A 72,089-nucleotide genomic window follows, 5' to 3' on the forward strand; every position below is an offset into this window, starting at 1 on the left:
GGAATCACAATCCCCGATTTCAAAACATACTACAAAGCTACAGTGATCAAAACAGCATGGTACTGGTACAAAAACAGGTCCACAGATCAATGGAACAGAATTGAAAGCCCAGAGATAAAACCACACATCTATGGACAGCTAATCTTCGACAAAGGAGCAGAGGGCCTACAATGGAGAAAAGAAAGTCTCTTCAACAAATGGTGCTGGGAAAACTGGACAGCCACATGCAAAAGATTGAAAATCGACCATTCTTTTTCACCACACACCAAAATAAACTCAAAATGGATCAAAGACCTAAAGATTAGGCCTGAGACAATAAGTCTTTTGGAAGAGAATATAGGCAGTACACTCTTTGACATCAGTTTCAAAAGAATCTTTTAGGACACTATAACTCCTCAGTTGAGGGAAACAATAGAAAGAATAAACAAATGGGACTTCATCAGACTAAAGAGCTTCTTCAAGGCAAGGGAAAACAGGATTGAAACAAAAAACAGCTCACTAATTGGGAAAAAATATTTACAAGCCACTTATCCGACAAAGGGTTAATCTCCATAATATACAAAGAACTCACACTGCTTAACAACAAAAAAACAAACAACCTGATCAAAAAATGGGCAGAGGACATGAACAGACATTTCTCAAAAGAAGATATGAATATGGCCAAGAGACACATGAAAAGATGTTCATCATCGCTAATCATCAGGGAAATGCAAATCAAAACTACACTAAGATATCACCTTACACCCTTTAGATTGGCAAAAACATCCAAAACCAAGAGCAACAAATGTTGGAGAGGTTGTGGAGAAAAAGGAACCCTCATACACTGTTGGTGGGAATGCAAACTGGTACAGCCACTATGGAAAACAGTATGGAAATTTCTCAAAAAGTTAAAAATAGAAATACCCTATGACCCAGCCATCCCATTACTGGGTATCTATCCTAAGAACCTGAAATCAGAAATCTCAAGAGTCCGTTGCACCTCTATGTTCATCGCAGCATTATTTACAATAGCCAAGATGTGGAACCAACCTACATGCCCAGAAACTGATGATTGGATAAAGAAGATGTGGTATATATACACAATGGAATACTACTCAGCCATAAAAAAAGACAAAATTGGCCCATTCACAACAACGTGGATGGACCTCGAGGGTATTACGTTAAGCGAAATAAGCCAGTCAGAGAAAGACGAACTCTATATGACTCCACTCATAGGTGGAAGTTAGTATATTGATAAGGAGATCTGATCGGTGGTTACCAGGGAAAAGGGGGGGTGGGGGGAGGGCACAAAGGGGGAAGTGGTGTACCCACAACATGACTAACAAAAATGTACAACTGAAATCTCACAAGGTTGTAATCTATCATAACATTAATAAAAAAAATAATAATAATAAGTAGAACAAAATGCAGGAGCCCCTCGTGGGATTCACATTCTATAGCAGCAGAGGGCAATAAATGAAGTATTTAAAACAAGGAGTGAAATCATTAATTAAACTGTGGATTATATCAGATGGTGATACGTACTGTAGAAAAAATTAATCAAGGAGGGGATAGGGAGTGCTATGGGGTATGAGAGAGTTATAAATATAAATACTGTGGTCAAGGAAGGCTTCATGGAAAGATGGCACTTGGGCAAGTGAGGAATGAGCCGTGCAGATATTTGAGGACTGAGCCAGCAATGTAGCAGGAATAGCATATGCAAAGGGCCTGAGACAGGAACTTGTCTGTCAGTTTCAAGGAACCCCAAGAGGCAGCTATGGCTGGAATGGATTGAGTGCAAGGAGAGTTGGAGCAGATATATTCACAGACAATAGGTCCCAACTATATAGGGCAATATGGGCCAAAAATAGGCTTGGGTTTTAGTCTGAGTGAGATAGGAAACATTGCAGTATTTTGAACAAAGAAATAACATGATCACACTTAGGCTGCTGTGCTGAGGATGGACTGCAGAGGGTGTGGGCAGAAGCAGGAGGAGGGCATTGCAATATTCCAGGCAAGAAGGGATGGTGGCTTGTCCCAGGGTCGTGGACATGATGATCCAGCATGTCTGGTTAGCTTTATTCACCCTGGTCCTTCTCACAGTGACTCCAGGTGTTTCTGCTTTTTGTCTCTTGGGCCCCCAGCCCTGACAATAACTGTGGGGTGACCGTTTCTCTATCTGGGGTTTCTGAGAGAGAAGCCAGCAGAGCAGGGACCTGGGGGAGCTCTTTAGATAGGAGTCCTGAAGGGAGCTCTCATCTCAGGTCTCCTTTTTCTCACTAAATGGGACTTTTTTGGCTCCCTTTTCAGAATCCTTTATTCTCAGCACATCACCCTGGATGGTGGTCCTGGCTGTCATCCTGCCTACTCTGCTCCTCCTCATTACTGAGAGCATCTGTCTTATCAAGATCCACAGGGAAAAAGAGATTCTGTCAGGGGAAAAAGAGGTTGAAAATGAAGAGAAAGATATTGCACATACAGAACTTGGAAAAGAGTGTGAAGGGAAAAAGAAACACCAAATAAAAGAGTAGATTCATGTCACTGTCAAAGGAAAGTTCACTGTCACACAAAGGACACAGCTCTGACAGCTAGAAACCTGGGAAACAGAGAGAGGAAATGAATAGAGGTAGAGGAAGGGCTTGGAACTCTCACATCCCAGTAATTCATCCTCAGACTTACTTGCATCCATTCTGCAAGTGTTGCATCCACTCACCTGGTACATGGAGCACTATATTGTTGAACAAAAGTAAAGCTAAGTCAGTACTGATGATCTTCAGTCACCTAATCATATATCATTTCTGTATCTTGACAATTCCCTGGGAAGTGGGGAGGGGGGATGGTGGTGTTCATAGAAAGGGTCAGTCTTTCATAATTTAATACAAACTCAAATTCTCTTAGTTTTTCTATCGAGGACATTCATTTGTTTTTGTTTATTTTTCTCATAACAATTTCAAGAGGAATTGTGTAAGTTTAGCATTTCCTGAACTACTCCAAGTACAATTTGTGTTCTGCTTGGTTAGCCATCATCTCATGAAACTCACCTCTCTGTCTGTCCCATTGCAGGATGGAGAAGAACCCTTGTACATGCTGGTGAGTCCCTCAGTTCCTGAGATTTCTCTCCACTAGCCAACCTACAGGTCACATTAGAGGAGAGGAACAAGGGGTCCTGGGGCTAGCTGGGTGTCAATAGGGAGCTGGTGTTAGATCACGAGCAGTATCCCACCCAATGCTGGATCCCAGATCTTCTGTCAGAGAATCCTCAAAGCTCTCAATAAACTCTATGGCTTACTTGCCACCAAATAGAATCATTTGGTCCATGAGTTCAGAGATCTACCATACAGAGTGGATCTTTCCAAAGGTTATACTTTAGTAGTGATTGCTCTGTGGATCCTGGATTATTTGAAAGGAGACAATACGAGTTTAGCCATTTATAACTTGAGAGATTGTATAGACTGCACAGTTGAAGAGCCACGTGTGGGAAAGGCGATAAGCTTCCCCAAGCCTGTCTCAGGGGTGCACAGACAGGTGCCAGAAATGCCTCCTGCTCCAAGACAACACTGATGTTCTGTGTGCAGCCTATGAGGGGAGGGGAAGTGGGCAAGTGGGAGAGCGGGTAATCCACTTGCCTGGTCCTAATGAGCACTTCGCATTTTATGATTTGTCACCATCTGCTCAAAAGCAACAAAGAATCCAGGCTTTACCAGATACCATGGCACCAGGACCTTTCCTCCTTCCTCTTTTGAATTTCAAAGTAGTCGCAGCTACAGATCAACTTGGGGAAAGGAGAAAGTCATTTTAACACAATAGAAATATAGATTGACTAAGTAATAATAACTGCAGATGGGAGAGTCTGCAGAATGTCAGGGTCTGAAGCATTTCCTGTATCCAGAGAGGTCATGGTTGCAGATTGCAGACCCCGAGGTTGTTAAAGCAAAACTGGGTGGAAATAGTTCCACCTACCTTTTGACATACACACCTCTCAGGTAGCTGATTGGCTTTTGGGGACATTACCCTCTTTTTTTACCCTTTGCACGGTACCCTTGATAGTCATTTAAATCAGTTTCATCTGGTTAAACTGGCCAAACACAGAGGATCAATGAAGGACCCTTTACTACCCAGGAACCTGCAGGGAGAAATTGGCCTTAATTGCTTCACAGGGGAGAGAGATAGGGTGTCTTTGCTGGTTTAAACCAAGTGGGAAAGTCTCTAACTAAAGAGAGTCCCTGGGATCATATGTCTCGAATAGAAAAGGAGGCAGATCTGAGAATCTTGAGAGAAAGTGTGAGGCATTAATTCCACCTCATTTGCTAAACTTTCTACATTTCCTAGAGCCCCAATTATCCTCTACCTGGGGCAACACTCCTGTCACTCAAGAAATAGAAGTGCATCCTCAGTCATACTCAGGCTGGGAGCTGCCTGGGACCTGGGGTCAAGAGGCCTTCATGGAAAAGGCTGCCACCTGGGGGATCTCTCCCCAACTTTATGGGACCATTCTGGGGACTAGGAATCATACAATCTCCTGAAACCCTGGGAAAACCTGAGTTTTCCTCTGAAGTTTATGTGGTCCTGGACCCAGACACCACTCATCCTGAGCTCTTCCTGTCAGAGGACTGGAGAAGCGTGAGACAGGGCCCCTGCAGGCAGAGCATGCCTGACAGCCAAGAGAGATTTGACTGTCAGCCTTGTGTCCTGGGCCTGGAGAGCTTCTCCTCAGGGAGGCATTACTGGGAGGTGGAGGTTGAAAATGTGATGGTGTGGGCTGTGGGGGTTTGTAGAAACAGTGTTGAGAGGAAAGAGGAGGCCCTCCTGGTTCCTCAGAATGGCTTCTGGACCTTGGAGATGTTTGGAAACCAGTACTAAGTCTTGTCCTCTCCTGAGAAGATTCTCCTCCTGATAGAGAGCCTTCGCCGGGTGGGCATCCTCCTGGACTATGAAGCTAGAGATGTCTCCTATAACATGAGGGACAAATTGCACATCTACACATGTCCCTGTTCAACCTTACCCAGGCCTCTGAGACCCTTCTTCAGGCTTGATTCTGATGACAGTCCCCTCTTCATCTTCCCAGCCTTCACAAGAGTCCAGGGGGTCATGATGCCTGAGCTTGACCTGGTTCATCACAGGACAGGGACCCACCATGGCCACCAGGACCAATTCCCTGATTTCAGACCCAGTAGAGAAGCTCTGGTCATCTCTAATACCACAGCACAGCACCCCATCAAGGAAAATGGGCCCTCCTTCCCTCTAGTCACATAAGAGAACTCCCCCAGAAGCCCCCTAGACACCTTCCTCAGGCCCAAACCCCATCTCTCCTTCATTAGCCTGTTGCTTTAGTAACTCATTTCCTTATAATCATTGGGCAGGATCTTGTTTCAGGAAACCTCTGCTGCCACATGTCTCCCAGCCAAGAGAAAGTGTGAGACAGTGACAAGCATATAATCTGCTGCTTTAACATCAGAGTGACACATTCAGCATGATACTTGAGTTGATATCAGACACTGTGGGCTGGGGGTGAGGACAACAGAACACACCAGGATGTAAGATGGGAAGGGAAATCACAAATGGTGGTCAGAGATAGAGGAAGCAGAACGAGGGAGGTACAAGAGGGCAAGGCTGTGGGTATGGTTAAACCCCACCTTTACAGGTAAGGGGTCTCAGGACCTGATGGTCCATTTTAAACCCTCCCCTACATTTTGCAGACCACACAATAAAGGCACCCAGGCTTAGAATTCGGATCAAGAAGAATGAAGGATGAGGACACATCTGGATCCTACCTGGCTTGGATGTCTCTACCATAAAGAAGCAGTCAGTACTCAGTTATTGAGTATGGCCTAAGGTTTAAGGTCACAGCTGAGCAGGTGGATACTGGACCTTATGGATTACAAGGTTCAGGTTCAATTGGGAGAGCCACGGTTTCTAGCTTTTTGGCCTCAGTCTGCCTTTAGACACTTAAACATTATTGAGGACCTCAAAGAGCTTTGGCTCATTTGGGTCATATCTGTCAATATTTATGGCATTAGAGATTGAACCTGAGAAATTGTCAAAGGTATATTTATTAATTTCTATTAAAATAGAATAATAAACCTATTATAGGTTAATACAAAAGACATGTTTTCTGAAAAATAACTATTGTTTCCAAAGCAAAGTAAATCTTGTGATTTTTTTTTTTTTTTTTTTTTTTTTGCTGAGTAAAATTTGCCCTGAGCTAACATCTGCCTAATCTTCTTCTATTATTTTTTGGTATGTGGGCCACCAGCACAGCATGGCAGCTGGCAGAGCAGTGTAGGTCTGTGCCCAGGAATAGAACCTAGGCCACTGAAGCAGAGCATGCTGAACTTGACCACTAGGCTCAAGACCTGTCCCAGAAGTGTGGCATCCTTTTCACAATAATCTAACGTCTGGCTTACTAGACGATGGCTAGATCCTCATATGTGCCTCTGTATTCAGTGTTGGGGTATCACAGGTCATGCATGCTCTAGAAAACTTTACATTAGTGGGACAATGAGAAGAAACATGAAAAATAATGTCTTATTAGTATCATTATTATGAAAATAGTATTAACCTTGTAGACTCCTTGAAAGTGTAACAGAGACCCCCAGAAATCTGCAGAATGTATTTTTGAGACCCAGGAAGTAGGATCATGAAATTGAGCCAGACATCTAAAATGATGACTTAAAGGGTAGTATATTGGACTTTACATACATCAGTACCCAATTGTAAAACTTGCCTGAAAAAAAAAAGTATTTAAAGTATTCAAAATTTTATTACTTTAGTTACAAGTGGACACACTCCAGAAAGAATCAGGAACATTGAAATACATGATTTGATTAGATGAAAGACTGAATTATTACCATGAATGTGTAGGTATTGTTTTTATTTTTGATATATTCATTACAATATTATTTGAACATTTTTAACTAAAAGCAGCAGACCACATGTTGGAAATAAGTGCTACTGATGACTGGCTCTGTTCATCCTAAGCAAGTTACAACTTCTCACTGTTTCAGGATTCTGTAAAATAAGGCCTTGAGTGGGTTTGTGCATCTATTATTATAGTTTACAAAACACTTTCACTTATGCTGTATCCTTACATTCTCACAGCAAAGATACTTACCCTCATTTTGCAGCAATATATTGAGGTCTAGCATGTTAAAGTGATAATTTTTGTTTAAGTTAAAGATAATTTTCATCTATACTTTTTTAATAAAGCAACTTCATCTTTTAGGTGCCTTCCAAATATTCCAGGAGCCCCATCAAAGGTCAGACCTCTCACTACACCCTGTGAGAAAGAGCATCAAAGGCAAAGAACTATGGTGGAATTGGGTTTGGGAACCAGAAAAAAAGCTCAGAGCAGCCAAAAGATGGCAGGAAAGAGAGTGAGTGTGACTAGAGAAATAGGGAAAGCCAGATCAGGTGCAGGTTCATGGTGCAGTGAAAGAATTTGGATTTTCTTCTGAGTATAATGGGAAGCAATTGCATGATTTCAAACAAGGGAATACAATGTAAATGGCATCCCTGCCTCTGATCTCCCCATGAACTTGCCCTACTACTATTTTCAGTGTAAACATTTTCTCATGCCAAATTTTTCAGAGATTCCCCTTCACATTTGGACTAATACTCCCATCCCACAGCAGGCACTTTATGATACTGTCTCCTGGGGAGGTAGATTTGGGAGTCAACAGTACAAAGGTCATGAATGAATCTTTCAAAATGGGAGACAATGACATTCATGGAGGGGTAATATGTGCCAGTGCTCTTCTAAGTCCACCCATATGACTTAAGAAGCAAGTGCTGGACTATCCCCACCCTACAGATGTGGAATTAGATACATTGAATAATTAGTTAACTGGCTTTGGGTTTCATGGTTAATGAGTTGTGGATAATAACATATGGAGATAAAGAGAAAACTGTGAGCTGGTAGATGATAAGCGATAGTGTCTGGAACACATGAGCAGGTCCCCAGGTAAAGCTATAAAAAACATTTGTGTTCCTGGGAGTTCCTAACAGCAGCAAGAGGTGACACGTTACCCACAAGAAACAGATGCTTCCTGCTGAGGCTAACTAAGTCAAAGATACAGATTTCTAGGCAGTCAGCCACACTGCATGCAGGACTCTGTATTAGGTCTTGGAAAAGATGAAGGAGAAGATGCAATCAAGTGCCTAATCAGGGGAGTGAGTGGATTGTGATCATGTGAAGAGAAGGGTGAATCCAGCACACTTCTGTCCTGTGTCCAGGGCTGTGTCCCACGTAATGGTAGCCTTCACATGTGTTTGCACGTACTCATGCCTTTCAGATACTGAGGCACAAAGTCATCTAATTTAGAAGAGATTAGTAAAGAGCTTCTGGAGGAGTTTAAGCCCATGCTCAGGGAACTAGAAGGGTGGAATAGAAGAGTCTATTTCCTCTGGCCTTTCTGTCTTTGGACACATCTTTGTGAGGAACATGATGAGAGGCAGCCAGACAAGTACTGGAGATGAGTGAAGAGGGCACCAAAGAGGGGAAGGGAAAGCTTCCAGGACACAAAAAAGGCCAAGAATTGTCTAGTTCTAGGCAGGGAGCACTCATATCTCTTTTTTCAGTTGTAGAGTCACAAAAAGCCTGGTCCTATGCTGGTGAGTGACCATCTCATTCCTATAGTCTCAGGCTCAGAACACAGTAAGAAAAGATCTTATGTTCTTACTCTATCTTCCAGCTCCAAATAGTGGCCTGGTTTGGTGGACCATGGATAGAGATCCAAGGCTCCCCCCCACCCCAAACATTCAGAGGTTGGGAAAAGGAAGATCCAGCAAAGGAAACTGAGAAAAAGCAACCAGTGGAACAAAAAGTAAACCCCAGAAGGGCATGTGTCCAAGATCTGAGGAAAGAAGTAACTACATCAGGGAGGAGGAAATGTTTATGCCAAATGTGGCTGAGTATTTGTTTAATGTGGGAACTGACAATTGATCATTAGATTTGGCAAAATGATGGTGAGTGCTGAACTTTGATGAAAAACAAACAAAAAATCAGAGACATAGTGAGGATTAGGCTGGTTTTACTGCTTGATCAGGCAAGAATGCCTTGATCCAGCAAAGAGTGGACAACCACTATTGTGTCCCAATAGGCACTATGGTTGGTTATCAGGCCCTAACTACATCTATGTGGTGGTGTCAAAAATTCCCCTTTTTTGTTGCCACCTTTGTTTCTCTTCTTCCTTGGCAATTTCTTGAACTTGTAGAAGGAAATATTTTACTAGGTTAGCAGAGTTAATAGAAAGTGATGGGCATTCTTGAGACTGGACAGCATATCCAACTTGATTATATCCTTGTTTAAGTAAGACCCATCTGTAAACCAGATTAGATAATAGAATGCACTCATGGTTGTTTTCACCCTCTGGTGCTGGAAGTAGGGTAGCAGGGTTAAGATAGTGAACAATATTTACCTATGTGATATAACCTAAGAAGGCTTGTCATCATTTACTTCACAAAGCTTCCCATGCAATTTAGCACACCCAACAAGCCTAATTAGTTCAGTATCTCCCTCTTTATAGGGAGAACAAATTTCTTTGAGCAGTCCCAGGGGCCCTCTGAAAATTCTCAAATAAATTATTTTACAGTTAAAAGAAAGACAATTTAGGATTTGAATTTTGGGGAGCTTATCAAAAATATCAAAAGGTTTTAAAACACTTGGTCAAACAAGATCAGGTTTTTGCTGATCTTGTGTCACTCTGAAACACTGGTCACTATGAAATAATGTTTACTATCGATTTAACCAAAAGTGACAACAGATGCTAAAGACAGACAGTTTTAAAAAACCCCATAATTCCTTGTAATAGAGAAATTTCAGTCTTTTAGAACATAAGAAATCATTTGGACAAAACATAGAATTTCTGTCCTTTTCCTTGATTTTCTCAAAAATAAAGAAAAACCTGTTATAATCTCATTATCAAGAGCAGGCTAAACGTCCAGGAAAATTATCTTTTTAAGAGAAAACCAAATTCTAATTTTGCATCAGCTTACTTTTGATATTAAAACTCATTTACTTAAATTTATTCCAATCTTAGCCAGCTTGACCATGAATAAAACTGTTTTCTCAAGGTTTCTTTTTCACAAAACTTCTATAATTTTCTTATTACATTTGGAATTTGTCCCATGTCTTCTTTTTACCCCCAGCACTTTAGGACAAATTTATCTTTCTTAACAAAACCAACAGAATTATTTCCTTTCCTTATATCTTCTTTACTGAAAACATACATCTTACTTTCCTTGAGTACAAAGAGTTTTTCCTTATTAAATTTTGGTAGCTTTAATCATGTACATTAATTAGAATTATTAACCCTTACAGGTCTTAATATTTAGTGGAAACTAAGAAGTAAGCAATTATAAACTGTCTTTTACATTAGCATTCTGTGACTTGGGAAATTCATAAACATATTTTGGAATTTCTAGAAGCAAGCTACTTCATATATCAATCTTTTAATAAAATATAAGACTTGTTTACTAACAGACCCAAACGTTTTTAGTTTCTCTGTAATAAGAAGCCAAAAGTAGATAAACCTATATTTAGTAATTAATGTCTAATATTTTATTTTATGTGGAAATGACCTAGACAATCAGTAAATTTCTGTAGTTTAACTTAATTTAACCAAAATTCTAAGATTTTAAGTCATTAAAAGGTTTTGAAGTTATTGTAAGTACATACACCATAGCGTATAATTATTGTTAAAAAGCTCACCAAAAACTTGTATCTTTTTACATCTATTGAATTTACTAATTTCCAATAATTATGTTTATATGGCCTACAAAAATTTCATGAAACATCATACAAAATCAACTCATTCTGAGCTATTTTGCTGGAAAATTTTGTAACAGAGATACATGAGCCTATTTGAATAATAAATCCAAGCTGCATGTCTGCATCATATTCGATGTTGATAACTTTAAGGACATGCTTTTCTTAATCAAACCAATAAACTTAAACACACTTTCATTTATCAAAGATTATTTCATATCATGTTAACTTGAAAGACATTTGGGTTAGTTTTTATTACGTTTAGAAATAGTTTATGTAAGTGCTTACTCTAAGTAAATTAAGTACAGCTGCTTTAGAAATTATACCATCCACAGCTAGAAAAATATTACATGTATAACATATATATAGACACACACAAACACATAAACACATAGACAGAGGCAACAGAGATTTTATATACTCTGTTTTAAAATCTTTTCCTTAGATTTTTGGGCAAGGGTGCTTTCATAGCAGTCTGCATCTACAAGAGCTTCTTACCCCCAACTCTCTTCTTTTTTTTTTTTCCAGACTTAGGAATCTGGGATAGTGTAGATAATATCTCCCAAAGAGGTCACAAGTTTGTGGGGGTTTTTTCTGAGATAAAAAGGGGAGGTTAGTTACTTATCAAAGGACTGACATACTCATCCAATTACATTTTCCTTAATTTGTTGCTTTCTCTCTAGGTACTTAGTTTTATCTTAATTTAGGGAAGAAGGTGTAAAAATTCCTATCAGGTTTTGAATATTAGTTTCTAGTTTGGCCAAATTTCTGATCATAAGTTATTAAATCCTTTCAAATATCTTGTCAGGTTTCCGCCTGAACAAACAGTAACTATTCCTGGCAGCATTAAACAACTCCATTAATTTTTAATTTTAAGTTTCCCTTTGGTTGTTTAAGGGTAGCAGTTTCCCAGAATATCTCTCAGTCTCCTTAACCCTGGGAGGGGTTCATATTGGGTCCTCCTTCGAAGACTATAAGGGTGTCCTTAAAGCCATGACTTAATAAATGCACTTCCTAAATCATCTTATCTAACTGGAATATTCTTTCTAGTGGCCAATATAAAAGTTTTGGAGGCTCAAAGTAGCCCCAAATTGGCTACTGTAATGTTAAATTATCCTGGGTTATCTTGATCCAAAGATACAACTATTCATAGTTATTCCCATTTTGTTAAGCACTTGCAAATATCTGGCCTACCGTACATATTGTACATGAAGCCAGCCAGAGTTCCAGGGGAAGGCTGCTTGTTCAGGGACTAGTCAGCTTTTAAAAGCATTATTTCCCATTTTCTTTTAGTTTTGTTTTACTATAAAGTCTGAACAATTCCTAGGGGCAGTGTAGTGGGTCAAAATTGGGCTGCCTGTTAGTGTTACTCCCTAAAAAGCTTGTGAGTTCTCTCCTACATGTCTTGGTTTCTCCTCCCAGCAGTCTAAAACTATTGCTGGGGTTTGGACCTCATAGGCTACCAACCCTCATATGCACTTCTGCAGATGAGCCATCAATTACTTAAAGTGAAAGATCACAATAGAATTCCCTGTGGGACCTCTGCATGTCTTGAGGCTTAACCTCAGACACTCCCACTAGGTCCTCAGTCATCTGAGAATGTCTTACAGCTGAGAGAAGCTGGTCTCCCTTCTCTTCAGAGCTGAATGAGTTCTTACTCTCTCATGTTGCTATTAAACAATTTGTTTAGAATTCGTAGACACAATTCTTTCCAATTTAAATCCAAATTTAAAAAATCAGCCTTTCCTTTTCACTCCAAAGTCCCCTCTAAGCTCTTCTAGACTAGGAAATTCTCCCTATGCTCTTCTTACATAGGAAATGTACCAGTATCCTTTTAAGACACATAGTCTTAAGACTTAAAACAGCTCAAGTAAAAGTCAGGACCTATGACTTAAATAAGGACATCCAGGTTTCAGGAGAGCTCACTGGGGACACCTGAAGAATACTGTGAAGCTGGAGGGGTTCAATGGGCCCACGTGATACCAAGCACTGGTTCAAAGTAGATTCCAGTTGGTCTCCAATGGGTCTTTCTGAAATTCTGCTGCACTATGTCAAGAAATGTCAAGGCGAAATAACCAAGAATCATTATGTAGATAATAGAAATAAGGTGAGTTTTTCTTGAGCAAGAGTGAGGAGTATAACTCTAGAAGGCCTTAGAAAGTATTCTGAAGAAGTATGGTTTTCAGTAAAGTTTTATATCTTTTTAGGACAAAGAACATACATTAAACACATCCAGAACACATTTTCATCAAAGTTTCAGAGGTATTTAGTTGCAAATCAGCAGGTCCACATGACCCTGATGTCAGGAAAGGGACCAGTCTGGGCATTATCAATAGAGCACAGAAGAGGAAGTAGGCATTCCTATCTTAAGAGAGTGTATTCTTTACTTTAACTGTTAAGCAGATGTACAATCTATGCTTGATAGGTCATAAGTCAGGCTTTTTAGTTCAAATTGGATCAGTTTTGACCACAGAGAGTTACCTCATATACCTCAGTATGTGAAAATCTCTTGTCAACACTCACAGTTTTTCTAATGAAAATTGGATCTTGCTATGTATATTGTCCCATGACATGCTTCTTTAAAATACTAAGCTTTAATGCTAAACTTATATTATTTATAATAAAGACTATTTTCTTTCTTTCCTCTTACAAATAATGCTACTATAAACATCTTTGTATTTCGGATAGCTCTGGTCACTTCTGCAAAATAAATTCCCAAATGGCATTTGTCATTAGGATAAATTCTTGAAAGCGCAATTGCTGTACAAAAGGGACTTGAATTGTTATTAAGTATATGTATACACTTATCTATTTCCTACAGGAAAGAAGTCTCTGTGTACATTTTGGTATCTATCAGGCTGATCTCCTGAAGTTAACAGTAGAAGCCCACCCTTCAGTTGTGCATTCCTTCAGCATCAATCCCAGGCATCTCACTCTTCTCAAGGGAAAACTCCAATCTATCAACTTTGAGAAGGAGGAACAAATCTACTTTTTACTTTACAGACATTTTCATAGATTATTCTGTATGAAGCATCAAGAAAATTCCCTGAATTATCTCATTTCGTCCTCACAATACAACACAAAAAGGCAGATGCTCTAATCATTATTTTACAGATATGAAAACTAAGGTAAAGAGAGGATAAATAACTGCCTCAAGATCGCACAGCTAGTAAAGCTCACCCAGGCAACCTGGCTTGAGTCTACGGTTTAGTTACTCCAGTATGCCACCTCTCCTCATAAATTTTAAGTTCAGTGCCAGATACCTACCAGGTGGTAGATTCTCAATAAGAATTTCTGGAATTAATGAATTTTTTTCCCTCCAAATATTATATATATATTTCTCTCCAGGATTTCATGTAAAGGTCTGAATGAGAAGTTGACCTGGGGCCATATTTCCTTGGAAACCATAAAATTAAGAGACAACAAAATATTGTGCCCAGAACCCCCTTGTCTGAAGTTCAGTGTCTAGGTTGGAAATCAAGGCTGCTTTTCTGTGTTAAAGTAACTTATATCCTCCAGTTCATTCTTATCAACATGATTTCCAGCAGCAGAGCTTTAGATAGACTATGAATTTTATGTTTTTTAAATTGTTTAAAAAATTATTTTGTTAACGTCATAGTGGCTTATAACATTGTGTAAATTTCAGGTGTACATTTTTATATTTCAGTTTCTTTGTAGATTGCATCATGTTTATCACCAATAGTCTAGTTTTTTTCCATTGCCATATATATGTTCCCCTTTACTCCTTTCACTTTCCCACCCTTCCCTCTGACAAACACTAATCTTTTCTCTGTATTTATGTTTTGTTCATCTTCCACGTATGAGTGAAGTCATATGGTATTTGTCTTTCTCTGACTTATTTCGCTTAGCAGAGTATCTTCAAGCTCCATCCATGTTGCTGCAAATGACATAATTTTGTCTTTTTTATGGCTGAGTAGAATTCCATTGTGTAATGTATATGCCACATCTTCTTTAACCCTTCATCCATTGATGGGCACTTGGGTTGCTTCCATGTCTTGACTATTGTGAATAATGCTGCAAAAAACATAGGGGTGCACAGATCTTTCTGAATTATTGATTTAATGTTCTTTGGATAAATGCCCAGTAGTGGAATAGCAGGAACATATTGTATTTCTGTTTTTAATTTTTTGAGAAATCTCCATGCTATTTTCCCTAGTAGATGCACCAGTTTGCATTCCCACCAGCAGTGTATGAGGGTTCCCTATTCTCCATGTAGTTGACTTCATCAAATATGTCTGCTATAGCAACCCGATGACTAGCAGGTCAGATTGTCACATTCTGAGAAAATTTTTACATTATTTCCCCTCTGTAACATAATGCCCACTCTCCTGTAGTATTTTGTCTCTGAACTCAACCCCATTCCTCTCCTCATCTTCCTTCATAAATGATTTATGCCTGTTCTTCAAGTGATTTGTGTGGCCCTACATCCTACAGGTCTTCCAGAACATCGATTCTCTTCTTGTGGTTTCAGTGGAGAAGAGAGCACTTCTCTCAGCAGATGCCAGGGAATGGACAGAAGCGCCCTGAGGCAGTGCTTGTCCCTGTCTCAAGCTGTTCCTGAGAGGTAGCCCTGGAGCCTCCTGCTTACACAGCCTCCTGGAGGGAGCCTGACTCTTACTAGGAGTGGCCAGGAACCTGGAACTAATCTGTCCTTTGGGATGGCTAGACAATTAGGAGCTAGATATACCTAGATAAAAATACCACACTGATCTTCTTAGAACATATAACTGCAAAGTCCCCTACATTTGTGTTTCGAACACAGCATTCGTGCCTCAAGCATTTTAGAACGATGTTCTTCTACGTGATCGATGTGCTGAAGTATCCAGGGGAAAATGCATTGATGTTTGCAACTTACTTTAAAAGGCACCGAATAAATAAATAAATAAATAAGGATTGAAATAAATGAATAAATAAGGATGGATGTGGGATGAAGAGAAGGATCAATTATAATAAAGCAAGCATAGTAAAATGTTCACTGTAGAGTCTAGACAGTAGCTACATTTGGTGTTCCTTGAAAAAAAATCTTTCAACTTTACTCTATGTTTGTAAAGTTTCATGATAAACTGCTGATAGTGAGGGTAGGGAGGAGAGAATTTTATATAATGAAATACTGATAATACACAAACATACACATGAATGATTCAAATAGGTGAGAACAGAGAGACACAAACAGTGTGGGTATTAGGGCTGGAAGTTTTCTTCATTTTGTACAATCCAGGAGAGTTTCACTTTTCATTTTACCTTCCCTGCTGGGGTTTACCCAGCAACTGATTAGAAACACCCCTCTGAGCCAATCAAAAAACTAATTCTTCCAAGGAGGGACTCTATTACTGTTTATCACAGTGAGCAGCCTTTCTTTCTTTTCCCTTTCTTCCAGAGCCTATTGTTAACTATAATAGAGAACTATTGATTACCTTCATTCTGTGGGCTGTGATTTTCAGATGGGAATGCCAAGGGATAAGTGGGGGAAATTGGTAAAAACCAGGGCCACAGGACCTAGAAGGAGAGAGAGTCTAAAAAGCTGAGAGTAGGTACAGAGAAGTACTCACCCAGAGAGAGGGGTTTAGTGCTTGTGTGTCTGGTGAGGGGATGGGAGTGGGGGCAGGAGGCAGTGCAAAAGGTAAGGACTTGCATTGGGAAATTCGGTTGGAGGGAAACAGCTTGAATGAAGAAACTTATCAACTTTAAGTTCTTAGGAACTTACTGTGGTGAGAAAGGCACAAAGGACTCTTATAATCTCTCCTGGTCATCTCTGGGAATGTATTATAAGAGATTATAAAAAGAGATGTGCCTTAAAATTTATATGTAAAGATGTTCATTACAGAATTATTTGTAATATAGAAAAATCTGAACCAACCTCTGTAAGCTACAGACATATACAACATATACAACAGTTGGAGGATGGGTAAACAACAGATTTCCAGTCATAAGGGGACTTCCATGTAGTCATTAATAATCATATTTTTAACAAAGAGTTTCATTTATAATTGTAACAAAATTGGATCCAATTTGGATATTTAAATTGCATCCACATTTTGCTACTGTAGATTTTACCATGATGAACATCCATAAACATAAATCTTTGTGTTAACATCTGATTTTTTGTCTTTAAGAGTAATTCTTACAAGTGAAGTTCTAGGTCAAAGAATGCAACATTTCTAAGACAATTGGTATATATACATGTCTAAAAGACTTCCAGAATATTTACATTTCTATGAAGTGATGTATATGATAACCACTAGAGATTATTTAAATTTTGTTCTTTGAAAGTTTTCTTCATTTTGAAATGCCATATAATCAGGAACAAAAACAATAAATATCCTAAAACACAATTGAAAACATATTCCCCACTCTGAGGACATAAGAAAAACTCTTACCTATTATAATAGTAATAATATTGTCCTCTCTAGCAGCATAGAGAACAATTTGAAGAAAATAGGATGGATTGAAAGGCAATATATTTGGTCTGAGGTTCTGTCCAGGTTTCAGACAAGGGTCTGAAGGAGTGCCAGCTGCACAGACTTCTGCTCCCTTGTTCCCCAGCAGTTCCCGGTCTTGCAGGTACTATGACTAGGGGCCTCAAGCTGGTTTGTTTTGGAGGAGTTGGTATTTTCTGAACAACTAATATGTTTCAGTCATTAAAATTACTTGAAATGATTTTTAATTGTTAAATTATACATGAAAAATTCTCAAATTAAAGCATTCAAATAATTTTCAAAGTCTAGGGCACAACGGACAAAAGTATCTTTCACTCATTCTGCAATTTTTTGTGTAACACCTATCCTTGTAGACCGTTTTAAAGGCAATAACATAAACATGTATGTACCAATTTATAGCTTTGGTTTTGTTTTTTAATGGGATATTAGTGTTTTTCTGCAATGTGCTTTTTGTTCACTTAATATATCTTAATTATCTGGCGTAGAGGTTATAAATTAGTCTTAACTGATGCATTGAATTCTTTCATAGGTATGAACCATTATTTAACTATCCAGTCTCCTGTTTGCGGCCAATTACATTGTTTATAGGTTTTGCTTTTAAAAATAATGCTGTAGTGTCCTCCTTACACATGTTTTTCTCTGGACCCATGTAAGTGCTTTGCTGGACCACATATCTGGAATTTCTGGGCCAATTACACACATTCTCAAGTTCATAATTTTCACTGTTTTGAGAGTGACTAGAGGTCAGATAGGTTTTGTCACATGGCTGAGATCACACAGCTTTTGAATGATACAGCCATTACCTAGTTTCCACCTCCTTTTTGTTCCTACACCTAACACACAATAAACCTGACACACAGTATGTACTCGGTAAATGCTTGTTGAATGAATGAATGAAAAGATGAGTGAGACCTGGTCTTATTCCTAGCTCTCTGTTCACTACCCTTGTGATTCAGAAGTGGTGGGTTGACCTCTGACTGACTCCAGAGCCTCCACCAGGGAGTCTTCCTGGATTTTAGCCAGAGTCTGATGGAGGCGTGATTTGAACTTGTTCATGCCATGGGTTGGGCATGGCCATGGTCCTTTTCTGAGCTGAGATACAGTTAGAGGCACTGGGCAGGGAGTGGGAAGTTGCAGGGGTCCTGCCTTCAACCTGAGAAAACTTCAGCACTTTGTAGAGGCTTGAGCTTTGTTGGACTGCTGTGTGCTCCTAACCTGAGATATTTACCTCTTCTTTACAAGTCTTAGCTCTTACATCTCTGCCACTAAAACACACTTCTCTAGCAGTGAAAAGACAAAGGCCAGGGAAATTATCCATTGCTAGTGAGCCCAGAGGCCATCTGCCAAGGAGCACTGGTGAATACCTGGGGAAAGAGAAGACGGAAAATGAATAATTTCCTTTCCAAGGATGATTCTCCCCCAAAGAACAATTGTGAAAAGTGAGCACTGAGACACACTGAGTTGTAACACTCTTAGACACAAATCCACATCTTTTCTCCTTGAAACCACTTTACTGGAAAACTGGAATTAAGGCATTAATATAAGCAAGCCCCAGTGGGAGCACAGGAGGTTAGGTTCTGCTCTCTTGGCCAAACCCAAAGAACATGCCAATAATTCGGCAGATGATTGTGTTCACAATTCTCCACCTCCCCTCCTTTTGGATGACAGCCACTTAATCTTATCATCTAAACCTGTTTAAAATTCTAGTAAGTATTGATGGTTTAATATGTTACTTCTCATCCATTTTCTCATTCGTAAAATATTTACTGGAGATCTCATCAAGATGGCAGTGTAAGCAGACATTGAACTCATCTCCTCCCATAAACACAACCAGGTTACAACTATTTTTGGAAAAATTACCCTGGATAGAAAACTGAAAATTGGATAAAAAGAACCCTCACAACAAAGGACAGTCCTGACTAAGGTGGAAGAGTCAGAAATCCCTACTGGAGTGAAAAAAAGCCACCTTCAGGAGCAGTGGAGTTTCTCAGCCAGCCAGGAGGGAGCCACCCTAAGGTATGCAGCCCTCCCTGGAGAAGTGAGATCCAGAGCGGGGGCCGATACTGCTATAAGCATCCTTCAGACTCAGCACAACTGAGATGAGGGTCTTACTCTCTGGCTTTGCTGGCTATTAACTGCAGCAGGGATACCCCCAGAAAAACTATCAAATGAAAGCTGAAAAGACCGGGGTCTTCAAGGACCCATGCACAAACTCACCAGTATCAGCAACTAAAATCACCAGAGAGAAGACTGACAGTCCTTTGGTGAAAAGAGACTCACCTGGTGGGCTCTGGGTGCATTGGTGAGAGGAGGAACCTCTCCAGAGACTGAGACATTGTTCTGACCTCGTATAGGCATGCTGACACAGACCTCATTGGATGCCATTGAGGTTCTTCCCCTGTCCTGTTAGCCCAGGGGTCCACCACACCCACAAAGGGTGAAGATTTAATCCAGTTAAGCCAGGGCAGGCAGTCTTCCCTAGGGACTGGCCCTGCCCAACAGCAAGCCCTCAGGCTACTTGTCAGCCTGCATTGACTGGGTGCCTTGATCCTCTACAGGCAGGTGAGTGTGTCTGCCTTTGTGGGGCAGGGCCTGTGTGAGGACCAGGTGAAATGTGTGAGGCATTGGTAGAGAGGGGGGAGCCTCTGCAGCGGGGCGTTGATGTATGCTCCAGGTGGTTGGGAAGTGTGCATGGACCAGGACTGTGTTGATGGTGTGTGTCGTCCTGTGGGGGGTGAGGCTTATCAGTGGCAGAAGCCTGTGCTTCACAAATAGCCATAAAAAGGATCAGCCACACTTCCTAAAGCCTGAAACAATTGAGTGCTCCCACGCCTAGGGTCAGCCCCACTCAGCTGCTCACCTAAGAGAACTGACAACAGCCTTGTAGGCCTGAGGCCTATAGCAACTGTAAGCCCATGAGCCTAGCAACCAGCTACACTGGGTACATACTCAATTAAGAGTAAAACTGCAACAGGAGTGTGCTGTTAGCCCTTGCAGCCAATGGTGCTGAGGCTCCCCAAAGCTGATTTACAAACAGCTGGCCAGGGAAGGAAAGACTAGACTCCCTGAGTATCTGCATTAAGAGCAACCCTGCCATAGCAGAAGGACACAAGTAGCCCATAAAGGGGTCACTCCTGGATCATTTGGACTGGTGACGAGAGGGAAGTACAACGCTGGGACTCAAAAGTCATCTCTTACATATGGCCACTTCTCCCAGATCTGGAGACATAGCCAACTCACCTAATATAAATACAAGAACAGAGAAAGAGGTATAATGAGGAGACAAAGGAATACAGTCCAAGTAAGGTAACAGGACAAAACCCCATAAAAAGGACTAAAGGAACCAGAAATAAGTGATCAACACTACAAAGAGTTCAAACAAAAACTCATAAGGATGTTCACAGATATTGGGAGAAGACTGGATGAACACAGTGAGCTCATCAGCAAAGACGTGGAAAATATAAAAAAGAACCAATCAGAAATGAAGTATACAATACTGGAAATGAAAAAGTCACTAGAAGGACTCAATAGCAGAGTAGAGGATACAGAAGAATGGATGAGCGAGATACAGGAAAGACTAGAGAAAATCACCCAAGCTGAACAGAAAAAAGAAAAAAGAATTAGACAGAATGAGAACAGTCTAAGGGAACTCTGGGACAACATCAAATGTACTAACATTCGTGTTATAGGTATCCCAGAAGGAGAAGAGAGAGACAAAAGGGCAGAAAATTTATTGGAAGAAATAATAGCTGAGAATTTTCCTAACCTAAGGAAGGAAACAGACATCCAAGTACAGGAAGCACAAAGAACTCCAAACAAGATAAGCCCAAAGAGGCCCACACCAAGACACATTATAATTAAAATGTCCAAAATTAAACATAAAGAGAGAATTCTAAAAGGAGCAAGAGAAAAGCAACAAGTGACATAGAAAGGAAAGCCCATAAGGCTATCAGTGGACTTCTCAGCTGAAACCCTACAGGCAAGAAGAGAATGGCATGCAAGACGTGGAAGCAACCTAAGTGTCCATCAACAGACAAATGGATAAAGAAGATGTGGTACATATATACAATGGAATACTACTCAGCTGCAAAACAGAACAAAATCATTCCATTTGCAATAACATGGATGGACCTTGAGAGAATTATGTTAAGTGAAATAAGCCAGCAAGAGAAAGATAATCTGTGTATGACCCCACTCATGTGAGAAATTTAAAACTATGGACCAAGAACAGTTTAGTGGATACCAGGGGAAAGGTGGGGTGGGGGGTGGGCACAAAGGGTGAAGTGGTGCACCTACAACATGACTGACAAACATTAATGTACAATTGAAATTTCACAAGATTGTAACCTATCAATAACTCAATAAAAAAAAAAGAAGAGAATGGCATGATGTATTTAAAGTGCTAAAAGGAAAAAACCTACAGCCAAGAATACTCTATCCATCAAGTTCATCATTCAGAATGGAAGGAGAGATAAAGAGCTTCCCAGACAAGCCAAAATTAAAGGAGTTTATCACCAAGACACAAGTTCTACAAGAAATGCTACAGGAACTTATTTAAGTGGGAAAGTGATGACCCCAAATAAGGATAAAAAATTATGGGAAAAAACCTCCAAAAACAGGCAATAAAATCACTGATAAAGGTAAAACCATAGTATAGGTAGCAGATCAACCAACTGTGAAGATAATATGAAGGTTAAAAGACAAAAGCACTAAAATTACCTCTTTTAATGATAAGAGGGTAATGGATAGACACACACAAAACAAGAGATTGGGTATAATTTCAAAAACATAAAATGTGGGAGAAGGGGAGCAAAAATGAAGAGCTTTTAGAAAGAGCTCAAACTAAAGAGTCTATCAACTCAATATAGACTGTTATATACATAGAATATTATATAGAATACTCTTCATAATCACAAAACAGGAATATATAATAAGTAAGCAAATAAATAAGGCAAAAGAAATCAAACATTTACTAAAGAAAGCCATCAAACCACAAGGGAAGAGAGCAAGAGAAAAAGAAAAGAACAGAGAAAAACTACTGAAACACACAGAAAAAAAGTAACAAAATGGCAATAAATACATATTTATCAATAGCTACTTTAAATGTCAATGAACTAAATGCTCTAATCAAAAGGCACAGGGTGGCCAATTGGACAAAAAGAAGACCCATATATATGCTGCATACAAGAGACACACTTCAGATGTAAAGATACTCAAAATGAAAGTGAAAGGATGGAAAAAGATATTCCATGCAAATGGCAAAGAAAAGGAAGCAAGGGTAGCAATACTTATATCCGACAAAATAGACTTTAAAACAAAAACTGTAACAAGAGACAAAGATGGGCACTACATAATGATAAAAGGAACAATCCAACAAAAAGATGTAACATTTGTGAATATCTATGCACCCAACATAGGAGCACCTGAATATATAAAGCAATTATTAACAGACATAAAAGGAGAAATTGACAGTAACACAATAATGGTAGAGGACTTTAACACTCCACTTACACAATGGGTAGATCATCCAAACAGAAGATCAATAAGGAAATTCATGCTTAAATGACACATTTGACCAGATGGACTTAGAGGATTTATATAGAATATTCCATCCAAAAACCACAGAATACACATTCTTTTCAAATGCACATGGAACATTCTGCAGAATTGATCACATATTAGGTCACAAAACAAGAAAATCAATAAATTTAAGAAGATCAAAATAATACCAAGCATCTTTTTCTGACCACAAAGGTATGAAACTAGAAATCAACTACAGGAAGAAAACCAGAAAAGCCACAAAAATGTGGAGATTAAACAAAATGCTACTGAACAACTATTGGGTCAATGAAGAAATTAAAGGAGAAAGCAAAAAATTACTGGAGACAAATGAAAATGAAAATACAACATGTCAAAATCTATGGGATACAGTAAAAGCGGTTCTAAGAGGGAAGTTTATAGCAATTCAGGCCTAATTCAACAAACAAGAAAAATCCCAAATAAACAATCTAACAGCGCATCTAAAGGTACTCAAAATGGAAGAACAAACAAAGCCCCAAATCAGCAGAAGAAAGGAAATAATAAAAATCAGACAAGAAATAAGTGAAATAGAGACTAAAAAAAAATAGAAAAATTAATGAAATGACAAGCTGGGTCATTGAAAAGATAAACAAAATTGACAAACCCTTAGCAAGACTCACCAAGAAAAAAAGAGAGAAGGCTCAAATAAATAAAATGAGAAATGAAAGAGGAGAAACTACAAGGAACACCTCAGAAATACAAAAGATAATAAGAGAATATTATTAAAAGCTATATGGCAACAAATTGGAAAATATAGAAGAAATGGATAAATTCTTAGAGACATACAACCTTCCAAAAGTGGACCAAGAAGTAGAGAATTTGAATAGACCAATAACCAGTAAGGACATCAAAAACCTCCCAAAAAATAAAAATCCAAGACCAGATGGCTTCCCTGGTGAATTCTATGAAACATTCAAAGAAGACATAATACCTAGACTTCTCAGACTCTTCCAAAAAATTGAAGAGCAGAGGAGGCTTCTCAACTCATTCTACCAAGCCAACATTATCCTGATACCAAAACCAGACAAGGACAACACAAAAAAAGAAAATTACAGGCCAATATCAATGATAACATTGATGCAAAAATCCTCAACAAAATACTAGCAAATTGAATACAACAATACATTAAAAGGATCATACATCATGATCAAGTGGGTTTCATTCCAGGGATGCAGGGGTGGTTCAACATCCACAAATATATCAATGTGATACACCACATTAACAAAATGAAGAATAAAAATCTCATGATTATCTCAGTAGAGGCAGAGAAAGCATTTGACAAGATACAGCATCCATTTATGATAAAAACTCTAAATAAAATGGGTATAGAAGGAAAATACCTCAACATAATAAAGGCCATATATGACAAACCCACAGAAAATATCATTCTCAACAGAGAAAAACTGAAAGCTACCCCTTTAAGAACAGGAACCAGACAAGGATGCCCACTTTCACCACTCTTATTTAACATAGTATTGGAAGTCCTAGCCAGAGCAATCAGGCGAGAAAAAGAAATAAAAGGGATCAATATTGGAAAAGAAGAAGTGAAACTGTCACTCTTTGCAATGACATGATTTTATATATAGAAAACCCTAAATAATCCACTAAAAACCTTTTAGAAATAATAAATGAATACACTCAAGTCGCTAGATACAAAGCCAGCATACAAAAATAGGTTGCATTTCTATACACAAACAGCGAAGTAGCAGAAAGAGAAATTAAGAATACAATCCCATTTCCAATTCCAACAAAAAGAATAAATACCTATGAATAAACTTATCCAAAGAGGTGAAATATCTGCACTGAAAACTATAAAACATTGTTGAAAGAAATCGAAGAAAACACAAAGAAATGGAAAGATATTCTGTGCTCTTGGATTGGAAGAATTAACATAGTTAAAATTTCCATACTTCCTAAAGCAATCTATGGATTCAACTCAATCCCTGTCAAAGTTCCACTAACAGGTTTCACAGAAATAGAGCAAAGAATCCTAAAATGTATATGGAACAACAAAAGATCCTGAATAGCCAAAGGATTCCCGAGAAAAAACAACAAAGGTGGAGGTATCACACTCCCTGATTTCATAATATACTACAAAGACATAGTAACCAAAACAGCATGGTACTGGCACAAAAACAGACACACAGATCAATGGAACAGAATAGAGAGCCCAGAAGTAAACCCACGCATTTATGAACAGCTAATATTCGACAAGTGAGCCAAGAGCATACAATGGAGAAAGGAGAGTCTCTTCAATAAATGGTGTTGGGAAAACTGGACAGCCACATGCAAAAGAATGAAAATAGATCATTACTTTACACCATGCACAAAAATCAACTCAAAATGTATTAAAGACTTGAATGTAAGTCCCGAAACCATGAAACTTCTAGAAGAAAACATAGGCAGTACGCTCTTTGACATCAGTCTTAGCAGCATATTTTCAAGTACTATGTCTGACTGGGCAAGGGAAACAAAAGAAAAAATGAACAAATGGGACTACATCAAACTAAAAAGCTTTGGCACAGCAAAGGAAACCATCAACCAAATGAAAAGACAGCCTAATAATTGGGAAAAGATATTTGCAAACCATATATCAGATAAGGGGTTAATATCAAAAATATGCAAAGAACTCATTCATCTCAACAACGAAAAAACCAACAACCCAATTAAAAAATGGGCAAAAGATCTGAACAGAGATTTCTCCAAAGAAGATATACAGATGGCCAACAGGCATATGAAAAGATATTCAACATCATTAGCTATCAGGGAAATGCAAATCAAAACTACAATGAGATATCACCCCACTCCCGTCAGAATGGCTATAATTAACAAGGCAGGAAACAACAAGTGTTGGAGAGGATGTGGAGAGAAGGGAACACTTGTACACTGCTGGTGGGAGTGCAAACTGGTGCAGCCACTATGGAAAGCAGTATGGAGTACCCTCAGAAAATGAAGAATAGATCTACTATATGATCCAGCTATGCCACTGCTGGATATTTATCCAAAGAACTTGAAAACACAAAGGCATAAAGATACTTGCACCCCTATGTTCATTGCAGCATTATACACAATAGCAAAGACTTGGAAGCAACCTAGGTGCCCAAGAAGGGACAAATGGATAAAGAAGATGTGGTATATATATACAGCATGGAATACTACTCAGCCATAAGAAATGATGAAATCCGGCCACTTGCGACAACATGGATGGACCTTGATGGTATTGTGCTGAGTGAAATAAGTCAGAAGGAGAAAGTCAAATACCGTAGGATCTCACTCATAAGTACAAGATAAAAACAAGGACAAACAAACACAGAGCAGCAGAGATTATATTGGTGATTACCATAGGGGAAGGTGGGAGAGAAAAAGGGGTGATTAGGCTCACATGTGAGGTGATGGACTATAATTAGTCTTTGGGTGGTGAACATGGTGTGATTTACACAGAATTCAAAATATATTACAATGTATATCTGAAAGCTATATAATGTTATAATCTAATATTACTGCAATAAAATAAATTTAAAAAAATAGAAAATAAAAATTATTTACTGAGGGTTTATGTGAACCACACCCTGTTCTATGGGCTCAATACATACCAGTCAACAAAACAGAATCTTACTTTGTAGAGATTCTATTCCAGCAGGTGGAGACAGACAGTAAACGCATGACATGTTAGATGGTGAAAATTCAATGGGGAAAACAGAGCAGGCTCGGGGGCTGGGAGCAGTTTGCCATAATCCTGTGGTCAGAGAAGGCCTAATGGAGGAGCTAAACTTAGAGGAAAGACTTGAAGGAGGTGAGGGAGTGACACTTGTGAATATCTGAGGGAAGAGGGTTCCAGGTAGAGGGAAGAGTTAAGTCTGAGGTCCTCTGTTCTGGTCTATTCAAGGACCAACAAGAAGGGCAGTGTGGCTGGGGCAGACTAGGAGAGTAGGGGAGATGAAGTGAGAGGCGCAGGTCCTAGAGGGCCATGTTGGTCATTGTGAGGGCTTCTGCAACTACTCTGAGTGAAATGGGAGCCACTGGGAAGTGCTGAGTGGAGGAGTGACATGATGTGACTCAAGGAATGTTCTGGCTGTTATGTTGAGAATAGACAGTAAGGGACATAAGTGGAATCAGGGGACCCAGAGAGGAGGGTCCTGCATTAAGGAGAGTGTGATGGTCGAGGCTTGGACCTGGCTATTGCAGTGGAAGCGTGGAAAAGTGAAAAGATTCTGAATATGTTTGGACAGTAGAGCCAAGGATTTACTGATGGGTTAGGGTTAATGTTTGCATATTTAACACTACATACATTATATTTATATGTTAAACGTATGTACATTTAATATTATACACATAACATTTATATGTTAAATGAATATACATTTACCCAATGTATTTTTGCAGGTGATTTTCCATGTTTGAAAGTTCAAAGTTAAGAGACTCTCAAGCAGATATTTTGACAGAAGAGGATCTTGAGTTACCACACTAGTGACTGTGTGTTTCGCCCCCAGTCAGCCATGGAGAAGGTCGAGATTTGATGTGGAATTCTCCATCTTCTTCCAGGATGAGGTCATAGTTTCCACCTGACTCTTTCTGCTGTCTCTCTGCAGCACAGATGAAAATAGGAAGTTCCCTAGCCTTCCCTCTGCTCGACCTCCTTGTCTGCCTCGTCTTGGTCCAGCTGCTTACCCCTTGCTCAGGTAGCAAATATTCTGCTTTTGTATTTCTGAAGCAGACAATTACCTATTAGTGTCCCATCAGAAGCTCTGACAACTTCTCACACCTGGAAATCCCATCCCAAACAAGGTACCCATGTCATTAAGACAAATTGTACTTCTCGGGCCAGCCCCCATGGCCTAGTAGTTAAGTTCAGTGTATTCTCCTTTGGTGGCTCTGGCTTGGTTCCCAGTTGTGGACCTACACCACTAGTCTATCAGTGGCCATGCTATGGTGGTGGCTTATGTACAAAAAGAGGAAGATTGGCAGTGGATGTTAAGTCAGGGTGAATCTTCCTCAGCAAAAAGAAAAAAAAAATGCACTGCTCTAGAATCATATTCCTCTTTAGGTTTTTCATACCTCACTCTCTCTGTCTGCTATCCCTCTCCTTACCATCATGGCTGCAACTCCTTCTAATGGAGCTTCTCCTCTTACTGATCAGCTCAGTTTTCTCTGACTGGACCCCATGGACCCATCCTGGCATGGTGGGTGAACATGTTGATCTGCCTTGTCGTCTTTCCCAGAAGATGACTGTTGAGACCATGGAGCTGATGTGGGTGAGATTCAGTCTTAGGCAGGTAGTATATGAGTATGCAAATGTGCAGGAAGTAGAAGACCAACAGATGGCAGAGTATCGAGGGAGAACTTCGATTTTAAGAGATGGCATCACTGCAGGGAAGGCTATTCTCCAAATTTACAATGTCAGAGCCACTGACAGTGGAAACTATCTGTGTTATTTCCAAGATGACAGCTTCTATGAAAAAGCCAAGGTGGAGCTGGAGGTTGCATGTGAGCCTCCAGATTTTGTTCTGAGCTTGTTCCTCTGTGGGACCACAGGGCAGAGGCAGAGTTCATGTTCCAAATCTCCCTCAGAGCACTCTTGGCTGATCACTAGCAACCGCCTCCAATGTCTTCCAACTTTGTTTCTCTGAGGCCCTTGGGAAAGACACAAGTTTTCCTCCAGGAAGAATCCCTCCTCTACCCTATATCAAAAATAGAACTCTGTCATGCTGGCCATGAGTGTCCATGCAGGCAAGAGACAATTCAGGGATAGGAAGGCTAAGAAGATATCTACTCAGTGATGGCATACAGTTGTTTTGGTTCAGTTGTGTTCCAGATTGCCTCTGTGGCCCCTTCAGGTGCCTGCTGCTGTGGGTGCTTGGAGGCTGGCCTGTAGGACAGCGTCTGTGCCGCCAATGTCCTCCAACCAAAGACTCCCAGGAACACACCTAGGTTTGACCAAGTTGTGTTTATTACTTGTTGCAGGGAGGGAGAATGCAGTCCATGTGGGAATCGTGGAGTGTCTCAGTAGGAGGGTGTTAGAAAAGATGGTATAGAATTTAGGCTTGTGTTAGGAAAGTGGGGGAGGGTTTATGGAAATGAGACTTTGCTCTGGATTGGATGCTGTCAGAAAGGTGGGGGGTGTAATTCTGTGGAGGGGTATCTTAATAAGTCTTGTCAGGAGGAAGACTAGATTGAGGCTAAAGCTGTTATTGGTCAAGGAGCAGCATTCACTCACAGGGAGGATAGGGAAATGTTTGGTCATGACGGTGGCTTGGACAGTGTTCATGTTTTTCTCATGTTCAAACGTGATTGTTGAATGGTCTTGTTTTTATCATAGTAGCCAAGTGCCCTTGTCTGATGTCAACGTTCCATGAAATTACTTAAGTTCAACAGGAGATTGCTGACACCAGACTGATGTCCAGATGTCAAGAGTTGCATTTCTCTTTCTCAGGGCACTCTGCTGCCCTGTGATTTGGTGAATAGGGAGCCATGGCAGAGGGTGAAAGGAGGGAAAGAGGAGAGAGAGGTCTCGGTACTTATCTCCCTGGCTTTCTCCCTGCAGGACCACCTCTAGCTGGCTGCATTCCCTTCCTGAAGATCACACCTCCTCTCAAGAAAGCCCTCTCTACATAACCCGCTTCTTTTAGCTCTTCACAAAAGCTTCCTCTCTGCTTTCTTTTGGGTTTAGGTAGGGGTGGGAGCAACTCCACTGTTCCTTGACCTGCAGTATTGGTCTATGCCATGTAGTTTCCCCTCACTACGACCATGCTTTTGTAAACAGCTCCTGAATGAACCCCTCCTTTAATTATTTATTGTGACTGCGCCACTGATTCTTGTTGAGACTTTCATTAATAAGGAGCCTCCAAAGAATTCAGGCTCATTTATCCTTCCACAGTATTGGGTTCAGATTTTCACATTGAAATGAAGGGTTATGATGATCGAGAGATCCATCTGGAGTGCATGACCACTGGCTGGTATCCACAGCCCCAAATACAGTGGAGAGATGACAGTTGAGAAGATGTGCCAGCTGTGGGAGCACCTTTGGTTGCAGACGGAGATGGTCTGTATGCATTTTCAGCATCTGTGATCATGAAAGGCAACTCTGGGAATGGGGTGACATGTATCATCAGAAATCCCCTCTTCAGCCAGGAAGAGACCACCAGGATTTCCAATGCAGGTCAGTAGTCTGCTTAGCCTCAGGTACACTGTGCCAGGCTGTTGCTACTGAAAGAAAGAGGATGTATGAGTCTCTGTTGCTGATTCACATCTTTGTAGTGAATATAAGGCACAGAGCAGCGATCCAGAGCCTTCTTCTTACTCCAGGGATGTTTTTTTCCCCATAAAGCTGTTTATGTCACAACTATTACTGAATATGTCCTATGTGTCAGAAACTGTGATTAACAATGAAAATTTGGGGAAAATGGTAAAAATCAGACCCTTAAGCAAAGACAAATGACAAAATGGGAAAAAAAATGTACAACATATCTTAAAGAAAGAACTATTTTCCTTAAAATATAAAACAACCCAGTAGAAAAATGAGCAAAGGGCATGAATTATTAGTTCACAGAAAAGGAAATATCACAAGACATGATGTTACTCACTTAGTAGAGGAAAGTGTATTAAAACATTTTCCTCTTGTGAGATTGGCAACAAAACAGGAAGAAACAAAACTTGGGTGGCAGATACATTCTGATGGCAGGATCTTGGGGAGACAGTCACCCTTAAGACATTCACTGGTATAATTTGATATATTTTTGGTATAAATTGGTACAACTTCTATTGGAGCAATAAAGCAGTATTTCTCCAAACTACTTATTTATTGATCCAAAATCTCATTTCTGAGAATTTCTATGACATATCTAGTTGCATTTTTTATTAAATGACCCATGTGAAAGGTTATTTCTTTTAGCATTAATTATAGTAGCAAAAAGTTAGAAACTATGCAAATGTCCATCAATGGGAAACTTTTATGTAATGGAATATTGTGCAGCTAGGAAAGAAAATACAGACTTTCAATTTGTACTATTATGGCAGGATCTCCCAGGATGTATAGAAAGCCAGGTGCAGAGCAGTCTGTATCCAATGTTGTCTTGGGTGTAAACAAGAAAAAATGAGAACATATTTTTATTTTTAAAATGTAAGACACACCTACATAGCACTCACCATATGTCAGATGCTTTATAAACATTAATTGCATTTTTTAACCTTATAAGTGAGGTACTATTATCAACCAATATTACAAATTGGGAGATCAGGAACAGAGCTTTTAAATATTTAGTCCAAGATCACACTACCTGTCAAGTGGAGAAGCCAGAATTTGAACCCAGGCCCTCCAGCTCCAAAGTTTATATTCTTTTTTTTTTTTTTTGAGGAAGATTAGCTCTGAGCTAACTACTGCCAATCCTCCTCTTTTTGCTGAGGAAGACTGGCCCTGAACTAACATCCATGCCCATCCTCCTCTACTTTATTCATGGGACGCCTACCACAGCATGGCTTTTGCCAAGCAGTGCCATGTCCGTACCCAGGACCCGAACCGGCGAACCCCAGGCCACCGAAAAGCAAAACGTGTGCACTTTACTGCTGTGCCACCGGGCCGGCCCCAATTCTTAACCAACACATTAATCTGACTAACGAAAGTCTAATAAATGGAGGGAGGGAAGAGAGAGTGGATGGGAGACTTGGACTATGTTTTATATTTTTTTATATTTTAATCATGTAAATATAACCTATTGAAGATTTAAATTAGAAAAAACAGATGATTCTGATACTGAAGTAGCTCACATTCAGATGTGAGAAGGAGACTGTTCAAGAGAAGTGATGGTATTATGTAATAGTAAGAGTTGACTGGGATTACCCAAAGTTCCTTCAGACTTTAGGAGGAGAAGCATCATTTAATGTCATGAGATCAGCTCCATGATTCCTGTCCTGGGGGTGAGAGGCTAAAGCTCCATTGCATTGCAGACCCTTCAGGAGGGCCAGGCCTGGAGAGCGGCCTTGGCTGGGACCCTGCCTGTCTTGCTGCTGCTTCTCACAGGGGCTGGTTACTTCCTGTGGTGACAGCAGAGGGAGAAACAGAGAGAGCAAACAGAGAAAGATTTAGAATGAAGAACAAGAGGTATCCAACCAGGAAGGGAACCTATGGCGATGGTTTAGGGGAAGGAACCTAAGATCCTGACCCTCCCTGTCTCCATGCACCACCCCTTCAATGGGTCATTTGTAAGGTTTATGTTTCAGAGGTTCTCCCTGATGGATCCCCATAACAGTAACTTTTTTCCCTGCTTATTTTCCAGAAGAAGGTCCTGCATGAATTCCGTGAGTTTTAATTCACCCAGAGACCCTGGCACATCTTGGTATTGCTGCTTTAAGCATTTTAATGACTCATCACATTTCTTCCATTGCAGAGAAGAAATAGTTCCTGCTCATGGCTGTTGAGTGGCTCTGACATTTTCTCTGAATTCACATCTGACACACTCTGCTCAGAGATTTCCCAGTCCCTTTTCTCACCCTTAACTCTGCCAGGGGCTGAGGAAGTCCTGGATCCCCTTACCAAGGGAAAGAAAGAAGGATGGTTGATTGGGGGGAAGCACAGGGGAATCCTGTTTTTTTTTTGATGGGTAAAAGAGCCTTCTATCTCTCTCCACAAGGGGCCCAACAGTCTTCTCAGCCCAGCAAGGCACCAGCAAGTATCCAAGGGTTCACTTGAAAAGAAAGGAGGAGGAGGGGAATAAGCTTCCTAGATGAAGTGCCTTCCTTATCCTGGGAACCTAACTAGCTACTTTACATGATATGTAGGCTGCTGAGAAGAAAGCAAAGGATGTAATATTTAAAGGATTGAGAAAATCAGAGAAGGGGAGAAAAGTGCATTTTAGAAAAGGAGTGGCCACAATGCTCAGTTGTCATAGATTTGTTAGAATGGCTGTTGAAAAATAGTATCTGAAATTTCCTTATTAAGTCACCCAATTCTTTTCAGATGTAGGCAGGAAGTAATACAGCTTGAGCTAGATGGAGTCTAGTACACACACACACACACACAGGCTACATACAGTGATGCTTATGCCAAGGTATGGGTGCGTGGATACATACAAAACAGATCTGCCGGGTCTCAGCTGGGAAACGACTTACATGGTGCCTATGGTATCATCAGCATGCAATTGATATTCTCAGACTTGGTATTAAGGAGGAAAGGAGAGGAGAGAATTGAACAGTCAGAGGGAGAAGGGGGTGGGGGTTAAAAAGAAAGATGAGATGGATGCAAAAGAAGAGAAAGAACATGATTCAGAAGTGACATAGTTCAGCTGAAATCTCTGCCTTTTTACCATTGTAGGTGGAGAGAAGTCTCAGGACTATGATGGTGAGTGACCCTGATATTCTCTGAGTTTCCTGGCACCTGTCTGCTAAGCATTTAAACTTTTTCTCTGCCCTGTGACCAATTGGCATTCCCAGTAGGAATAATCAGATATAGCCCAGAGGCACATTTTCTGTGGCCACTCTTGCTTTTCTGTAGCCTCAGAAAGGACCTTCCAGATACAGCATCTGGGGTTTCCAGCCACCTCTCACCCTCCTGACACACATGCCCACACCCTAGAAGACTCTGGTGATGTCTCCTGCAGCTCCAGCATGATGGAGCGAAGGAGGTCCACCATTTTTTGAGAGATTCTATACCTGATCTAGCAGAGCTGTAGAAGAAGGAAGCTGGACATTGGAAGAGACTGAACAAAGAGACAGAGAAAAGGCTTAGTGAGGAGAATGGGTGGGGGGAAGAATAGAAGTAATGTCATTTCTTTATCTGTGTCTCCTGTCTTTAAGAATGGAAGATGGCCCACTTCAAACCAGGTGAGTGAATCACAGAATGTTCCCTAGGACAACAACCTGAGAGACCATATTCCCTTTTCTTTTCCAACTTGAGATACTGGGAAGGCCAGTCCTCATGACTGGGAGAGTTCCAAGTGGATGACTTGAGGTCCTTGTCTCAAAGATGTGCCCATCTCCAGGCCTTCCTGCTGAGAGCCCAGAGAATCAGGGAGGATTGCTCTCCTGGTTTCCACAGATCTTCACTGGAAGGAAGAGGCATAAAGCTTAGAGCTGAGGGAAGGAGAGGCAGAGTGAACCAATACTGCAGGGAGAGTGAGGATGTGGAATGACCAAGGAGAAAAGGCAATGCGCAAATATCTTTACTTTTCTCAAGTTCCTTATGCCACTTCCTGCTACTGTGTGTCCCCAAGTTACTTAATGTTTCTAAACTTTAGTCTCTTCATTTTTATGATCATAATTCCTTAGTCTTTACCTCAAATTTAGGTAAAGACTAAATTTACCAAAATTTAGGTAAAGACTAAATGAGGTAATGAATGTGCATTGGTCAAAAACCAACAAGAAAGAAATGACATGTTCAAACTGGGTGGTTGAAGAAGATTTAGAAAAGAAACTATTTACAAAGGTGGGAGTAGGACTAAGGTACATCAACAAGGTAGTGTGAAGTGCCCCAGGGCTCACAATAGTGGGGAGCGGTCACCACTCCTAGGCTTGAAGGAATAGGGAGAGGGAGAAGTTACTGGAGCCCAGAGGAAGCTGTGGCTCAAGGACAGGCTGCCTGAGAGGAGTCATGTCTTTGTGAGAGCATCACCCTCTGACGTTGGCAGGGAGGAAGTGTGGGAAATAGAGGCAGTGCCTTTCTTTTCTTTCTCCTTCCAGTCTTCAGCTAGTACCTCCCATTGGCCAAACCCAACAGGTAACCAGAAGCAAAAGATTTCAGTGATGCCGTCCATAGAGGATAGAGTCCTGGGGCCCAGAAGAGGGTAGTGAAAGGTGGAGAGTGGATCTGGAAGCACAAAAAGCCCCCAACAGAAAATGCATGTTGCTGATATAACATGAGGCACTTCCTTAGTGGCCGGCCTTAGGCTACACATAAAATGTGTTATCTTTTTTACTCTAGAAATTGGTATTTTTATCTCTATTTTTCAGATAAGGAAATGAGGCTCAAAGCTATTATATAAGTGTGGTCTTTGGAAAAAGAGACTGCAGAAATGGAAAAGTCATTCAGCTCAGGAGTGGCAGAGTAAGAATTGAAATGTAAATCTATGTCACTATAAAGCACAGATGGTCAGAGTCATTTTGGGGAAGGAAGTAGGAAAAAGATGGAAGGAAGGAGCCAGCTCAAGATGTTGAGTTAGACAGATCCTAACCCTCAACACTCTACTCCACTGAACACAAAACACCTGAGTATTTCTTTTAGTATTGCTGAGAGGGTCACATTCAGGTCAAGCTGGGGACTTGGACATCCTCATCCAGACCCAGGTCTTGAAGTTTCAGGCTCTGAGCTCTAGGAACACCACTCACTCCACGGCCCATCCCCAAACTTTCTGAAGCAGATATAATACTGGATCCAGACACAACAAACCCCATCTTCTATGTTTCTGAGGATCAGAGGAGTCTGTGGCAGGGAATCATATGACAGAATCTGCTATTCAACCTTAGGAGATTGGATACATAGTACTGTGTTCTTGGCTCCAAGATCTTCACTTCAGGAAGATGTTTCTGGGAGGTGGATGTGAGGGACAGGAAAGGGTGGTATGTTGGTATGTGTAGGGATAATGTGGAGAGGAAAACATGGGTTTCCATAGCACTGGAGAATGGATTCTGGATTATAGGGCTGTCTGAGTTGAGTGGCTATTGTGTTCTCACTGACCCCAAGACGCTGCTGGCAGTTGCCAACCCTCCTCAGAGAGTAGGGGTTTTCCTGGACTATGAGAATGGTAGGGTCTCATTCTACAATGCCATGGATGGATCTCACATCTACACCTTCCCACACACCTTCTTTCCTGAGCCTCTGTGGCCTATTTTCAGAATTACATCACAGGATCTCACTGCCTTGACCATTTGCCCAGCACTGACCTTAGTGCAGAGTTCCCTTGTTCCTTACCTAGTGTCTGACCTTTCCCTGGAGACCCTAGCGACCCCAAGCTCTGCTGATGGGAATGGGAACCCTCAGGCTAAAATAACATCCTTGCTTCCCCTTGCCAATCCTGGAGCTGAGGGCCTTCTCCTTAACAGCAACATACCACAACAATAATATACTTGCTAAATGCCCACACTGTGTGAAGCACTTCAAAATATTAATTCAATTATTCCATATGACAGTTGAGTTTGGTACTACTTTATTGTTTCCTTTCTATAGGTAAAGAAACAGGGGTACAGAAAAGTGAATTAATTTTCCAAACATGACTCAGCAAGTGATTGACAACTGGGATTTGAACAATAACTAACTTTTATAGATAATTTAAAATGTACTGGGTGCTGAGTTAAATGCTTTAAGTGAGTTTCACTCATTTAATCCTCACAACAGCCCTGTAAGGTAGTCTTAATTCCAGAATGTGGAAACAAAGGCAGAGCCAAGTTAAGTAACTTTATAATTCATACGGAAAGTTGCGCTGCTGGAAGATGTTTGGCCCCTGTACCACTCCCAACCCCTAGCCCATTCTTCTTTTCCAGCCCCATTTTTCCTGTGGGGAAAGGACTTTGTACAGCCCTGAGGTTCTCTTTCCGGGACATACCAGGGTGAGGATTACTGTAGGTGACTGTGGAGGCCATACACCACTTGGTTCCTTCAAGGTTGATTGTCAGAGACGTAGGTCCAACACTTCATTGGCTTGAGTCTCCAAGGTGAAGTGGTCCAGAGAATGAACTCACAGGGACTGCATCATGCAGGATGTGAAGGGACCAGAGGCCAAACTCTTCACTAACACTGGGCACATGTCTACCTTCTCTGTCAATGTGATGCGTGATCATGGAGCCACAACAAATCCTCCTACTTTGAAGGTCTCCTAGGAATCCTAACTTAACACCTAAAGACTGTCTGTAGAACAATAATTTTGGAGGAAGTCAGCTTGATGAACTTTAGTAGTATTTTTATCACACTGTAGAATTTGTCTCCAGAAGAGGGACATTCCCACCCCTGATCATTCATTGATGCTAAAGGATGTTCCATTTAACTGATGGATACTGGCGACAGGCTACTCTCCATTATCATCACTATTATTGTTCACTGCTGTATTTCTTCTACCCAGCATGTAATTGTCAAGTTACATTTGTTAAATAAAATGTTAATACTCTTCACTCTTCAAGTGAGCTTTTTCTAGATTTTAAGCCCCCACAGTTTATTCACCACAGTTCCACAGTTTACTTCATTGCAACATTTCCAAAAATCTTTATATTAGTTTTATATTGCTGCTACAATAAATTGCCACACATTTTGACCTAAAGCATCATAAATTTATTATCTCACATTTCTGGAAGTCAGAAGTCCAACATGGGTCTCACCAGGTAAAATCAAGGTGTCTGCAGGCTGTGTTCCTTTCTGGAGGCCCAAAGGAAGAATCCATTTACTTGCTCACTCAGATTGTTGGCAGAACTCAGTTTCTTGCAGTTGTAGGACTGAGGTTGCCATTCCTCGCTGGCTGTCAGCTGAGGCCTATTCCCAGCTTCTATAGGCTTCCATCTTACTCAGCTGGTGGCCGTCTTCCTCCATCTTTAAAGCAGCAATGGCAGCTTGAGTCCCTCTTTATCTTTGAATCTCTCCTGATTCTTCTCCATTGAATCTCTTTGACTCTTCTGCCTTCTTCTACTTCTAAGAACTTATGTGATTAGATTGAGTCTACTCAGATAATCCAGGGTAATTTTCCTAAGAATCCAGAAAAATATTCCTACTTTAGGGCCCATAACCTTAATTCCATCTGTAAGGTTTCTTTTGCCATGTAACGTATCATATTCATAGATTGCAGAGATGATGATGTGTACTATTTAGCCTACTACATTTATCATATTTACAGTCGGGCTCACTCCCAAGGAGGACAAGAACTCCATCCTGGTAGGACACTGAATAGTTTAGAGGTTTCCATGATTTGAGATTTCTGTGAATTTTTGGGAAATTTATCTGTAGCCCTTTTTTCATTTGTTAGACTCAGGTATAAATGTCAGAGTGTAGTTCTCTAGAAAAGAAATTTTCACTGTTTTATACAGTGTGTGGTGAAAGTCCTATCTAATCTCATCTCTTAGCTTGGGTTCCCCAAAATCTGACTCTAACTCAAGGACATGGGTTCAGGTAGTCCATTTGAGAAGTGATCCTAGGAAACTCAAGATTGGAAATAAATGAAGGAAGAAAAGCCAACTAAGAGAAAATTGACATAGAGGATACCTTAATTACTTGGTTATCATGTGAACAACTGGGCTTAGTCCCACTCAGGACACTCTGAGAAACCATGTGAAATTGTGGGCTATATCTCAGAATCTTCCTAGCAGGGGTGGGGAGCCTGGGCCATTCTTCCACAACTTCCATCATGCATTCATTGAAGATTGCCCCTGGTGCTGTTAACTCCCCTGCTCTTCCACCTAGGCTGCATATATGCAAGTGAGCAAACATCATTGGTGTTGAAAGCTCTTAGGCGGAGAAGAAAGGCTGGCACCTGGGAAATTTTTTCCTTGTAGGAAACTCTACCTGAAGTGAACCAACGGGTTATGGGAATAGGCATCAACAGCATCTGTTTATAAGACTCTGCCTTTGAGAATATACTGAATGCCTATTGAGACCTGTCTACGCTCCTTCACCCCCACCCATATTACAATGGTTACTTGCTCTCTTCCAATACATGTCCATGTAACATGGCTGCTCTGCCCCATGACATGGACTGGATCTGGGATGCACATCTGACCCAGACTAGGCCAGAAGGAATATCTTGCACATTCTGAATGAATGGCTCAGTGATAGTAGCCAGTTATAACTGATTAGTAGTAACTATGCATGTGAGCTGTGGGAAAGAATTTTCCATCAACAGTGTGGTCTCGAGAAGCAAAAGGAAGGTGATCTACAGAAAGATTAGACCAAAGCAGATATGTAGAGAGATGGGTTCATGATGGAGAGAGTGTGGGCAACTTTCCCGTCTTTGGTTCCAGTGCCTTTGGGGGCCCAGTTTTATCCATGCTGTATGTTCTGTGAAATTTATTCTCTTGCGATTAGGTGAATGTTCTGACTGGTATTGCTCAGCCCTGAAAATTAGCAACTTCACATAATAGTTTTACTATGCTCATTGATTCCATGAGTCACTAATCTGGAATTTGAACAGGACGGTTTAGGAATGCTTTTTGTGCACAAAGATGTCTTGGCCTCACCTGCAAGGAACGCAAGCTGAAGGTGACTCAAAGGAAGGGACACACCCTCTAGACTGATTCCTCTCATGACAGAGAATAATTGGGTCATCTTGTCATCATCTGATGAGGCACATCCCGGTTGGACGTGGTTCCCTGTTAAGCTACATCTTCGGCAATGGGTCCTCCTCATTCTCAGAACACATGTGTTTCCCTCTGGCTCAGGTCAGCTACCACGGGGCTTGAGGCCCGGCTTCACTAGGTACTTCTGGTACAAACTCCCCCAGAGCCCCTGGCTCTTATTTTCTTCAGAAAGAGGCTGTGAGCAGGCCAGGCCCTTAAACTCTCACAGCCCCCTCTTTTGTTCCTTCCCAAGAGTAATCCAGTCCTGGAAGGAAACTGTGGAGCCATTCCTAGTGTGCTAACTGCACAGTTTTGAATTGAATCAGAAAGGAATTAGCAGCTTCCAGGGGAAATATTTAGGCTCTTGAGGTAAAAATAAATGTGTCTCAGGAAGATTATTCCAGAAGAAATCTGTACAGTGGTCTGATTGAGGTGTGTGGGGCATAGGAGGGGAGCATTGTGTGGGTGTAGGGGGGTGTTGGACTCAACAGGTCCTTCTACTGGCAGATAATGAAGCCTAATCAGAAACTCTTTGTTGCTGCCATCTTCCCGTCCCCACAAAAATGCCACCCCGCTGAGAGAAAGGGGTCTTGCCTCTCAGTATTCTCAGCATCTCTCCCTCAATAGTTTTTGAATGAATGACAGGGTCTACAGTCTTCTACTGCAGCTGCTGTCTTGCTTCATTCTCTACCTCTCCAACCCTTCCCTGTGTTCTCCTTTATTTCTCCACTGCCCCCCACAAGCAAAACAACTTGAACAAGACTACTCTGGCTTGCAAAGAGGATTACTTTTGTTTACCTCATCACCTGCTCACCTCACAACTCCATCCACTACAACATAAACACTTCTACACAGATCTCTCTTCCCACTTAGCAGCAATGCCACAATTTGCACAGAATCTCAAGGTTTTGCAAAAAAATAAACAAAAGAAAAATATCTTCATTCTGAAAACAGAAAAGGAGATAAAAGGGGCAGATCATCTCAAAAGGCTATTCTCAGCTCTCTCATTTTAATTCTTAAACTGTTTCTGTGTATTCTACCTAGCGACTAGTGAGAAAGCAGACTTGGAGATACTTTTGGCTGGCAGACACACAGACGCCCAATCCTGGACTCTAAACTATTCACTGGAAATCTTGGAAATTTGTGGTCACAGAGTAGACCTGGTGCCAGGTTCTGCAGCCCTGCACACTGTAACTAATGGGAGAGAAAGAAGATTTTTTTCTCTGTTTTCAGGACTACTTGCTCTCTGGCTATGACTATGCTCATGAGGGGGTTGTAGAGAAGAGAGATAAGTGGAAAAGCATCATTTGAGTGGCAGGGGAGAACAGAAAACACAGAAGTGAATTCTACAAGGTAGGAAAAGGAGGGGAAGCTCTATAGCTGTACATGGTGGTACCATTAGTGGAGGAAGGCAACCTGCTTGGGGGAAAGGCAGGGTCCCCAAGAGAGGGGAAGCTTCCTTGTGGGGAGGCTCTCCATGACTGGCTTTACCTCTGGTCACATAGCCTGATTCCCGGAAGGAGCAAGGGAAGGAGGGTATGAAAGAATATGAGGTAACAACAGATGAAATTCAACTCTGACCAGAAAAGTGAGCAGAGGAGGGTGGAAAACTGTCTCCCTCATCTTTGTATTGTTGGTTTATTCCTGGGATGTTTAATGAATCAATCTATCTGGAGAAACCTGAACCTGGAGAGGAAGGGAGCTGCCCAAGACCGAAGTTGGGGCACTGATGATACCAACACGGGTTAGAGGAAAGTTTGACCTAGATCAGATCCAAACTGTGGTGCCAAGTCTCCTTGGTGGATTTCTCCATGTCTGTGCCCCTAGGTCTCTGGTCCCTGCCCCTCCTGGGTGACTCATCTTTGGTGCTTATGGAGCCAGCTGCTTCCCTGCATTTCTCCCTGCCAGGCTCCCTTCTCTTCTTCCACCTCCTCAGCTTGTTTGCACTGGTCTCAGGTAGGGTCCATGCCATTAGCTCCTATCAGCTTCTCAGAAAGGAAAATCAGCACTTCAGTCTGTAAAACACTGCAGTCTGAAGAAGTGCTGCAGATGTGTTCACTCATCCTTTCCTTCTGCACATGCTCATTGAATGTATACCAGTGCGGTCCTGTGGAAGTACAATGAGAGTCACAAAGGCCAGCTGCATACACAATTTTAAATTTTTAATTAGCTGCATTTAAAAAAATAAAAAGGAAACAGAAGAAATAAATTTTATTAATATCTTTTGTTTAACCCCATGCAACCAAAATATTATTACTTAAATTTTAATTAATGTAAAATATTAACAATGAGATATTTAATATTTTTTCCAAATATTCAAAATTATCTGTATTTTCCATTTACTCCACATTCCCATTAGAACTATCCAGTGGCTACCATATTGGACAGCTCAAGTTTATACTCCACTCCAGGCTCTATGCTAGATTGGGGAATGGAAGCAAACCTCCGTGAGCACAGGGTCAGTAGGAGGTGCTCAGTGTATCATTCTCAGTGTTTTGTTCAGGAAGCATTAGCCACCTCAATAGACACTCCTACTAGGTATTTATTGCTGTTGACCAGCCACAGCTACTGGCCTCCAGAATCCACAGCCCAGGAAGCACCTGTGGCCTTAGAAAGAATACACCTGAAAGAATATATTAGAAATGGGGAAAGAATCTGTCTGTGCCCTGGAATATGCACTTCCTTTCCTGCCTTAGAAATGTGATGGCTGGTGCCCCTGTCTCATTCTACCCTTTTGTTGAACAGACCAGTTTACTGTCGTGGGGCCAGCTGATCCAATCCTGGCCATGGTGGGAAGAAACAGCATGTTAGGCTGCCACCTGTCACCTGAGAAAAGTGCTGAAGTTATGGAGGTGTGGTGGTTCATGTCTCAGTTCTCCCGCGCAGTGCTTGTGTATAAGGGCAGGCGAGAGAGGACAGAGGAGCAGATGGAGGAGTACCGAGAAGGGACAACCTTTGTGAAAGAGGAGATCAGCAAGGGGAACGTGGTGCTGATCATCCACAAGGTCACAGCCCAGGAAAATGGCATCTACCATTTTTAATCCGAGAAGGGAAATCCTACAAAGAGGCCACCGTGAGCCTGATGGTGACAGGTGTATCATTTCACTTTGTTCCCTTGCTTTTTCACTCTGTGACTCTTGGGAAACTTTTTTCTCCTAACCTCAGGCCCATGGCAGAGCAGCAGATATTTGCTTAGAATCTCCTTTAAACAGGTAGGGTGACTTCTTCCTGTCCAAGGGCCAACTGTGATGGATTTCCCTGCTTGGCTGTGGGCATCTCCTCTTGTGAAGCACCCACAGAACTCAGCTGTAGCCTCGAACAGGGCAGAATGTTGAATCCCTACAAACTATTCTTATATTTACTTCTTGGAGATCTCTGAGGATCTTCCTCAGTAGCATGATTTAGAATTAGAAATTTTTATTTGTGAAATATAACACACAGAGAAAAAGTCAGGAACATTAGTATACAGTTTTCAGAACTATTATGAACTATAATCCATATAACCACTACTGATACCAACACATTGAACACTACCTATTCCTGACCCGTGTTAGTTTGCTTAGGCTTTCATAACATACTACTACATACTGGGTGTCTTAAACAAGAGAAATTTATTTTCTTACAGTTCTGGAGGCTGGAAGTCCAAGATCAACCTTTCAGCAGGTTTGGTTTCTCCTGAGGCCTCTGTCTGAGCTCACAGATGGCCACCTTCTCGCTGTGTCCTCACATGGTGCTCCCTCTGTGTCTTCACATAGCCTTTCTTCTGTGTGGACATTCCTGGTGTTTCTCTGTGTTTCCTAATCTCCTCTTCTTACAAGGACACCAGATTGGATTAGGGCCCACTGTAACAGCCTCATTTTAACTTAGGTACCATTTAAATGCCCTATCTCGAAATACAGTCAGTCTGAGGTACTGCAGGGTGGTCTTCAACATCTGAATTTTGGGGGACAGAATTCAGTCCATAAGATGCCCCTTCCCAAAATCCCCTACTGAAACATATTCCTAAGCGTGGAACTGCTTTATAATAAGAAATACTTATTTTCATCCTTAATACATAATACAAATTTGTTTTCTAAAGAGTTTGTTCCAAAATACACTCTCATCAATAATGTACGATGCTCCTTAAATTTTTCATCAAATTCAGAGAAAAGTTTTTCGCATACAATTTCAATCCATTCTTCCTTCTAGCCAGTGGTTTTTCAGGACTGTGAAGATCAAACACCATCTTTGACCCTTTTCACCCACTTCCCAACCTTTCTCCTCAGCATGTACAACCTCCTTCTGTAGGATGCATTTTACTTATTTATTTCAATTAATATGTCTCTTCCACTAGAATATAACTTCCACGAAGAGCTGTTCACTATTTTGCTTCTGCTGTATCCACATCTTTAGAACAGAACCTGGAGAATAATAGTTGCTCCACAGATATTAATTGAATGAAGATATGAATCTGCTCCGTGAGCTGTAAGTGGTCATCATGTCTGAGCTATCTCTAGTCTACACCTGAAGTCTGTTTTCTTTTATTTAGGTAAATTGCCTCATAAAATTACATAAGTTTCAGGTATACCTATTTATATTTAAATTCCTGTGTAGACTACATCATGTTTACCACACAAAGACTAATTATTGTCCATTACCATACACATGTGCCCTATTACCCTTTTCACCCTTCTCCCTCCTCTTCCCCTCTGGTAACCTCCCACCTAGTTTCTGTATGTATGTGTTTGATTTTTGTTGTTGTTGCTTTTATCTGACTCTTATGAGTGAAATAATATGGTATTTGACTTTCTACCTTTGATTATTTTGCTTAGCATAATACCCCCAAGGTCCATCCCTGTTGTCACAAATGGCAAGATTTCACCTTTTTTTGAGATTTGAGTAGTATTCCATTGTGCGTGTATACATACATATACATATACAGATATGCATCACATCTTCTTTATCCATTCATTCGTTGATGGGCATTTAGCTTGTTTCCAAGTCTTGGCTATTACGAATAATGCTTCAATGAACATAGGGGTGCAGATATCTTTTCGCATTTGTGTTTTTATATTCTTTGGATAAATACCCAGGAGTGGAACAGCTGGATCGTGTAGTAGTTCTATTCTTAATTTTTTGAGGAATCACCATACTGTTTTCCATAGTGGCTGCACCAGTTTACATCCCAACCAGAATTCCCTTTTCTCCACAACCTCTCCAACATTTGTTATTTCTTGTCTTGTTAATTATAGCCATTCTGACAAGAGTGAGGTGGTACCTCATTTAGTTTTGGTTTGCATTTCCCTAATAATTACTGGTGGTGCCTCTCATGAGCTTTTTGGCCATCTGTATGTCTTCTTTGGAAAAATGTCTATTCAGATACTTTGCCCATTTTTTAATTGGGTGGTTTGTTTCTTTGTTGTTGAGTTGTATGATTTCTTTATGTATTTTGGTTATTAACCCTTTATCAAATATATGATTTGTAAGTATCTTCTTCCAGTTGTTAGGTTGATTTTCATTATGTTGATTGTTTCCTTTGCTGTGCAGAAGTTTTTTAGTTTGATATAGTCCCATTTGTTTATTTTTTGTTGCTGTTTACCTTGTCTGATGAGACATGGTTTTCAAAAAGATTCTGCTAAGACCGATGTCGAAGAGCATACTGTATATGTTTTCTTCTGGAAGTTTAAGGGTTTTAGGTCTTACATTCAAGTATTTAATCCATTTTGAGTTAACTTTGTGTACGGTGTAAGATAATGGTCTACTTTCATTCTTTCACATGTGGCTGTTCAGTTTTCCTAACACCATTTATTGAAGAGACTTTCCTTTCTCCACTGTATGTTCTTGGCTCCCTTGTCAAAAATTAGCTGTCCATAGATGTGTGGGTTTATTTCTGGGCTCTTGATTCTGTTCCTTTGATCTGTGTGTTTGTTTTTGTGCAGGTACCATGCTGTTTTGATTATTATAGCTTTGAAGTTTTTTTTTTTTAAATCAGGGAGTGTGATATCTCCAGCTTTGTTCTTTTTTCTCAGGATCCCTTTGGCTATTTGGAATCTTTTTTTGTTTCATGTAAATTTGAGGGTTCTTTGTTCTATTTTTGTGGAAAATGTCATTGAGACTTGGATAGAGATTGCATTGAATCTTTAGATTGCCTTAGGAAGTATGAACATTTTAACTTTGTTAATTCTTCCAATCTATGAGCACAGAATATTTTTCATTTTTTTGTGTCTGGTTTGATTTCTTTCAACAATGTTTTATAGATTTCAGTGTACAAGTCTTTCACCTCTTTGGTTAAATTTATTCCTAGGGATTCTATTCTTTTTATTGTGACTGTAAATGCGATTCTAGTCTTAATCTCTCTTTCTGCTATTTCATCGTTTGTTTGTAGAAACAAAACTGAGTTTTGTATGTTGATTTTGTGTCCTGCAACTTTGCTGTATTCATTTATTATTTCTAATAGTCTTTTGGTGGATTCTTTAGGGTTTTCTATATATAAAATCATGTCATCTGCAAATAGTGGCAGTTTTACTTCTTACTTTCCAATTTGGATCCCTCTTATTTCTTTTTCTTGCCTGATTTCTCTGGCTTGGACTTCCAATACTATGTTAAATAAGAGTGGTAAAAGTGGGCATGCTTGTCTGGTTCCTGTTCTTAAAGGGATAGTTTTCAGTTTTTCACCATTGAGTGATATATTAGCTGTTGGTTCAACATATATGACCTTTATTATGTTGAGGTACTTTCCTTCTATATCCGTTTTATTCAGAGTTTTTATCATAAATGGATGCTGTATCTTGGATGCTTTCTCTGCATCTATTGAGATGATAATATGATTTTTTGTTCTTCATTTTCTTGATACGGTATATCACATTGATTGATTTGTGGATGTTGAACTATCCCTGCATCCCTGGGATAAATCCCACTTGGTCATGGTGTACGATCTTTTAAATGTATTCTTGCATTCTATTTGCTTGTATTTTGTTGAGGATTTTTCCATCAATGTTCATCAGCGATTTTGGCCTGTAATTTTCTTTTTTATGTGGTCTGTGTCTAGTTTTGGTATCAGGGTAACATGGCCTCATAGAATGTGTTAAGAAGTGTCCCCTCCTCTTTAAGCTTTTGGAATAGTTTGATAAGGATAAGTATTGAGTATTCTTTGAATGTTTGGTAGAATTCACCAGGGAAACCATCTGTTCCTGGACTTTTGTTTTATGGGAGGTTTTTTATTATTGCCTCAATCTCCTTACTGGTAATTAGCCTACTCAAATTCTCTATTTCTTGTTGGTTTGGTTTTGGAAGGTTCTATGATTCTAACAATTTATCGATTTCTTCTCTATTATCCAATTTGTTGGCATATAGATTTTTGTAGTATTCTCTTATAATCCTCTGTATTTCTTTGAAGTCAATCACAATTTCTCTTCTTTCATTTCTGATTTTGTTTATTGAGCCTTCTCTTTTTATTCTTGGTGTGTCTATATAAAGGTTTGTTAATTTTGTTTATCTTTTCAAAGAATCAGCTCGTAGTTTCATTGATTTTTTTCTATTGTTCTTAGTCTCTATTTCATTTATTTCCACTCTGATTTTTATTTTTTCCTTCTTTCTACTGATTTGGGGCTCTGTTTGTTCTTTTTTTATTTAGTTCCTTTAGGTGAACTGTTAGATTGTTTATTTCAGATGTGTCTTGGTTCTTCAGGTAGGCCTGTATTGCTATAAACTTCCCTCTTACTGCTACTTTTGCTGCATCCTATATATTTGGCAAATTGTATTTTCACTTGTCTCCAGTTATTTTTTTATTTCTCCTTTGATTTCTTCATTGATGCAGCAGTTGTTCAGTAGTAATTTGTTTAATCTCCATATATATCGTGGCTTTTCCAGTTTTCTTCTTGTAGTTGACTTCTAGTTTCAAACTGTTGTGGTCAGAAAAGATGCTTGGTATTATTTCAGTCTTCTTTATTGAGACTTGTTTTATGGCCTAATATATGTGATCTATCATGGAGAATGTTCCATGTGCATTTGAAGAGAATATATGTTCTGTGGTTTTTGGATGGAATGTTCTGTATATATCTACTAAGTCCATCTAGTCTAATGTGTCATTTAAAGCCAATGTTTCTGTATTGATGTTTTGTTTGGATGATCTATCCATTGATGTATGTGGAGTGTTAAAGTCACCTACTGTTATTGTGTTACTGTCTCTTTCTTCTTTTTATGTCTGTGAAAAATTGCTTTATATATTTAGATGCTCCTACGTTGGATGCATAGATATTTACAAGTGTTATGTCCTCTTTATAGATTACTCCCATTATCATTAAATAGTGCCCTTCTTTGTCTTTTATAATAGCTTTTATTTTAAAGCCTATTTTGTCTGATACAAGTATTGCTCTCACAGATTTCTTTTCATTGTTGTTTGCATGAAGTATCTTTTTCCATCCCTTCACCTTCATTCTGTGAGTGTCTTTAGGTCTGAAGTGTTTCTTCTATGCAGCATATATATGGTTCTTGAGTTTTAACCATTCAGTCACTCTGCGTTCTTTGATTGGAACATTTATTCCATTGACATTTAATGTAGCTATTGATAAGTATGTATTTATTACCATTTTCTGACTTTTTTTCTAGGTGTTTTAGTAGTTCTTCTTTGTTCCCTTCTTCTTCTCTTGCTCTCTTCCCTTGGGATTTGATGGCTTTCTTCAGTATAATGTTTGGGTTCCTTTCTCGTAAATTTTTTTGTGTGTTTGTTATAAGTTTCTTGTTTGTGATTACCATGAGTTTCATATATAATAACCTATGTAAGTAGCAATCAATATTAAGTTTATGATCTCTTAAGTTTGACCTCTTACTAAAAGCCCTACACTTTTACTCCTCTCCCCCAACATTTTATATTTGTGTTATCATATTTAACCTCCTTTTGTGTGTGTGTGTGTATGCCTTAACCTCTTATGATGAGAGATAGCTATTTTTAGTAGTTTTGTGTTTTGACCTTCATCTTAGCTTTACAGGTGTTTGATCTGCCACCTTTACTGTATATTCACCTTTACCAGTGATTTTTTTTCTTTGATAATTTTCTTATTCCCATTCATGGTCTTTTCTTTCCCACTTAAATAAGCCCCTTTAACATTTCTTGTAAGGTTAGTTTATTGGTGAAAAAGTCCTTTAGATTTTGCTTGTCTGGAAAACTGTCTATCTCTCCTTCCATTCTCAATGATATTCTTGCTGGGTAGTGTAATCTTGGCTGTAGGTTTTTTCTTTTCAGCACTTTGAATATTTGGTGCCACTTCACTCTAGACTGTAAGTCTAGAACGTAAGTCTAGCCTGTAAGTGCTGAGAAGTCAACTGATAGCCTTGTGGGGTTTCCTTTGTATTTAATTTATTGTCTTTCTCATGCAGCTTTTAGGAGTCTCTCTTTGTCTTTAATTCTTGGCATTTTAATTATAATGTGTCTTGGTGTGGGCCTCTTTGGGTTCATCTTATTTGGTGCTCTCTGTGATTCCTGTACTTGGATGTGTTTTCTTCCTTAGGTTAGGAAATTTTCAGCTATTGTTTCTTTGAATAGGTTCTCTGCCCATTTGTCTCTCTCTTCACCTTCTGGTACACCTATATTATGAATGCTAGTACACTTGATATTGCCCCAGATGTCCTTTAAACTATTGTCATTCTTTTTAGTTATTTTTTCTTTTTTCTGTTCAGCTTGGGTTATTTCCCTTACTCTTTTGTCCAGCTTGCTGATCCATTCTTCTGTGTCATCTACTCTGCTGTTGATTCCCTCTAGTGAATTTTTCATTTCCATTGCCATCTTTTTCAGTTCTGATTGGTTCTTTTTTATATTTTCCAATTCTTGTTGACATTCTTGCTGTTTTCATCTATTCTTCTTCCAAGGTCAGTGAGCATCCTTATGACTATTAGTTTGTACTCTTTATCAGGTAGATTGTTTATGTCTGTTTCATTTAGTTATTTTTCTGATGATTTTCCTGTTCCCTTATTTGGAACATATTCCTTTGTCTACTCATTTTGCCTACTTCTTCATTCTTGTATCTATGTTTTAGATAGATCAACTACATCTCTAGATCTTGGAGAAGTGGCCTTATGTAAGAGATGCCTTATGAGGCCCAGCAGTGTGTTCTCCTCTCATCATCAGTTCCAAATGTTCCAGGAGTGTCCCCTTTGTGGGTTACACGTGTCTTTCTGTTGTGGTTGGGTTGCTCTTGCTGCAGGCACAGGAGTAGGCTAGGCTGGCCTCTCAGGGCAGCTGGTTGTAAGACTCAGGTGCACGTGGCTGCTATGGTCACTTTAGTCATTTTATTGGTTGGGACAAGCCCAAGAACAACTGGCTGAAAGATCTAATAGCTTGAAGATTCTGCTGTTTTGCTGTTAAGTCAGTCAGACCCCAAGCATGGCTCAGGGGCTCACAATTGCTGTAGGCCTCCAGCCTGTGAGGCTGTGGTCAGCTCTCAGGAGTACAGCTGAGAGGGGCTGGCCCCAGGTGTGGCAGCACACAGTCATTTCAGGGGTTGGAAGATGGGGCAGGTCCCCTGCTTGGCTGTTTGAGATGGCCAGAGGAACAAGTCTGCTGTAGCAAACAAGCCCCACTGCCAATGGGCACACATATTCCACCAATGTAGTTTCCCACCCTGTGCACAGAGCCTGCCTCACTGAGGCAGACCCACTCACCCACTGCAGAATTCCCACACACCCCACCTACATGGGCCCACAAATTCCTTGCTGGTGGGAGGGACCAGTCCCTAGGGTGAGCTGCCTGCCCTGGCTGAGCTGGATTAAATCTTTGCTCTAATGGTGGAGCAAATCCCTGCACTAAAAGGCCAGGAGAAGAACTCCAATGGCATCAGCCAGCATCTGTGCCAGCACACCTATACTAGGTCATAATAATGGTGACCACCAGCATCTCAGTCCTTGGGGAAGGGAGCCCAGCTTTCTCCTACCCCTCTGAGATGTGCTCAGAGCCTACCAAGGGAGTCTCTTTTACCAATGAACTGTGAACCTTTCTTTCTGATGGTTTTGCATTGTTTTCTAAAATAGGTGAATCTATGCATGGGGCCTTCAAGGGCAGGGTTTTCTGTCTCTTATGTTTGATAGCTTTTCTCAAGGTATTCCCCATTGGTTTTAGTAGCCAGCAAAGTGAGGAATTATGATACTTGTCTTGATTATGCTGAAATCAAAGGCTGCTTATTGTGGCAAAGCTCTCCCACTCAGATCACCTACTCTTCCAGGAAAAGCTTTGTACCTTAAGATTGCTCCAGACTGTGAAGCATTGCAGCTAAAATGTGGTTTCTTTCCTCAGCAGATGGGTACTTCTGCCTCTTCAACACCTGTCCGTGTTGTCCCTTGTGGTGAGGCTTCTTATCCAGTTTCCAGTTCTCTGTCAGAGGTAATTCTTCCACAGGTAGTTGTAGATTTATTGTGTTCTTGGAAGTAGATCAGTTTAGAGTCCTCTTACACCCCCATCTTCCCAGAAATCCTGATATCTGTTTTATTGACCTTTCCCCAGGAGCCTCTGATCAGTCCATGTTTTAATCATCTTTGAAGTGTGCATTAGTCAGGATATGCTAGGTTTTGCTCTGTAATAAGCAGCCCTCAGACCTCAGAAGGTTAACATAACAAAAGTCTATTTCTAACACTTGGAACATGTCTTTCGTGAGTCTGGTGGGCTCTAGTTCACACAGACCTCCCTCAGGGACCTGGAACTGTGCAATTTATCTTCACAGAGGGAAAGAGCCTGCAAATCACTCCCTGGATCCTAAAGATCCTGCCTGTGAGGTGCTCCCAATATCTATACTCATATTTCATTGACCGAAGCAAGTCACATGATTGAGCCTCATGGTGCAGGAGAGGCAAGTACAGTCCTAACCGTGTGCCCAAGGAAACTGAAATGTTCGATAGACAGCTCTGAAGAGCACCTTCAGGCTTTTGTTACTGGACATTCTTTTAAAGCTTCATAGTCCGAATCACAAACAGAATCAGTCAGGATCTGACTCACACCAGCAGATAGTCAACACAATCTCTCCAGCATCTAGCAAAGTGCTTGGCACCCGGTAGGTACTTAATAAATAGTTATGAAATGAATGAGTGAAGAAAACAAATTACTGGAATCAAAATTTCATAGTAGGAAAAATTTATCCTTACACTCCTTCTCATCACAGATATTCATAGATTCATTTCGAAAATATTTAACATGCATCTCCTGTGTTCAAGTCACTGTTCTAGAAATGGAGGATAAATCAGAGAACATGATACACAAAGATACCTGCCCTCCTAGGGCTCCTACTCTAGAGGTGCAGAGAACAGTAAATGAAGTAATTAATTAAACTGTATTTTATTTCAAATGATAAAAAGTCCCACAGACAAAAGAAAGTAGGGAGGTGTTGAGAGAGCTGGGGGCATGCAGGTAATATAATTATAAACGGAATGGTCTGGGAAAGTTTCATTGAAAAGATGGCAATTGAGGAAAACCAGAATGCCATGAGGGAGTGAGCCGTGCACCTCTGGGGTTGACTGAGAGGATCCGATGTGAAATCTCATCCAGCACAGCGCCTGGCAAGTGGCTTCTTGATGGGGACCCATGTACTTTATCATCCAAACTGGACACTTTGGAGAGTGAGGGGAGGCACTGTTAATACTTGTACCAGAACAACTGAAATAAACAAGAACTACCCATCAAATGACAACATATGGACATCTAATTTCTTAATAAATATTAATTTTGCCTTTTTTCTCTTTCTCCAAATACTAATTGTAGTAGGATGACTCATGTGTAAACAGATAATTTCATGAAAGCATGGTTAAGTACGAAAGCTGTTGGACCCACAGAGAAAAGGAGTGAAAATTCAGCCAGGAGGAATTTGGCAAGGCTTCAAAATAGAAGTGGCATTTAGACCGAGATTTCCACGTGTTCACCACCAAAGGACTAATTAAAATCCATCACCACACACATGTGCCTAATTGCCCCTTTTACCCTCCTCCCTCCCTGCACCCTTCTGGTAACAACCAATCCAACCTCTGTCTCTATGTGATTGCTGTTGTTGTTTTTATCTTCTTATGAGTGAGATCATGCAGTATTTGACTTTCTCCCTCTGACTCATTTCACTTAGCATAATACTCTCAAGGTCCATCCATGTTGTCACAAATGGCCAGATTTCATTGTTTCTTATGGCTGAGTAGTATTCCATTGTGTATATATAACCACATCTTTTTATCCGTTTGTCCCTTGATGGGCACCTAGTTTTTTTCCAAGTCTTGGCTATTGTGAATAATGCTGCAATGAACATAGGGGTGCATTTATCTGCACACATTTGTATTTTCATGTTCTTTGGATAAATACCCAGTAGTGGAATAGCTGGATCCTATGGTATCTCTATTCTCAATTTTTTGAGGAATCTCCATACTGTTTTCCATAGTGGCTGCACCAGCTTGCACTCCCACCAGCAGTATATGGGAGTTCCCTTCTCTCCACATCCTCTCTGAAACTTGTTTCCTGTCTTGTTAATTATAGTCATTCTGACGGGAGTGAGGTGATGTCTCATTGTGGTTTTGATTTGCATTACCCTGATAGCTAATGATGTTGAACAACTTTTCATGTGCCTGTGGGCCACCTGTATATCTTCTTTGGAGAAATGCCTGTTCAGAGATTTTACCGATTTTTTAATTGGGTTGTTTGATTTTTGCTGTTGATGGGTTCTTTGTATATTTTGGATATTAACCCCTATCTCAGATATCATTTACAAATATCTTCTCCCAATTGTTAGGCTGTCTTTCTTTTTCTTTTTTCCTTTTTTTTGAGGAAGATTAGCCCTGAGCTAACATCTGCTGCCAATCCCCCTCTTTTTGCTGAGGAAGACTGGCCCTGAGCTAACATCCCTGACCATCTTCCTCTACTTTATATGTGGGATGCCTACCACAGCATGGCTTGCCAAGAGGTGCCACATCCACACCTGGGATCTGAACCAGCAAACTCTGGGCCGCCGAAGCAGAACCTGTGCACTTAACCACTGCACCACTGGGCCAGCCTCAGGAGTAGTCTTTCACTTTGTTGATGGTTTTCTTTGCTGTGCAGAAGCTTTTCAGTTTTATGTACTCCCATTTGTTTATTTTGTCTATTGTTTTCCTTGCCCCATCAGACATGGTACTTGAACGTATGCTGCTAATACCGATGTCAAAGAGCGTACTGCCTGTGTTTTCTTCTAGAAATTTTATGGTTTCAGGTCTTACATTCAAGGCTTTAATCCATTTTGAGTTAATTTGTGGTATGGTGTAAGATCATGGTCTACTTTCATTCTTTTGCATGTGGCTGTCCAGTTTTCCCAACACCATTTATTGAAGACAATTTCCTTTCTCCAGTGCTCTTGGCACCCTTGTCAAAATTAGCTGTCCATAGATGTGTGGGTTTATTCCAGGCTTCACTAGATACCATCTCACTGGGACCTTTCATCCTTCCTCTTTGGAGTTTCAAAATTGTCGCAGTCAGACTTATCAACTTGGGGAAAGGAGAAAGTCATTTTAACGCAATGGAAATGTAGATTGAATAAGTAATAACTGCAGACGGGAGAGTCGGCAGAATGTCAGGGTCTGAAGCATTTCCTGTATCCAGAGAGGTCATAACTGCATGTTGTTAAAGCAAAATTGGATGGAAATAGTTCCCCCTACCTTTTGCCATACACACCTCTGAGGTAGCAGGTTAGCTTTTGGGGACATTATCCTCCTTTTTTACCTGTTAAAGTGTGCCCTTGTTAGTCATTTGAATCAGTAGTCATCTGGTTAAACTGGTGGAACACAGAGGACAATTGAAGGGACACTTTACCACCCAGGAACAAGCGTAGGTAGAAATTGGCCTTAATTGTTTCATTGGGAGAGGGATAGTACCTCTTTGCTGATTTAAGCCAAGTGGGAAAGGTTCTAACTACAGACAGTTCCAGAGATCAAATGTCTTGAATAGAAAAGGGGGCAGATCTGAGAACGTTGAAAGTGGGAACCATTAATTTCACCCTCTTTGCTTAACATTCTACATTTCTTAGAGGCCCAATTATCCTCTACCTGAGGCAATGCTCCTGTCACTCAAGAGAGAGAGGTGAAGCCTCAGTAATTCTCTGTCTGTGAGCTACCTGGGACCTGGGATCAAGGGGCCTTCATGGAAACTACCACCACATGGGGGATCTCCCATCACCTTTCTGGGATATCTCTGGGGAACAGGAATAGCACATTCTCCAGAGACCCCAGGCCTTAACCTGAAACTTCCTCTGCAGCTGATGTGGTCCTGGTCCCAGACGATGCTCATCCTGAGCTTCTCCTGTCAGACGACCAGAGAAGTGTGAGATGGCAGCCCTCCAGGAAGGGTGTGCCTGAAAACCCAGAAAGATACGGCTGTGGGCCTTGTGTCCTGGGTCTGGAGAGCTTCCCTTCAGGGAGGTATTACTTGGAAGTAGAGGTTGAAAACGTGATGGTCTGGGCTGTCGGGGTTTGTAGAGACAGTGTTGAGAGGAAAGGGGAGGCCCTACTGGTTCCAGAGAATGGCTTCTGGACATTGGAGATGTTTGGAAACTAGCACCAGGCTCTGTCCACTCCTGAGAAAATTCTCCCCCTGACAGAGCGATTTCACCAGGTGGGCATCTTCCTGGACTATAAAGCTGGAGATATCTCTTTCTATGATATGAGGGATGGATTACACATCTATACATGTCCCCATTCACCCTTCTCTGGGCCACTGAGACCCTTCCTTAGGCTGGGGTCTGATGACTGTCCCCTCTTCATTTGCCCAGCATTCACAGGGGCACAGGAGATCATGGTGCCTAAGGGTGGCCTGATCCTTCACAGGGCAGGGATCCACCACAGCCACCAAGATAAATACCCTTGTCTCATAGCCAAGTAGAGAAGCCCTGGCCATCTCTACTACCACAGCATAGCACCCTGTGGAGGAAAATGACCTTTCTTCCCTGTGGTCACAGAAGGGAACTTCTTTCAGAGGACCCCTTGACACTCTCTTCAGGCCCACACCCCACCTCTCTCTTATTAGTCTGTTACTTTGATAACTCATTCCTTGTAAATGTGGGACAGGGCCTAATCTCAGGAAACCTGTGCTGCCACATGGCTATCAACCAAGAAGAAAGTGTGATAAGGTAACAGGCAGAAAACTTGCTATTTTAACCTCAGAGTAACACATTCAACCTGATACCTGAGTTGACATAAGGCACTGTGGACTCGGGGTGAGGACAAATGGATGCATTAGGATGTAAGAGGGGAGGAGGAAACCACAAATAGAGGCCAGAGATAAAGGAAGTAGGAACAGAGAGGTGGGAGGGGGCTAAGGTTGTGGGACTGGCCAAGCCCCGTGCTTACAGCTAAGGGGTTCCTAGAGCTGATGGTCCATTTCCAACACATTCGCAAGATTTCCAGACCACACATTTAAGCTCCCCAGGCCTAGAACGGGGATGAAGAAGGATAAAGGGTGAGGACACATGTGGATCTGGCCTGGTTCAGCTGTCCCTACAATAAACAAGGAGTCAGTACTCAGTTTTTGAGTATGGCCTAAGGTTTGAGGTCCCAACTGAGCAGGTCAAAACTGGACCATGTTGATCATAAGGTTCAGGTTCGGCGGGGAGAACAGCAGTTTCCAGCTTTTTGGTCTTTAGTCACTTAAAAATTATTGAGAACCTGAAAGAGGTTTTGCTTATTTGGGCTATATCTGTCAATATTTATGGCATTAGAGATTGAAATTAAAACTCTTTTATGTTGGGTTCATGGTGTGTCTGTCATGTGGTATATATATATGTTGTGTCTGTTGTGTGGTGGGTACACCTTGTATTTGTTGTGTGGTAGGTGCATACTGTGTCGGTTGTGTGGTGCATACATTCTGTGTAGTTATGTGATGGGTACATACTGTGTCAGTTGTGTGGTGCACACATTCTGTGTCTGTTATGTGATGGGTTCCTGGAGCAGGAGCAAGTGTAGAGGAGGGAGACTGATTAGGAAACAGTTTCAGTTGTCTATGCAAGAGAAGATGATGCAGGTTTGGACCACGGTGTTAACCATGGTGTTGCAGAATATAACAGATTCAGGAGTTATTTGGAGATAGGGCTTGCTCATGGATTAAATTCTTGGGATGAGAGAAGGATAGAAGCAAAGATGAAGTTTAGGTTTGGGATCGAGCATCTGGGTGGATGATGGGAGACTAAGAGAAAAGTATTTCAATTATGTTTCTTTTGGTCATGGGATTATGTATGCTCTGTGTGCTTGTGTGCTTGTATGTGTCTGTGTGCTTGTTTTGCATTTCTGTTTTTCTGTGTTTAGCACATACTACTTTTGTGGTCAGAGCTCTCTCCTGTGGTAGATAGGCTCACTGTCCCCAGTTCTCCTCTTGTCAGCCATGAGTCTTTGCGGTGTTACACCTCATTGACTTTGGGCTTGGCCTTGTGACTTGCTTGGCCAATGGAATGTCAGTGAAGTAGAGGCTCTAAATATGCTTCACGGTTTACCTTGGCTCTCTTGCTTCTGCCATTTGCCAGGACTGGGAGAAGCATATGTAACTCCTGGTAGCTTCTAGTTCTAGAATAAAGAGACCTCTGCAGTTGAGAGGAACCCAACCTCCATCCTGGAATCCAATCTAGTCAGCCAAGCCCAGGTGAGCCCACCCAGGACCAGCTGCACTCCAGTTACCCTGAAGACCCATGAAGAAGAAAAATAAGTGTTGATATAATCTCTTGAGTTGTTTGGTGTTTGTTTTGAGGCATGATCGCAATAGGTACCTGTCTAATATGCATAGACCCAGAACAGAGTAACTGTTATTACCATTATTATTTTGCTTTTATAATAATGGTAACTCCTTGCCACTGATTGGCTGGGGGACTATTTTGGCTAGGACTGAGGTTCTCCATTTTGTGGATTAGAGCAGTTTACTCATCTTGCTAAACATGAAGTTGCAGAAGAAACATGAGGAGAAGGACTCTTGCTCCCCCTCCCCCAAAGGGAAATTATTGAAAACAGACTTAACTCCAGGGCAGGATTTGGATAAAGGATAACCCCAGGGTGAGAAGACTCCCTTGCACCAGAAGACTCCCACCTGCTTCCTGTTGCCTGAAGTCTGTTTAAGGAAGGAGGGAGCCTTTATTCCACAATGAGAAAGAAAAGACTTCAGATGCAATGGGAAAGAAGTAGAACAAATGACTTTTTAAGAGAAATAATGATGATAATTTCTCTCTTTCTCTTTGTATTCAACCAATGCTTTGGGCACCTACTCCTGTCTTTCAGGCACTACCTCCAACCTTCAAGTATGCAAATATGAAAAGGATAAGGGCCTGGCCTTGGAGCAGCTTGTTTGATAAGAGATGGGGTTAAAAAGTCAGCAGTCCCTGGGCATCTGAAACTGAGTATCAAGTGGAGACTGGATTTCCTGAAGTTAAACTTCTCAAATTCCACAAATAGCCTCAGGTACAGTCTACTTTTGTAACAAACAGAAATAGAGTATAAACGTATATACTTCATCCAGTGCCTAGAGCAGCCTTTTCAAGTGCTCTGACTCTGTCAGTTAGAAATTACCATCCCTGCAGCTGAGACTAGAATTTCTGTAGAGCACCACTCTTTTGGCTAACAACAGGCTCAGAGAAACAAATACAAAAACAAAGCAAAAGAGATCATCTGCAGCATTTATTTGTTTTTCCCAGTGTAATCAGAAAGATGGATTTGCTCTGTATGTGTGGTCTGAATAACAGCTTTCCCTACTGAGGCTGAGAAACCTAACTGTCCACCAGAATTCATATTTTTTTCCTCCCATAATATAAAGGTGTCACTGGTAATTAGTTGTCCAGCCAGGGAGTACATTTCCCAGCACCCTTTGTGTCTAGGTGGGTCCGTGGACTGTTTCTCACCAATGGAAGATGGGTGGAAGTGAGGTGTGTCCCTTCTGGGACAAAGCCTTTAGGAGATGGCCGCTTTCTCTTCCTTCTTTCTGGTTAGATGCAGAGGACTCTGTGCTCTTGGGGATGGGGAGTCAGATGAAAGGAATCACACCTATGAAACATGACTGCCAGCCAGGAACAACTGTGTTGACGATTATGAGAGGAAGAACTCAGTTACTGCTGGGTTCAGCCCCTGATATTTGTAAGATATTTGTTGCAGCAGCTGGCAATATGTTAAGCAATATATATACTTTGCACATTTTACAATATATAGAAGTAGCAACAGTTCTTTAGGATGTCATATCTCAAAAAGTGTCCTGACTTTCCCCAGCTTGGTAGCCCCTCCCTAAAGAGCCCTGATGAAAATGACATCAGAGGAACTGTGTAACATTCACATTGCAATCAAGATGCCCAGGCCTAGAGCACATGACCTTATCAGCAAGTCTGGGGCTTCGGTGTGCATGCACATTAGGTAGTATCTGGAGAAAAATTGTGCCTTCTATGGCTCTGAAGTTTACTCAATTTGACATCCCTTCTTAAGGAAAAGATACAAAATTATGCATATAAATTAAATACAGGTTCTTGGAAGGGGCTCTGAAACTTAAATTTTATTTACATCATTCTAAATCTACCTCTCCTGCCTACAGAAGAAGACGGGCAGCAAGGAGAGTGATCAGGCCAAAAAGAAATAAGGCTGCTTACACATTTTTCCTTTCTCAGCTAAGGTTCTTGGTGCAACCCTGTGAAACCAAAGGAGTTTGCAAAACTATATAAACCTCAAGAGTGCTGCTCCACCAGCAGAGGGACATGGAGCCATACAAAATGATGATGTAGAGAGCTTCTTGCCAATGCTTCAAATGGGGTGGCAGGCAGAATTTAATTTATTTAGAATCATTAAAAAATATGCATTTCTTGCACCTGGAGTGTCATGGGCAAGTCCTGCCTTACATATCAGGCTCTGCCTTCCTCAATGTTCCTCATTTCACCTGGAGTCTCCCCTCAGAGCTCTTTTCTCTCTCTCTGACTGCTCTTTGAATGATCTTGGCCATTTGCATGAGCCTCTCCTTCTGGATAACCCATCTCTCTCATAAGGCCAGGCCTTGCTTTCCATCTGTCTGATATGTCTGTCAAAGGGTCCCACTTACACCTCCAGTGCAACACATACAGTGAACTGTCATCACGATCTCTCCCTGCTCTTCCTTGTGTCTCCCTTGACTCAGCAGTAGTCACTAAACCAAGACCTTCAAATCATGCCAGAAAACTCATTCTCTCTTCCCTAGCAGGTGTCATTTCTATCCGAGGCTGTCTACATAATTTACAGGGGTCTGTGCACAAGGACAATGTAGAACTCCCTGTTCAAAAAGTAGGAAAAAATGCCTTTATAACTACTAAAATATTAAGCCTTTCTCCTTTGTCTACCATCTTGCGTGTGTTATTGGTCATCTTGGCTTTTAGTTGCTGGCTATCACTATTTTAAGTAAAGAAGCAGAATTTTTAAGTATTAGCATGAATTTTACCCTACAACTTTATAGTGTGCAATGTTAGCTTTAAATACAAAAATAAGAGTGTTGAACTTGTGTGTGGAATCACTAAACATGCATCATTTGTATTTCATAGCATGTACGTGTATTCCATTCCTACCAGAACGGTGGAAATCCCATGGAAAACTAATACAAATGTTTTTATTTCTCTTCTTGTTATGTGTACATTCTACAAACACTATCTTTGGCTTATTAAGAGCAAGGAAGGAGTGGAAGGAAAAGGAACTATGGGTGGCCCTATCTTTTCCTTACCATCTATGTCATCACTTTCAGAACAAATTTCTGGCAAATACAGGGAAGTAACACATGAAAGGTTATGGCAGCATTGTATTCTTAGAACTCCATTGACTTTTTTTTTCATTGTAGCAAGGTTTGTTTCAATTGGGAAGCATGATTTCTAGGGACTATCAGAACCCACACTTACTCAGTCATAGATGTAACTGGCTTATCCTGTATGCACTCTGAGTTTTGCTGAGCTCCCACAAATATGGGTCCACTGGAAATCTGTGCTCACAGGGCATCACAAATGCTATATGTGAATGGAGTGGCAAGGAATTGTGGACACAATATAGGAATATTTTGCATATATCTTTTCCTTGTGAACATGTCCTGTTGGCCCATGAGATTTCACTTAAAAACACAAGCTCACTGGACTGCCACATGCAAAAGAATGAAACTGGACAACTATCTTCCACCATACAGAAAAAGTAACTCAAAATGGATTAGAGACTTGAACATAAGATCCAAAACCTTAAAACTGCTAGAAGAAAATATAGGCTGAAAGCTCCTTTACATCAGTCTTGTGGATAATTTTTTGAATTTGACAGCAAAAACAAAGGCAACAAAAGCAAAAATAATTGAGTGTGACTACATCAAACTAAAAACCTTCTGCACAACAAAGGAAACCATCAACAAAATGAAAAGGCAACTTACTGAGTGGGAGAAAATATTTGAAAATTGTATATTTGATAAGAGGTTAATATCCAAAATATATAAAGAGCTCATGCAACTCAATAGCAGAAAAACAAACCAATTCAAAAATAAACAGAAGGACCAAATAGACATTTTTCCAAAGAAGGCATACAGATGACCAACAGGTACATGAAAATGTGCTCAACATCGCTAACCATTGGGAAATGCAAATCAAATCCACAGTGAAATATAGCCTCACACCTATAAGAATGGCTATCATCAGGAAGAGAAGAAATAAGAGTTGGTGAGCGTGTGGAGAAAAGGCAAAGCTGTGTACTTTTGAAAGGAACGTAAATTGGTGCAGATGCTATGGAAAACAGTATGGAGGTTCCCCAAAAAATTAAAAATAGAACTACCATATGATTCAGCAATTTCACTTGCAAATATTTATTCTAAGAAAACAATAACACTAACTTGAATAGATATATGAACTCCCATGATCATTGTATCATTAATTACAATAAACAAGTTATGGAAACAACCTAGGCGTCCTTCAATGGATGAATGTATAAAGAAAATGTGGTATAGGTAGATAGATACAATGGAATTTTATTAAGCCATAAGAAAGAAGGCAATCTTTCCATGTGCAACAACATGGACAGACATCATTATACTACGTGAAATAAGTCAGAGAAAGACAAATACTGTATGACGTCACTTATATGTGGAACCAAAATGAACCTCACAGATACAGAGAATAAATTGGTGGTTGTGAGAGGCAGAGGGAGGAGAGTGGGAGAAATGGATGAAGAGAGTCAAAAGGTACAAACTTGCTACTATAAAATAAGTAAGTCATGGTGATATAATGTACACCATGGTGACTAGATTTAATAATACAGCATTGTATAGTCGAAAGTTGCTAAGAGAGTCAATCTTAAAAATTCTCATCACAAGAAAAAATATTGTAACTATGTGTGGTGATGGCTGTTAATTAGACTTATTGTCGTCACCATTTTGTAATATATACAAAAATTTATCCATTATGTTGTGCACCTGAAATTAATATAACATTATATGTAAACTAAATGTTAATTTTAAAATCACTCAAGTTCAAAGATTAAATTATTAATAATTTCAAGATGGCAACAGCTGAGCATTAAAACATGAATGGGGTCCTTGTGAGTGCAGGGTGCTGTGCAACTGCACAGGTGACGCCCTGTGAAGCCAGCCCTGTTTCTTTCTCTTCATCACCTCTTGGAGCTGCCCCTCCTCTTCAGCCCCCTGACCTCTGTCCATGTCACTGTAATTTCTCCCCTGGACTGTCACAGTAGTTTCCCTACTTCCTGTTTCCTTTACTATCCTTCCTCCACATCATCCTGAGAGAGACCTTCAGAAAGCACACATTTAATCTAGGCCTCTAATGCCCTCTCCTTGTAAGTCCTTCAGTGAGAATAAAGTATAAAATTCTAAGCATGGCTCCCAAGGCCCTCTATGACCTGCCCCCATCTGACTCGGCAGTCTCATCTTCTCCACACCCTCAACCTCTGACAAGCAGTCATTATACAAATAAATGCCTGCCTGATGGGTAGTGTTGCGAGATTTAGCAAATGAAAACACAGGATGCCCATTTAAATTTGTCCCATGCAATATTTGGGACATATTTAAAAATTACTTGTTGTTTATCTGAAATTCAAATTTTAACTTGGGCGTTGTCTGTATTAGCCACTCTCTCTCTTTTTCTCCAAGTCACTCCTCAGAGGCCACCCCCTCCTGGAAGTCTCCCTGGCCTCTGCCACCACTCCCCTTATCACAGCAACAGCATATTGCTCCTTGTTAGTATAGTTGGTGCTCTTGGCCCTCAGCAGACTCCGGGATCCAATAGCCCAATTTCAAAGTCTAGAAAGAGTCACTCTTCTCTAATTGTGACAAGTTACTTAATCTCTTTCTGCCTTGCTTCCTGCGTCTGTAAAATGAGCATGATGAGGATGGTGGTGATAAGGGGAGCAGTGCCTGCCTCTGAGGACTGTTGTAAGGACTCAGGAGTTCACACGTGTACAGGGCACTTAGAATGATTTCTGACTCATAGTAAATAGTAATTATTTGCTGTTTGAATGACTTGGCTGGGAATTCCTGGCCAGCAGGAACTGTGTTCTAGTTACTGCTCCCCTGGCTCCTCATACAATCCCTATCACACAATGAGGCATGCTTATTGAATGAACTTGTCTGCTTTAAACTCCAACCTAGAACCTTGAGAAGGAAGATTGTAAAACCTTACCTGGCCTACAGCCTTATCCAGGGTCAAGAAGGCTCCTGTTGACAGGGCTCTATCTTTCCCAGGTCCACTGGGTGTCCTCCCTGGGGCAGCTCTCCACCCTGGCTTCTGCTGCTTCCACACACCTGCCTATTTCTAGGACTCATCACCTCCCTGGTTATGCCATTCTCCCATCTCAGTGGCAGTGTTTGCTAGATCTGCAACTGAGCCTGTCTATTCAGGCAGAGGGAGGGAGCTACCCTGCACACCCCTGCTCGGCCTCTCCTGGTCCAGCATCTGAGCCAAAATCTTCTGTTCCTGTGACCCAAATCTGAGAAACTGCAGAAATAAATGTTTCATATTATTCAACCTGAGGTGCTAGAAGACAGGGGAAGCAGCAGAACAAGGAATATTCTGTGTGAGGTAAGTTTGGAGGAAAGCCTGAGAGGAAACAAGAAAACTGTATTATCCCTTTCATGTTACTCTCTTTGGGCAAATAAACTTTGGGGGCTGGTCAAAGACCTCCTGTGCTTTGGCCAGGGAACTTTGTACTGTTGTGCGTTCTGAGCTGACCAGTGCTTTATCTCCTGCTCTTACTGGCCAGCTGTGGTCATCAGGGGCTGGCATCAATCTAAGCTGAGGTCCTGTTCGCCAGGGTCAGTATGAGTGGCCATGGTAGTCCAATGCAATGAGGGCAGGGCCTGCTGCACTGTATGAATGGCTCAGATGTCAGGCTTCCCAGTCAGACAGCTGGGTTCAACCTTGGCATTGCTGCTTACTAGCCGAGTACATTGACCCAGTCATTCAACTTCTTTCAGCCTCAGTTTTCTTGAAAAATTGGGATCATAATACCTCCCTGGCAGGTTTGGTGCAATGAGAAGGATAAACAAAAACTCAGCCCCTGGGGGTCTTGGGTCATGAGGATGCACACAGCCCCTAGAGTAGGAGGAGCACTGAATAACTACTGGGTGTTATTATTGGGGTCCTAGAGAGAGGGAACAACAAGGATTCTGAAGTGTGATCTTTTCCCAGGAAGGAGCCATGTTTGGAGGAATGAAGGAGAGATTCGTCCCCTTCTGTTCTGTGATCCTCCCCACTTTTGAGAACTCTCTAGTTTTCATGTGAGAATATGATGGGAGGCTCAAGAATTCTCTATAGAGGATTCTTGTGTGTGTGTCTTGGGGGTCTAAAGCTACATATACAAAGCACTTCTTATGCAATTGAAGAAAACGTCAATGGGTAAAGAATGGGAGATGATGATTTGGGAGTCATAGATATCCTCCATGGTCCCCAACTTTGTTAAATATGTTTGCACATTATAACCATTGGGAAAACAATGTTTGATGTGAAGAACACTGGCAGTGAATTGGAATAATGGTCACTAAGTTTAGTCAGACAGATCCAGAGCTGTCACTGTGTTAAGGGATATTAAGGAAAAGAGTCACTAAGCCACCATATGTCTGAATGTTTGCAGGGATTGGATGGAAGACCGAAAAGGATCCCAGAGTCTTAGTATTCATGGACCCATTGTAGCAGCAGGGTTGAATGAGAATATCCTAGAGACATGTAATGTTCTAGGAAGAACAGTCTGCAGCCAATTGTGGGAATGTTCATCTCATTGTTGGGGTGGCAGCTATTTTAGCTGAAGAAGAAATTTTGGAGAATGATGGTTCTCACTTCAATGCTTTAGTAGCAACCAAGATGTGGGAGGAGGGGATAGAGGAGAAGAGAAAGAATTAGAACTGGATGCAGTTTGGAAGGAGACTAATGATGGAGCTTAAAGAGTGCTGCGCATAGCAAGAAGTCACACCAGAAGTCAGACTAAAACCCTGCCCTCTACCTTCTCCACTTCCTCCTCTTCAGACTCTGCTTCTCAAGTCCATTTTAGTGCCATCCTTTCCTGTGCTCAGATGTCCCTGGTCCCATCATAGATCCCTGCTCTTGCTCCATCCAGAAGATGCCTTCATCTTCTGTGCATGGAATGGTCCTTTGGAGAGCAAGCCACTCTGCCTGAATACGAAGGCAAAACTGCCACTTCAGGTCTCCATATTCCCAGGAGCGGGGACTCTTTCCCCCTAGGGAGGATCTGACTCTCAAAGTTGAGAAGGAGCAGCTTGGGGTCAAGGAAAGATCCCTAGGCTAGAAATCAGAAAAAAACTAACTCTGAGCTTGGACAAATCCTTTAAAGCATTTTAGCCTCAATTGCCTTCCACAAAAGTATAAGGAGAAAGGGAGGAAAGTAGTCAAGACCAAAAATATTGTGAATTCTGAGGAAACCTAGGTTCTAAAATGGCTGAGTTGATAGGGTGAATGGAGTTCCAGATCCCTTCTTCTGTCCTATAAAGTGTTTTGAACATTCGTGGGAAGGAGAGACTTTTTCTGGCTTTAAAGATCAAGAAAAGCTTTCGTGGATCAGGTGACATTTGAAGACATGAAAAAATGAATAAGATAAAGCACCAAATCAGCCACAGTCCTGACAGGAAATTGGGCACAATCCAGAAAGCCAACTGAAAAGAGTTTAATGGAGGGACTATTTGTAAAAGTCAGGGGAAGGTTTAAGGGATACCAACAAGAAATGGTGACATACCCTGGGGCTACAGAAGGAACCATCACAAACGGGTCTGATGGAGAAAGGGGAGAGTGTTTTCACAGCAGATGAGACTTAAAGCCATGATAGAGCGTCCTGACAGAACTGTGGCCTCTAGAGCAGGAAGGCACCCACTGTCACCTGCTGCTCAGTATGGAGGGAGCTAGGGGAATAAAGACCCTGAAGTCTCTGCCCTTCCACCATTGGGTCTTCTGCTGTTGTCTCCTCTTGACAGATCTACATCAGAAGCCAGATGGCAGAGGCTGCTGATACAGTCCTCAGAGGTCAACCTGTAGGGCACAGAGCTGACTAGAAAAGAGTAGGGAGTGGATGGAGGTGGTGAGAGAGAGACAGAAGTACAAATAAAGATTAACCAGGGCACATAGCTCTCTTCAAGGATTTGCAAGCTAGAGAGATGCTGGATGTTAGTAAATAATCACATTATCTGGTAAATTGGAGTAAGACATATTAGAGCAATAGCTTATTCTTACTGAGCATCCTGTACCAGGCACTGCACGTATAACCTTCTTCCATCTTCACAGCCTGCCTATGACGCTGTCACTACAATTCAACCATTCTGTAGAGGAGGCTTAGAGAGATAAATAATATGCCCAAGATTGCATTGCCAGAAAAGGGAGTGCAGCCACCTGTGAATCCAGATGGGGTAACTCTGGAGCTCACACACGTAAACAAAATGCTACACCCCTCGGTCAAGCTGCTACATGAATCTGGCCTTAAATGCTGCCAAAGCCAGAGAGAGATTCAGATTTTGAAGGGAAGCTTGTAGAGGGTTTATCCCACCAAAGTTGACTGAAGATATTAATAGTTGATGACTCATTTGATCCATATATTTCCTGGGTTCTAACTGCTCCAGATCTTCATTTCAGTAGCTTCATCCATTCCACCTGCCTGCCACTGAAGATCTCTCCTAATAAGAAAATTGCACTGTCTCTGACTTCATCCCTGCCTGACCTTGTTCCCCAGCAATTGCTCCTTGTCCCCATTGTCTCCCACCTTTCTGCAAATCCCTGTAGGACCAAAGAAGTAAAAAGTGTTTGACAGATGCATCCTGCATTGGGTTTTATTGTTGGTTTTGTTTTAATATAATAGTGTTTTTCTGAAGCTTGTTCTCATTTTGGGGATCCCCAGTTGCATCACCTGCTCTCCTCAAGGACACACATGAAGGATTGCCAACAGGCCCACTGAGCTCAAAAGCGTCATGCATTCTGCCAGATGGGCAGAGCTGTGGAGAGACTGACTAGCCAAGTCTGTGTGGGAAAATCTCTAGACTCAGCTTTTTCCCATGAAATCACTGCTATCTTACACCAGAAAGGGGAAAGGGGTACACAGTCCAGAATTCATCCCTGTCATCACCTGTTTCAGGGCTGGGGGCAGAAAAAGACACGTGATGGCATCAGGTCCAGACATGAATCTACACAGAGTCCTCAGGGGAGCCCTGCTGATGGCAATACCTGGCCCCTGAACACTCTGCTGCCTCTGACAGTATAACAGGGAGATACTGGAGGCAGTGGAGAGCCCCGACTGGAGCCATGGCCCAGCCCAGAGTCTGAATCACACAGTGATCCAAAGACTCAGTCAGACAGAGGAGCAGAGAGACGTGAGAGTCTGAGAAAGGGCAGTGGGGAGACTGCCAGGTGGGTGTGGTTGGAGAGAGGAGGGCGTGAGTGTGAGGTCAGAGGGCCCTAGAAAAAGGGACTCTCTCCCACTCTGCTCTACTCCTCCTACCCAATCTCTGTGCTCAGCACAGTGTCTGGCTCACAGCAAATAGACGGGGGTCTCTGCTTATAAATTCAACCCCATCCCTCTTGTCTCCTCTGCCTGCTGCCTTGCTTGGCTTTTCTGTTTCCCTATCCAAATTCCAAGCAGAAAATAGCATTCATTCATTCGACAAATATTTACTGAGAGTACTCTGTGTTTAAGCTTGCCTGATTTAGCAAATAAAAGTACAATGTGTTTTATCTGATAGTCCTACCTAACTTCTGTTTCAGGTGCTGGGAATCCAGCAGAAGACAAAGAAGACAAAAATTTCTGCCCCTGTGGAGCTTACATTCAAGAGCAGGGAGACAGATAATAAACAAAGAGAAATGTAAATTGGTTATAACCCGATAAGTGTTAGGGACAAAATAAAGCAGGTCTCAGATTGTGTCTATTCCCCAGACTTCTGAGGGAGAGGTATGACCCACCTTGAGGTTAGTCCAGGGTCCTCCCTTTATTCACATGTCTCCACCTCTTCTCCTTCTTACTGGTTCGTAACCAGCTCCATGGACAGGGAGTGACCCTGAGCTGACTGATTTTCTGGCTAAGGTGTAAAGGACAGCGAGTTCCACTGTCCCTTTCTCCAGAGGTGAGACTCAAGCACACGGAGGTACAACAACTGTAGGTGCATTCTTTCTGGTCATGGGCTCCACAAAGACAGGGCCCATCAGCACCATGGAGGGGAGGCCTGTTGCACTTCCACCAAGAGATGCCTCAGAGTCCTTGAATACTCTCCATTTTACAAGGAGGTGACTACACTGAAGCCACTGCTGGAGAGGAGACAGGTGAGGACACTGTTTAAAGGAACAGATGGTGTGCATGAGTGTAGTCCTCTGTCTTCATCTTAGGCCCTTTGCAAATGGTCTGAATCATTTTAGGAATTCTCTTTTTGGCCTTTTTGAAGTGCCGCTTAGGCAGTATTTTTGCGGAAACAGTCTGTTCATCTGTTTCATATTTTATCTAATTTTTGCAGCCTTGGTGTAGACCACCACTGCCTGCTTTGTCCTGAACGCTGTAGGAAAAAGAAAGAAATAAGATCTTCCAAGAAAAATTGTGAAAGACTTTCAAATGGTCAAAAAAAAATGACTGGGTATCTTTCAATGAAATACTGGCATTGTCTTGTGAACTGCACACCAGGGATCTCTGATGCCATAGGAGTGTGCTCTTGTTCTTTTTCTAGGCTATTTTACAACTTTGTAGAGACAAATGTTAACTCATCGAACACTGACAGTAATACAAATGATTCCTGTCCTTGGCAATGCTCATGATGTCTCTCTGATAGAGAATAGAAGTTTCTGTAAATCAAATCGTCATTTGAACCACTCTTAACATTTTCACTGGTTTTGTCATTAATTAATAAGTTAAATAAACTTGTTGACACATATTCTTTATGAATATTTACCTTTTTTGAAAACTATCTTTTATCAGGACATAGAGGGTTTTCACTCAGAAGCTGTTACTACTATGAAACAACTAGGAAATGATACAAAACAGTACACAATCTAGGGTTAAATTTTAAGGAGGAAGAACATAAGCACAGCAAATGAGGAAGTCCTGTGTGGGCTGCTGTGGAAGATAGTGACTACCAACAAAAAACATGATGTTCAGATTCAGGAAAAATTGCCAGAAACTATTAATAAAAATTCCACTACATTAGGAAGATAACGGCACCTATTGTTCTCTTGTCCCTTAATCCTCACTACAACAATGTTTATTAGCTATTTGCATGAAATTTGCTTCTGAGGCATGCATTGGCCCTAGACTGTTGCATTTATGTCCATTTATGACTCTGTTCCAGAAGTATGGGTAGTTTTTATTTTAGTAAATTTAACTTTTTCTGTGCATGGGATATTTCACTGAATTTGCAACACCTCCTTGAAAAGGCTTCTAGTCACATGGAATCCTTTTTCTGTGAGACAAACAAAGGTTAACACTCATTGTTTTCAATTCAATGGTATTTGTTGGATGCTTACAAAATGACTAGCGTGCCCTGGGTGTAGAAGAAAGTTCACAAGAAACACATGCATAAAAGCTCGTATAGATGGTCAAGTTCTTTTCTCACAGTTTTCTCATTGATCTGGCGGTGTCAATAGCACAGGTAACATAACTGAACTCTCGATTTTATAGGTAGAAAATCAAGACACAGAGACACTAGATGTCTTGGCTGTAACCACATGTGGAATAAGTGGCGGAGATGGGACTAGTACTCAGGGCTTCTCATTCCTACCAGCATCCTTTCTCTGCCAAAAATATACTTCACTGCAGAATTGTGTGGAACTTGAAGGGCTCCCAGGTTCAAAGTGATTCTCAGTGGAAGGCTCCTCTTCTTATGATTTGAGGAAAAGGGAATAATGTTCACCCATTCCTCCAGATCTGTTTCAGTAATATATTTCAGGCATGATTTGTGCCTCCCTGATTTCAGTCCCAGGGACCTTGTTTTGTTTTGTTTTTTCACAGTGACTCTCAAGATTTCTCATATTCCCAACCATCCAGTGAGAGAGAATTGAGCAAGGCTGGAGTCACTATCCTATCCAGGCCCTTTCCAGTCATTGGGTTGGACCAGACATCTTGGAGAGTCCTTGAGGCATCCTGTGTGTGCCCCAGCACCCTGCTGTCTTTGGCCCTTTCCTACCTTTCTCTGCAGGAATAATGCTCAGCAATTCTAGATCAGGCACACTCTTCCTGAAGGAATTTCCTTAGGTGGCAGCACAGACTTCACTCTTGCTTCTTCTAGAACTTCTACTGATGGGTGCACTTGATTTCACCAGAAAACATGGCCAGGAGAAAGAGTGAGAATGCCAGACCAAAGGGAAATCAATCAGAAGACTGAGGCAGTGAGACCCAAAGAGGACTGTGGAACAGGAGGTTGGACAGAGGGAAAGGGAGAGGACAAAGATGAAGAGGATCAGGGGATTATTTTTTTATAAACTTTAATGAGGTATTAATAGTTTGTAACATTGTGAGATTTCAGTTGTACATTATTATTTGTCAGTCACCATATATATGTGACCCTTTATCCCTTATGCCCACCTGCCAACCCTCTTTCACTCTGGTAACCACTAGTCTATTCTCATTGTCCTTGTGTTTGTTTATCTTCCACATATGACTGAAATCATGGGGTGTTTGTCTTTCTCTGTCTGGCTTATTTTTCTTAACATAATACCCTCAACGTCCATCCATGTTGTTGCACATGGCATGATTTTGTCTTTTTTATGGTTGAGTAGTATTCCATTGTATCGATATACCACATCTTCTTTATCCATTCATCAGTTGATGTGCAGTTGGGTTGCTTCCACATCTTGGCTATTGTGACTAATACTGCAATGAACACAGGGGTTCTAAATCTCTTTGAATTGCTGATTTCAAGTTCTTTGCATAAATACCCAGTAGTGGGATAACTGGGTCATATGGTATTTCTATTTTTAATTTTGTGAGAAATCTCCATACTGTTTTCCATAGTGACTGCACTCGTTTGCATTCCCATCAGCAATGTATGAGTGTTTGCTTTTCTCCACATCCTCTCCAATGTTGTTTTTTTTGGAAGCATATTAGCCCTGAGCTAACATCCACCACCAATCTTTCTCTTTTTGCTGAGGAAGATTAGCCCTGAGATAACATCTGTGCTCATCTTCATCTACGTTGTATGTGGGATGCCTACTGCAGCATGGCTTGATAAGCAGTGTGTAAGTCTGCACCAGGCATCTGAACCAGCAAACCCTGGGCCGACAAAGTGAAGTGTGTGAACTTAACCACTATGCCATCAGGCTGGCCCCAATAGTTGTTTTTTTTTTTTTTATTGTTCATTATAGCCATTCTAACAGGTATGATATCTCATTGTAGTTTTGATTTACATTTTCCTAATGATTAGTGATGTTGAACATCTTTTCATGTGTCTGTTGGCCATCTGTTTATCTTCTTTGGAAAAATATCTGTTCATATCCTCCGCACATCTTTTGATTGGGTTGTTTGCTTTTTTGTCATTAAATTTTATGAGCTCTTTATAAATTTTGGAGATTGACACCTTTTCAGAGAGATTATTTGCAAATATTTTCTCCCAGTTGATGGGTTGCCTTTTCCTTTTGTTCCTGGTTTCCTTTGCTTCGCAGAAGCTCTTTAGTCTGATGTAGTCTATTTGTTTATTTTTTGTTTTGTTTCTCTTGCCTATATAGACATGGTGTTCAAAAAGATCCCTTTAAGACCAATATCAAAGAGTGTACTGCCTATATTTTTTCTTCTAGGAATTTTATGGTTTCAGGTCTTATCTTCAAACCTTTAATCAATTTTGAGTTAATTTTTGTGTATGGCTAAAGATAATGATCTACTTTCATTCTTTTACATGTGACTGCCCAGTTTTCCCAACACAATTTATTGAAGAAACTTTCCTTTCTCCATTGTATATTCTTGGCTCCTTTGTCAAAGATTAGCTGTCCATAAATGTGTAGTTTTATTGCTGGGCTTTCAATTCTGTTCCATTGATCTGTGTATCTCTTTTTGTTCCAGTACCATGCTGTCCTGATTACTACAGCTTTGTAGCATATTTTGAAGTTAGGGATGGTGATGTTTCCAGCTTTTTCTTTTTTCTCAGGATTGCTTTAGCTATTCAAGGTCTTTTGTTGTCCCATATGAATTGTAGGATTCTTTGCTCTATTTCTGTGAAGATTGTCAATGGGATTCTGATGAGAATTGCATTGAATCTGTAGATTGCTTTAGGTAATATGGACATTTTAACTATGTTTATTCTTCCAATCCATGTGCATGGGATAACGTTCCATTTTTTTATGTTATCATCAATTGCTTTCAATAATGTCTTATAGTTTTGATTATATAGGTCTTTTACCTCCTTGTTTAAATTTATTATTCCTAGCCATTTTATTATTTTCATTGCAATTGCAAATGGAATTGTATTCTCGAGTTCTCCTGCTGTTAGTTCATTATTAGAGTATTATTAGAGAAATGCAACTGGTTTTTGTAAGTTGGTTTTGTACCCACAACTTTACTGTAGTTGATTATTTCTAATAGTTTTCTGATGGATTCTGTAGGGTTTCTATATATAAAATCATGTCGTCTGGGAGCTTGCCCCATGAATAAGTGGTTAAGTTCACACACTCCACTTCGATGGTCTGGGGTTTGCCAGTTTGAAT

General features: G+C 40.9%; 3 pseudogenes; all 3 read left to right on the forward strand.

The window, feature by feature from the left end:
- Positions 1–2,289: 2,289 nt before the first annotated feature.
- LOC124234024 (butyrophilin subfamily 2 member A2-like) lies at positions 2,290–5,232 on the forward strand (annotated as a pseudogene).
- Positions 5,233–27,376: 22,144 nt separating this feature from the next.
- On the forward strand, positions 27,377–35,827 carry LOC124234025 (butyrophilin subfamily 3 member A3-like; annotated as a pseudogene).
- Positions 35,828–40,889: 5,062 nt separating this feature from the next.
- Positions 40,890–54,913, forward strand: LOC124234026 (butyrophilin subfamily 2 member A2-like; annotated as a pseudogene).
- The last annotated feature ends 17,176 nt before the right edge of the window (positions 54,914–72,089 follow it).

The sequence above is a fragment of the Equus quagga genome, unplaced genomic scaffold (genome assembly GCF_021613505.1).
Source record: "Equus quagga isolate Etosha38 unplaced genomic scaffold, UCLA_HA_Equagga_1.0 64843_RagTag, whole genome shotgun sequence".
Lineage (NCBI taxonomy): Eukaryota > Metazoa > Chordata > Mammalia > Perissodactyla > Equidae > Equus > Equus quagga.